This window comes from Anolis sagrei, chromosome 2, assembly GCF_037176765.1.
Source record: "Anolis sagrei isolate rAnoSag1 chromosome 2, rAnoSag1.mat, whole genome shotgun sequence".
NCBI classification, from domain to species: Eukaryota; Metazoa; Chordata; class Lepidosauria; order Squamata; family Dactyloidae; genus Anolis; species Anolis sagrei.
In genome coordinates this window covers 236,721,705-236,793,793 of record NC_090022.1, presented here as the reverse complement: position 1 = coordinate 236,793,793, position 72,089 = coordinate 236,721,705, and the positions used below count along the sequence as shown (strand labels likewise).

At 39.5% G+C, this 72,089-nt stretch overlaps 1 protein-coding gene and 1 pseudogene across 1 annotated transcript; one reads left to right on the top strand and one right to left on the bottom strand.

Annotated features, from left to right (window-relative positions):
- Positions 1-2,055: 2,055 nt before the first annotated feature.
- On the bottom strand, positions 2,056-2,186 carry LOC137096478 (U2 spliceosomal RNA; annotated as a pseudogene).
- A 12,710-nt stretch (positions 2,187-14,896) lies between these two features.
- Positions 14,897-55,905, top strand: SLC27A6 (solute carrier family 27 member 6). Its single transcript, XM_060762000.2, has 10 exons — positions 14,897-16,868; positions 22,562-22,768; positions 25,693-25,851; positions 28,165-28,289; positions 34,072-34,266; positions 41,539-41,629; positions 45,412-45,610; positions 48,064-48,161; positions 51,570-51,700; positions 53,702-55,905. Exons 1-10 carry the CDS (start codon positions 16,382-16,384, stop codon positions 53,876-53,878), a joined length of 1,869 nt encoding a protein of 622 aa, XP_060617983.2. The 5' UTR covers positions 14,897-16,381; the 3' UTR covers positions 53,879-55,905.
- The last annotated feature ends 16,184 nt before the right edge of the window (positions 55,906-72,089 follow it).

The window sequence follows — 72,089 nt, the reverse complement described above, 5'->3', positions numbered from 1 at the left end:
ATATGTTAATACAGTGAATTTGTTAATACAGTGAAGGAGGAGCAACATTATGAAACAGCATCATAGAAACAGAGAAATTGATCTCAGTGATTTTAGGAAATTTGACAAATCTATAAAGGCTGTGTTGTGATTTTTCTTTTACTCAGAGCTAGATATATTGTGAATCTTCTCTAAGCTGAAAAGCAAGAATGTGCTGACACAAAGGGGGCAGGGATTGTTCCTGACCATGAATGGCTCTGAAAATATGTCCTGTGATTACATTAGAAAAGTTTTGTATGTTTCCCAACCACCACACAGGGGCACTGTTTTAAAACTCTATTTTCACTTTCCAGTTTTTTAAAAAATGAAACCATTAAGGATACTTTCAGATAAGAGTTCAGTTAGGCAGAGTAAGGTTTCTCCGAGACTATCAGCTGACACCAGCTGTTTTGGGGTGCACCTACAGTATAGAATAAATGAAATCTGACATCACTTTAACTGCCATGGCTCAATGCTATGGAATATTGGGATTTGTAGTTTGGTGAGATGTAGCACTTTTGGCAGTGAGGTTTATATATCTGTGGAATGTCCAGGGTGGGAGAAAGAACTCTTGTCTGTTTGAGGCGATTGTGAATGTTGCAGTTGATCACCTTGATTAGCATTGAATAGCCTTGCAACTTCAAAGCTTGGCTGCTTCCTGCCTGGGGGGATCCTTTGTTGGGAGGTGATTTGCTGGCCCTATTTTTTCCCCCTAAATTAGGTGGCTGATAAGGGAGGCTTAGAAGAAAAGAAGGTTTTTGTAGGAAAAGACTTGTGGATTTGGGACAAATGTAAAAAAGATATATCAAGCAATAAACAGTTGCTCTGAGATTTCCTGTCCATTAATTTTTAGCTTATTTCTTCTTTGCTCAAACAACCATGTTGTACTGAGATCTGTTTGTTGACTCTTAGGGTTTACTAAGAAACAGAATACAACCCACAAGACCATTGCTGATCTAAGGGTTTTTGTGTAAGAAGAAAACCAAAGGAGAGAGAATGCAATTTAAAGGAGAGGCATAAGAAAAAGAAAGCATGCTGGCAGGCCCGTAGCCAGGATTTCGATTCGGGGGGGGGGGGGTGAGTCTGAGTGAAAGAGGGTCTACCCTAGCAAACCTTTTGTATCGTTACCTCAATACCGCCATGCATATGGGATATATTGAGTATAGTGATCAGATCATGATATGAACAAACATAGAAGTTTAAATAATACACAAGTAAGGCCTTTTCACAAACCAACATGAGAATTTCGGGGGGGGGGGGGCTGAAGCCCCTCAAGCTCCCCCCTGGCTACATGCCTGCATGCTGGATTTTGGCTTTGTGAGAATCCTAAGAATGCGGTCCATCTGTCAGATCATTTAAACTGTGTTTTCACACTCTCCTGCGAGGTTCTCTCTCTCTCTCTTGTACTGATTGCAGTAGCATATTTTGCAAGGAGGAAATATAAACATAAAACTTAAACAAAGGACCTGAAGGGGAGTTCTGCACATTCCAATGATGTGACATAACGTAGAAGTCTCTACTATTATTTATGTATTGTTATTTATTTATATTCCACTTTTCTCACATTATAGGACCCAAAACACTTTGCAGTTGACTAAAATAAATCAGTTTCAAAGTTAGAAAACAATGTAAAAGCAGTTACAAAAGCTATCATTTGAAGTTATCTAAATGCCCTGAAGGCACCAGATTCCAACTGATCTTAGAAACTACGCAGGACCAGGCCTGCTGAGTACTGCCCATCAGGGAATACCAGGTTCTGTGGAATAGTAGAATCAAAGAGTTGGAAGAGACCACAAAAACCACCCAGTCCAACATCCTGCCATGCAGGAAAATACAATGAAAGCACTCCCAACTGATAGCCATCTAGCCTCTGCTTAAAATCCTCCAAAGAAACCATCACACTCAGAGGCAGCAGATTCCAATTTTACCATCAGGAAATTCTTCCTAATGTTTAGGTAGAATATCCTTTCTTTCCATTGGAATCCACTCCTCTGTGCCCTTGGGCACATCGATACTGACCAGTTATCCAGAAGGGTGGGAGAATCAGCTCCATGGCAGCCAAGTAATGCCTTGAGCCATGTTAATAAAAGTTTCAGGTTGCTCTGCATTCTTCCTGGAGTAAGCAGTTGATACTACACTTGATCTTAGCCAAAAGGCCGAGAAGCAATTGGGACTGTTCTGAGACAGAACCTGTTAAGATCATCATCCTGTATTTCCTGGACTTATATGGCCTGCGGACACAGGATGGCATTTGTCATACCCCTCTTGTTCTTGTTATCATGGTAGCCAGTGGGCACAACATGGCTAATGCCAGCCACTTGTCATCGGGAGTGATGCTAGTCGGAGTGATGAGCCAATAAGAGAACAGTGGAGGGAAAAGAGGGGGCAATTCCTTCACCCACTTCCTCACTCCTGTGTCACTCTGGCACCCCAGTCAACATCACTCCAGGTGACAAGTGACCAATACTAGCCATGTTGTGCCCACTGGCTGCCAAGATAATAAGAACAGAATGGGCATGTAGGAGTGGCTATTCAGAACTGCCTCCTGCCTTTGTAGAGATTAGAAGACCACTAGTCAAAACCATCCCAGGGCCAATTTGACATTCGCCACTCCAGACTGAACCCAGGATAAAGATGCAGAATTGGCCCTAGTCTCTAGAGCAGTAGAAAACCGCCTCCTCAACATGACATCTTTTCAAATGTTTAGACATGGTTATCAAGTCACCTCTTAACCTTCTCACCTCCGGGCTAAACATACCCAGCTCTCTAAGACATTCCTTATGTGGCATAGTTTCTAGCCTTTTCCTTTTTCAGTCATACTTATCTGGACATGTTCCAGCTTGTCAATAACTTTCTGAATTGTGGTGCCCAGAAGTAAAACAGGATGGAATTGTACTATTACTTCCCTGAGTAAAGGAGTACAGAGTGGTACTATTACTTCCCACAATTTAAACTCATACTCTTATTGATGCAAGCTTGAATCATATTGGACTTTTTAGCTGCTGCATCAGTGTTGACTCATGTTCAGCTTGTGGTCTATTAGGACTCCTTGATCCCTTTCACTTATCCTGTTTTGAAGCCAGGTATCACCTCTTCTATATTTGAGCATTTCATTTTTTTCTTGTCTAAGTGTAACACCTTCCATTTCTCCCTCTTGAAATTCATTTTGTCAATTTTGGATTGATTATATTGTCTGTATACTTGATTGCATTGATTGTATACGTGCATTCAGTTGTAAAACATGCTGAGATTCAGTCTTGATTGAAAAGCAGCATATAAACATATATAAATATTTTAAATAATAAGGCTGAGAGACATGGAAGATCTATTTTTTTTAAAAAAAAACCCTTACACATATATTAATTTAAGTTCGGGACATATTGAAACATTTTGGATAAAGACGGAAAGCTGCTAAACCTAAAACAGATTTTGAAATGCAAAAGCCAGCTGTAAAAAGCACACAAGTATGCTTTCAAGTACTTTGAGTGAAGTGTGTATCCATTTATCAATGTCTTGGTTGCTACAGTCAGAACATTTCCCTTGAAAGTAACACATTTGGGGACTACTACCGGCAATAAATGATACTATAGCCCAGGATGTTTCAAAAAATATATAAATATGGGTATTATAGCAAACCCAAGTAAAATGATTTGGCAAGGACATTTCTTCAGAGAACAAGAATGTAGCTATTTATTCTTAATGAAATGCTGATTCCTCCATAAATGTATACAATCACTCCATTGTTTGTTATCGTCATGTTCCCTTGTGACAAAGTTAGAACTGGAAAACATCAGCAGATTAAATTGCCAACCCACTGCCATCAGAAAATTGCAAAAATTGTCCCAAGCAAATGCAGCCTATAAGGAAGAAGAGTAACACAGAAAAAAAGCATAAACTGCTGCCAAATGAACCACAGTAAGCAGCTGTTTTGTGAATCTGTCAGTTTTCAAGTGACAGAGAGGTGGGAAAGCAACTTGGCTTCTCCCAAATGAGTGCCTCCAGTCTATTAGAAGGCTTCACTTTTGATCTGGCGGAATCGCAGCTAAGCCTTCAAAGAACGGAGATCTGGCCTCTTACAGCCTGTGGTGGTGCAGCTAAGTCATTTTAAATCCTGGATGTAATGGTCTTACAGGAACCCCCTTGGCACAGACATGTGTATTACTTCTCCTTCCCTCATTCACGCCACCTACTACTATTTTAGAGTTTGCAAATGCTCTTGCATTCTTGATATATGATAGGTGAAAATCCTTATAACTGGGGGTGTGGGTGGAGACTCAGGGCACACCCAGTTCCATATTGAAAACTCATGAAAATATCACATAAGACTCAAAGCAGCACACTGCAGAAATTAAACTGCATTTGCTTCTGCTGCCCTGATGCGAAACACATTTTCTGAAGAATAAGCAACACTACTTTGTCATAGAAAGCAGAAACACATGTTAAAGTAAACACAATGAAAGGAATATATGCATCCATGTATAAGGTTATGGGTTTATGTCTCAGAATACTACATGAAGTGTGAAAAATAATATGCTAGAGTGAGTCCTTGGTATATCAAAAGGATTACTGAACATGAAAGGATGCCCCAATGGTGCAATGGATTAAACCCTTGTGCTGGCAGGACTGCTGACCGAAAGGTTGCAGTTCGAATTTGGGGAGCGGGGTGAGCCAGCTCCTGCTTCTCATGCAGAGACATGGGAAAAGCCTCGCACAAGATGGTAAACTATCTGGGCATCCCCTGGGCAAGGTCCTTGTAGACTGCCAATTCTCTCACACAGGAGGCGACTTGCAGTTTCTCAGGTCGCTCCTGACACACACAAAAACTGAGCATTCATTTACACCATATAATCAATGTAGGTTGACATCATTTTAACTACAATGGCTCAATGCTATGAAATCAGGAGAGTTGTCATTTTACAAAAGCTTTAGCCTTCTCTGCCAAAGAGTACTAATGCCTTGGTAAACTACAACTCTCATGATTCCCTAGCATTAGGCCATAACAGTTAGTGTTATCAAACTGCATTAATTCTATGCACTATGTCTCTTTCCTCCTGCAAATCTCTGTGTATGTCATTTTTGAGATTCATGCAAGCAAAGGCATAAAATGTTCCATGACTAGAATGGAGAGGGTTAAGTATAGTTAATGTGGTTAAATATAGTTAAATATGGTTAAGTATAGATGTTAATGACATTGTTGTCACTTTCTTGGCCTATAAATATTTAACAGCCAAAAAAGTAACAGCACATAACTAATTATACCAACGGCACATAAAACATGCAAATGGCTTCCTTTTGCAACTTCTTCTAACATTTCTAATCAGTTATATATTATTTCAAGGATGTAAAGAAGCATCAGCTACAAATAAAAGGTAATCCTTATTATTCATACTTCTTAAGTTCAAAGCACTGCAGCATGATTAGGTTCAAAGAACTGGAGCACAAGCACCCAACGTGTACATGGTTCTGAATATAGCAAACAAAATCTGCTTAATTATTTCTGAGTCCTGTTTCATCCGAAGCTTTAAACAATAAGAAGAGGATAAAAGAGGGTTTCCAGTTTGAGCTCTCTTGGTGCTCAGGAACTCACAGATAGTTCATATATATAGCTGGTAGATAATCCAAAGCAAACTAATCTTAAAATGCAAGATATTTGGAAGAACAATTTACTTAAATTATGAACAAAGATCTTTAAAATGTGGTCTGATGAAGATTTGCAACTTGCCAGGTTGGTGGTTAAGAAAGAATGTAATTATGAAAGGTAACAGTAAAGGTTTCCCCTTGACGTTAAGTCTAGTTGTGTCCGACTGTGAAGGGTGGTGCTCATCTCCATTTCTAAGCCGAAGAGCTGACGTTGTCCATAGATGCCTCCAAGGTCATGTGGCTGGCATGATCGCATAGAGCAGCATTACCTTCCTGCCGAAACAGTACCTATTGATCTACTCACATTTGCATGTTTTCGAACTGGTGTGGGCTGGTCCATGAGGTCATGAAAGTCAGAAGTGACTGAACAAATAAAATAACAAGAGGTTGGCCTAAGCCGAGGCTAACAGCAGGAGTTCACCCCTCTCCCCAGGTCAGCAAGTTCAGCAGCTCAGCAGTTTTACCCGCTGCACCACCAGTGACTCTGAATGTAATTATCTATATATATAAATTTGTTAGGGGCATCCAACGAGGAAACAAAACTCAAAAACCCCCCAACGAAACTGTACCAAAATTGCCATGCCCATAACACAACCCACAAGGTACAAACATATCTACTCAAAATGAAAAACAACACAACAACACACTCACAAAACGGCAAAACAACAAAACTCAAAAAAACCCAACGAAACTTAACCAAAATTGCCATGCCTATAACACAACCCACAAGGTACAAACATATCTACTCAAAATGAAAAACAACACAACAACACACTCACAAAACGGCAAAACAACAAAACTAAAAAAAACCAAAGAAACTTAACCAAAATTGCCATGCCCATAACACAACCCACAAGGTACAAACATATCTACTCAAAATGAAAAACAACATAACAACACACTCACAAAACGGCAAAACAACAAAACTCAAAAAACCCCAACGAAACTTAACCAAAATTGCCATGCCCATAACACAACCCACAAGGTACAAACATATCTACTCAAAATGAAAAACAACACAACAACACACTCACAAAACGGCAAAACAACAAAACTCAAAAAACCCCAATGAAACTTAACCAAAATTGCCATGCCCATAACACAACCCACAAGGTACAAACATATCTACTCAAAATGAAAAACAACACAACAACACACTCACAAAACGGCAAAACAACAAAACTCAAAAAACCCCAACGAAACTTAACCAAAATTGCCATGCCCATAACACAACCCACAAGGTACAAACATATCTACTCAAAATGAAAAACAACACAACAACACAAAACGGCAAAACAACAAAACTCAAAAAAACAACAAAACTCAAAAAAAACCAACGAAACTTAACCAAAATTGCCATGCCCATAACACAACCCACAAGGTACAAACATATCTACTCAAAATGAAAAACAACACAACAACACACTCACAAAACGGCAAATCAACAAAACTCACAAACCCCCCAACGAAACTTAACCAAAATTCCCATGCCCATAACACAACCCATAAGGTACAAACATATCTACTCAAAATGAAAAGCAACCCAACAACACACTCACAAAACGGCAAAACAACTGAGCATGCGCATTGGTGCCCAGCCGCAAGTTCCCTGGCGCGCGCACACAGTTCCCTCTGCGGAAGCCATGCCCACTCCAAGCCCCGCCGCGCCGCTTCCCGCACACACACCCCCCCGCCGCACGCACACACACAACCCCACGCTCCATCACTCCCCCGCCGCACACACACACGCAACCCCACGCTCCATCACTCCCCCACCGCCACACACACACGCGCAACCCCACTCCCCCCCGCTGCTGCACACACACACGCAACCCCACGCTCCATCACTCCCCCCGCTGCCGCACACACACACACAACCTCACGCTCCATCACTCGCCTGCCCCAATCTTACCTCCTTTTACTTCACGCCACCTCCAAACCCCACCGCACCCCTTCCCGCCCTGTCAAAATCCAGGAAAGACAGGAAGGAAGGAAAGAAGGAAGAAAGAGAAAGGGAGATAAAGAAAAAGGGGAAGGAAGGAAAGTTAGAGAAAGAAGGAAGAAGAAAAGGAAAGAAAAGGAAAGATGGAAGGAAAGAAAAGAGAGACAGCAGAAGAGAAAGAAAAAGGGGGAAGGAAGGAAAGAGGTAGAGAAGGAAGAAATGAGAGACAGAGGGAGGGAAAGAAAAAGGGGGAAGGAAGGAAGGAGAGAAGGAAAGAAAAAAGGGAATGAAAGAAGGAAAGAGGGAGTGAAGGAAGGGGGAAGATGTAGAGAAAGAGGGAGGGAAGGAAAGAAGGAAAGAGAGAAGGAAGAAAAGAGACCAGAAGAGAAAGAAAAAGGGGGAAGGAAGGAAGGAGAGAAGGAAAGAAAAAAGGGAATGAAGGAAGGAAAGAGGGAGTGAAGGAAGGGGGAAGATGTAGAGAAAGAGGGAGGGAAGGAAAGAAGGAAAGAGAGAAGGAAGGAAAGAGGCCAGAAGAGAAAGAAAAAGGGGGAAGGAAGGAGATAGAGAAGGAAGAGGAGAAGGAAAGATGGGAGGGAAGGAAGGAAGGAGGGAAAGAAGGAGAGAAAGAGGGAAGGTTGGTCACAGCAATGCGTGGCGGGTAAAGGTTGTTATTTCTATGATTATTATGATGCTATTGTTCCTCTGAGACCCTTTTAGGGGGAATGGGAGAGGTGTCAGGTCCCGGAGGCAATGCATTGCATTATTGTTATTGTTATGATGGTGGTGAAATAAAAGGAAATAAAAAGAGAAAGAAGGAAGCAAACAGGGAGGGAAGAAAGGCAAAGGAAGAAAGGGGGAGGGAATGAAGGAAAGAGAGAAGGATGAAACCAAGTAGTGAAAGAAGGAAAGAAAGAAAGAAAGAAAGAAAGAAAGAAAGAAAGAAAGAAAGAAAGAGGTAGAGAAGGAAGAAAGGAGAGAAAGGGGGAGGAAAAGGGGGAAGGAATAGGTAGGGACCTCTCTTTCATAATAGTCCAGATATCTACCTCAACTTTGATAAGTTTTACTATAGGCCACAGCAACGCGTGGCAGGGCACAGCTAGTCCTTTATATAAAGCAGGGTGGGTAATTGCAGAATGCATGTCAGCACTTCTGAAGGGAACAGACATTGCCAAAAATATATTATATTAAACAAACTTCACATGGCTAGAAATCGATTTTTTATGTTAAACAATTCAGGAGGCTCTGTAATTTTTTTCAGAGAGGAATGTTATAATTCACAATTTTTAAGGTGGACTAGGCAATCTGAAAGACTCAAAGACCACAAAATTATTTTGGAGCCATAATGTTGCCAGGACATAAAATTCCCTTTCTCTTCTGATATTTTAATGCATGACTAAGATATCTGAAATCAGAAAGTATAGGAGCTACATCTTTAAAAGCATGTATTGCAGTTCCATGCAGTCATGCTGGCCACATGACCTAGGAGATGTCCTAGGTACAGTAGGTACAGTCGTTATCTTCTTAAATTGTTGTTATTTCAGAAAAAAATACCTTTTGAACCAATTTTGAGCCATGCAGGAATAGTGGGAGGAGTAATTCCGAATTTAAACCACTTACCTATTGTTCGGAATTATTTTCGGATGTCTCCCACAGTTATTTTGATTTTTAGAACAATTAAGCAACTTTGGCAAAGTCTTGCGATTTCCATTCTTGAAGGCCACGTTTTTAAATGTCGCAGTTTCCCTTCCCTGTTAGTTTTAAAATCTCATGGTTTCCCTTCCCCAGCTGGCGGTGAACATGGCGCTGAAGAGAGATGAGGTGGGCGTGGCTAAGAACAGCTCTTCCTGAAGGCCACGCCCCCAGTGGCCTTCAGGAAGAGCTGTCACTTAGCCAAGCCTACCTCGTCCCTCTTCATCACCGCCAGGGAAGGGAAACTGCGGGATTTTAAAACTGCTTAAAAGGTCACTGGGGGCGTGGCCTTCAAGGAGAGATGTGCTTAGCCACGCCTACCTCATCCCTCTGCATGGCAGCTCACCACCAGGGAAAGGAAACCGTGAGATTTTAAAACTAACAGGGAAGGGAAATGGCGAGATTTTAAAACTGTTTGTTTAGGTTGACTTTGTCGAAGTTACTTAATGGTTCTGGAGGGAGGGAGGGGCACCTTCCATTAATGAAGCAAACGAAGCAATTCGGATTTCCTGCTATTTCCGATCTTTTTTTCAAGAAAATTTCAGAAATCATTTTAAAATCAAATCGCCAGCGCCTCCTATATACGAAATGAGTTTAGAACCATTTTTTTCTTGATCGACCAAGCCTAATATCTTCGGACAACACTGGCTCTTTGGCTTAGAAATGGAGATGAGCACCACACCCCAGAGTCGGACACGACTGGACTTAATGTCAGGGGACAACCTTTACCTTTACCTATTGCAGTTATAGAGACTGGAGATAGGGCAGTTTGTCCGTAGCGCTAATTATCACCAAAAGCTGACAAAGGCTAAAATATCCACACTGCAGAATTAACACAGTTTGTCATTAACTGCCATGTCTCAATTCTGTTGAATATGGAGATTTGTTGTTTTGTGAGATATTTACCCATCTTTTTCAGTGTTAGAGCCCCAACTACAAATCTCAGGATTCTGTATCCATATCATGGTATCATAATTCTGCGGCGTGAATAACATCTGTGTGATGCAGGCTCATGGAGGCTATTTTCTTTAGGATATATATCTCACTTTTCAATCAAATGTGTGTTTCAAAAGAGAGATTGGATGGCCACCTGTCAGGAGTGTTTTAATTGCATATTCTTACATACTAGAGAATTTGGACTGGATGGCTCTTGTCAGGCCCGTAGCAAGAATTTTGATTCGGGGTGTGTGTGTGTGTGAGGATCTACCCTAGCAAACCTTTTGTATCGTTATCCCAATACCCCCCATGCATATGGGATATATTGAGCATGGTGATCAGATCATGATATGAATAAACACTTAATATTTTAAAAAGTTTAAATAATGTACCAGTAAGGCTTTCTCGCGGACCACTCTGAGAATTTCGGGGGGGGGGGGGGCTGAAGCCCCTCAAGCCCCCCCTCCCCCCCGGCTACATGCCTGGCCCTTGTGGTCCCCTCCAACTCTTTGATTTAGTTAATGAGGGTTTGTCTTGTTTAAATTATTCTGTTTTTATATGGAATTATTTTAAATAATACAGCACACTGTTTTAACTGTGGGCCCTTCCACATAGCCCTATATCCCAGAATATCAGAGTAGAAAATCCCACATTATCTGAGTGTGGACTCAGATAACCCAATTCAAAGCAGATATTGTGGATTTTCTACCTTGATATTCTGGGATATAGGGCTGTGTGGAAGGGCCCTGAGAAATCAACAGAGATGGTGGAATATAAACTGACAGTGACAGGCTATAAATATATATACCCTGTGCATTGAGAAATGAGTCAGACAGCTGACTTATGGGGGAGTTCTGTAAATGTCTTGGATGTATTGTATGTAGCAATGAAATCTAAGGGAAAAGCAGGGAACTTTTAGGACATCAGTCAGTTTTTTTAATGCTGTACTTCAATTTATGCTGTGTGTGTATGAGGGTACAGAAATCACACTTCTAGCACATTTATTTTGAAGGAGACTTGACTGGTTAAACATTTTGCCCCTGAAATGCCTGAGTGTTCCGAGAATGCGAGCATGCACAATAATATGCATCTCATCAGAATGAAAAGTCAGCTCTTATAAAACGCTGTGGAACTGGTCCAACACTCAGTAGAATATCAGTCTGCCGATTAGATAAGTGAAGATATTATCTAATGCATGTAAGATGGTGTTATTATATAGACAAATAAAAAAGTACATGGTAAAGATAAAGGTTTTCCCTGACATTAAGTCTAGTAATGTCCAACTCCAGGAGTGATTTTCAACTCCATTTTTAAGCTGAAGCGCCAGTGTTGTCTGTAGACACCTCCAAGGTCATGTGGCCAGCATGGCGCACCATTACCTTCCTGCAGAAGTGGTACCTATTGATCTACTTACATTTGCATGTTTTCAAACTGCTAGGTTGGCAGAAGCTGGGGCTAACAGCAGGAGCTAACCCCGCTCCCCGGATTCGAACCTCCAACTGTTTGGTTAGCCAGTTCAGCAGTTTAACATGGTTGACCATGGTGAAAAACCCAATCTGCAGTGTGGGCAGGGAAGTTCTGCTTTTCATAAGTAAGAAGTCTGGTGTGAATCATCAGTTATCTCAGTTCCATTCCATTACACTGAGCATCTGACTTCTAACTCAATTAATTTCTCAAACCTATTTTTCATTTACTGCACGAAAAAAATCACAATAACCAACAAACTCTTTATTTACATTTAGTGAAATCTATAGGATACATGGGATAGGATATAGGATAAATGGGGCCATGATGGCATAGAAGGTTAAATTTCTGAGGTGTGGAATGTGGTGATGAAAGGTCGGCAGTTTGAATCGGCAGAGTGGGGTGAGATCCCATCGTTAGCCCCAGCTTCTGTCAACTTAACAGTTCAAAAACATGCAAATGTGAGTAGATCAATAGGTACCACTCTGGCAGGAAGGTAACAGTGCTTCATACAGTCATGCCAGCCACATGACCTTGGAGGAGTCTATGGACAATGTCAGCTCTTCCGCTTAGAAATGAATATGAGCATCACCCTCCAGAGTCGGACACGACTAGACTTAATGTCAAGGGGAAACCTTATAGGATACACAGAAAGTTTACACATGTTATGATACTTTTATAGTAAATACATAATATAGGTAATACATTACAACAAAGTAATCTCACTCATGGACAGTTCTGTTAAACGTAACATTTAAGTTTTTAAGAAAATATTCAAGGTCTTTGTGATGATTGTATTGATGCTACGGTATATATCTATATAATACCGTTCTTATTTTGCATTAAGGAATCTTCATTTGCAAACACATGAACAAGGGTGCAGCATAATGTATCCTAGAATGCATTAGAATGTCCAAGTGGAAGTCCAACTTAAATTATTCATATTTCAGCCGGCATGAAACCAATTTACCATTACTAAAGGGAAACGCAGTCCTCCTTCATTCCATTCTCAAAAGACTGGATGGAGACTCTATACTTAAATCCAACAACAGAAAGTGATACAGTTGTCCCTCCATACCCACAGGTTCCATATTCACAGATTTGACCAACTTTGACCAACTACAGCTCAATAATAATAGGAGCCCCTGGTGGCGCAATAGGTTAAACCCTTGTGTTGGCAGGACTGAAGACTAACAGGTCAGAGGTTCGAATCCGGGGGGAGCATGGATGAGCTCCCTCTGTCAGCTCCAGCTTCCCATGTGGGGACATGAGAGAAGCCTCCCACAAGGGATGGTAAAACATCAAATACATGCTGGGCAACGTCAGATGGCCAATTCTCAAGTTGTTCCTGACATAAGAAAAAAAGCTCAATAATAGTCAAACATTTCCAAAAAGCAAACTCTGATTTGCCATGTGCAAAGCCACGTGTGTGGGCATACCCTGCTGTTGCTTCCTACAATTTCACAGATCCTTGGGCTTTCTTTGGCAATCACAGAGAAAGCCCAAGGAATCACAGGGCCCTTTCACACAGCCCTATATCCCAGAATATCAAGGCAGAAAATCCCACAATATCTGCTTTGAGCTGTGTTATCTGAGGGTCCTTCCACACAGCCCTATATCCCAGAATATCAAGGCAGAAAATCCCATATTATCTGAGCATGGAATCAGATAACCCAGTTCAAAGCAGATATTGTGGAAATTTCTGTCTTGATATTCTGGGATATAGGGCTGTGTGGAAGGGCCCTGAGTCCACACTCAGATATTGTGGGATGTTCTGCCTTGCTATTCTATGCTATAGGGCTGTGTGAAAGGGCCCATAGAGTCAAAGGAGACCACGTGGTACAACCCCCTTTGGCTTTGCATTCAGTGGCCATCTCGGGCCCTTCCATACAGCCCTATATGCCAGAATATCAAGGCAGAAAATCCCACAATATCTGAATGTGGACTCAAATAACCCAGCTCAAAGCAGATATTGTGAGATTTTCTACCTTGATATTCTGGGATACAGGGCTGTGTGGTCACATGTCTCTTTTAAAAAATTTAAGCTGTTGAGAGGGGAAAGCAAAGGGCCTGAGGCTGTTAGGAATTATGAGAGTTGGAGTCTAAAACACTTGGAGGGCCGAAGTTTGCCCATGCTTGTGCTACACCATACAAGCTACGAGGGGTATTTTTAAAGTAAGGTCCGTTTTATTTCAAAAAAGTAAATTTATTTTCAGAAAGTACATACTTCACTCTATTTTTTGACATAGTTGCCAAGTTTGTTCAAACACTTATCATACCTCTGAACCAATTTTAAAATACCCTCTTCATAAAAACTTGCCACCTGCTCCGATAACCAAAGAAGGGCGACCGGAGCGGTCCTCATCATGGACGTTGTCACGGCCATCTTTGAATTGTCATACCCACTTACGCACTTTGCTTTCACTCATAACAGTATCACCGTACATTTCACAAATCTGTGGATGAATTTCTGCAGCAGGCAGGTTCCTTGCTGACAAAAACCGTATCACTGAGCGAACCTCACATGCGGAGGGTGAGTTGATAGTCTTAAACATTTTAAAGCACAGAACAGAACCATACAGGTTAGCTACAGGGCGGAAACAGAGCACAATTGTTCCTGAGGCATGCCGGTACACAACGCACACGCTTGTTGTGGTATGCGCGCGAACTACTAGTGTCTACAACAAAACGGACCTTATTTTAAAAATACCCCTTGTATTTATTTATTTATCTATCTATCATGTTAGGAGTGAACCAAAACAGTTGTATTGGATTAAAAACAAACAAACAAAACACAAAGTTTGCAGACTTGGTATTCTATTAATGTCCTTTGACCAGTAGCTGGCCACTTGGAGTGCCTCTGGTGTTGCTGCAAGAAGGTGTTGTGCATGTGGCAGGGCTCAGGTTGCATTGGAGTAGGTGGTCTGTGGTTTGCTCTTCTCCACACTCGCATTTTGTGGATTCCATGCATGCTTATGGTGACCCTCTGAATGAGGCCCCTCCAGTTGAGCGCCCTGTGTCTCAAGAGTGTTTGCCAAGGGACTGGGGAAAGGGCTTCTCCAACGGAAGGAACTGTTTCCTCCCCAATGTTCTTGGATGCCTTGAAATGTAGGGCGCTTGGCAGCGCTCAAGCGACGGAGAACAAAGAAGGCTCAGAGGCTCCTTCTGAGGGAGTGCCTTCACTGCTGCTGCTGCTGCTGCTGCCCTCAGTGCCTGGGGGCCAAGGCGGGCACTGGGAGGCACCCAGCGTTACCCAGCCACATTGGCCTCGCTGGTGCTCTCCTGCCTGCTTTTCTTCTTTCCCGAGGCGAGGGCGGGCCTTGGCGGCTTTCTCTCTCGTGTCCAACTCGGCCCAGCCCTGAGGGTTGAGCGCCCGGGGCGAAGGGAGGAGGAAGCCCAGCCCAGCCCGTCGCCTTATGCAAGCAAGGGCTGAAGCGGCGCAAGCCTCTCCTTCCAAGGCTGCTCTCCGGGCGAGCGGGTCGGGAGTTTGGGCAACTCAGGGGCTGCAGAGAGAGAGAGAGAGAGAAGCCAGCCGCCCGTTGGAAGGACCTCGCTCGGGGGAGAAAGAGAAGTCTCGCCTTCCTCCTTTCCCTGTTTCTTTCCTTTCGGAGGGCACGCCAAGAGCCGCCTCCTTCTCCTCACGCCCTCCTCTTGCTTTCTTTTCCTGGCTGGGCTTCGCAGCGGCTTTTCGACCTGTTGTTGCCTCCCTCACCTTCTGCCCTTTCCCCCCCGCTCCTTTCCCGCTTCTTCCAGACACACTAGACTCCCAGCTAACCGGAACTCTCAAGCAACCGACTCTTATTCTAGCATCTTCAGCTCCCAACACTGTTTTTATACTATAGCCTTACATTAAGAGGGTCGTAATTTGCTTCAATTGCTGTATTTCAATATTAATAACAAGTCAAAACAAGATAGGTTCTAAAGGTTTGTGCTTAAGTTGAATTTGTATGTAAGTCAGAGCAAGTACATTTTAAAGTGTAACTCCAGCCATTTATATAGATATATATAAGAGAGAGAGCGCGCACATGCATTGGGATCACATAGGAAAGGACTAACACCCCTGTGGTGTTTGTTTTGCGCTCTGTGCCTCTGTTCTGAAAATGTCCCCTCACTTTCCATCCCTGTCATAATTGGACTTTGAACGTTTTGGCTTGTTGTGGAAACAAGGACAAGAGATAAAGCTTCCGTTTTTCATTTTTTCGTATCAGGAGCAACTTGAGAAACTGCAAGTTGCTTCTGGTGTGAGAGAATTGGCTGTCTGCAAGGACATTGCCCATGAACTCTGGAATGTTTTGATGTTTTACCCTCTTTCTCTCATGTGTCTCATCTTCAGTTGAGAGGCCTTTTCCCCAGGATAATTCTTCCAGGCGTGAATTCCCCTTCCTTCTGTGAAGATTTCTCTCACTTCCTGTTGTCTCACTGTTCTTCATTATGAGTTAAGTTGTAACTCAGGTACTGCCTGCAGAAAGTTTCTGGTGTGGTATCGTGTGAGGTATAGTATTAGGCTAACTCTCAAACTACCTTTATCGGGGATCTATCAAGCCTCAGAGGTGCCGGTTCACTGAGAGTCTACTGTACTACTTGTACTGATTTCACTGTCTGTCCCTCTGTGGAGGCTGAGGCAGTTTGGGTGTTGTTTCTTAGGAAGAGAGCCACCAAAGGGACTGTTTCTGCCTCCCTAGCACCAGCCCAATGTCCCCCTTTTGGCCATGGGTGACAGGAGTGGCAACTGGGCTTGTGGCCCTGCACTTGCTCCAGAGGCTCTGTTTCCCTTATTTTTGGCTGGACCTGAAGTTCCTGCTGAAAGCCCTTCGGTATGGCTTGGCGGTGGAGGGCTGCAGGCTGAGCGGGAGGATTTGCACGGTGCTGGACAAGTTCGTGAGGATGGCAGAGAAGCAGCCCGACAAGCCCTTCTTGGTCTACGAAGGGAAGGTCCACACCTACAAGTCTGTCGACAAACAGAGTAACAGAGTGGCACAGCTTTTCCTCAAGGAAGGGGTCCTGAAACGTGGAGATACTGTGGCCCTGCTGATGAGTAATGAGCCGAATTTCATCCACGTGTGGTTTGGACTGGCCAAGCTGGGATGTGTGGTGGCCTTTGTCAATTTCAACATCCGCTCCAGATCCCTCCTCCATTGCATCAATAGCTGCGCACCGAAGATGGTGGTGGTGGGAGCAGGTAAAGTATAGACCTCGCTTGGATGGGTTTCCTTTCTGTGACATGACACCGAGGGCCCTTTCACACAGCTATGTAACCCAGAATATCAAGGCAGATAATCCACAATATTTGCTTTGAACTGGGTTATCTGAGTCCACACTATAATCCAGTTCAATTTGGATTTTATACAGCTGTATGGAAGGGGCCTGAGTGAGTGGACAAAGCAAAAGTGAGCTGTTATTGTTGTTGTATACATTCAAGGCATATCTGTCCTGTGTTGACTCTAATGAGACTCCATCACAGGGTTTTCTCTCCAACATTTTTTTTCATGTGGGGTTGGCCACTGCCTTTCTCTGAGGCTGAGAAAATGTGACTTGCCCAAAGTTACCCACTGCGTTCCCATAACTGAGCAAAGATCCGAACTCTGTTCTCTAGAGTCTTAGAGTGCATCTAAACTGTAATATGGGTGTAGCTTGACAGCACTAATTGCCATGGCTCGGTTCTATGGAATCCTGGGAGTTTTTGTTTGGTGAGGCAGCAGCATGCTTTGGCAGAGAAGGCTACAGATCTTGTAAAACTACAACTCTCACAATTCAATAGCATTCAGTCATGGCAATTAAAATGCTGTCAAACTGTAGTATTTGTATATTGTAGATGATTAATGATAATTATCTAAATTTCTTGTTTTAATTCAGTGTGTAATTACCGTATTGTTTGTTGTTTATATTTTTCCTTTCTGTTTTATACAGGCATTGAATGTTTGCCTTTATTATGTTGGAGTCCCCTTGGGGAGAAAGGGCAGGCTTGCAAATAAATTATTATTATTATTATTATTATTATTATTATTATTATTATTATTATTGATGCAACCTTAGTCCACTGATCAAACCACTACACTACACTGGAGGAACTGTTGGTTCTCCAGAATTTCTGGACCATCTTAGCATTGGACGTGCTGTCTGGGGCATGTGGAAGTTAAAGTTCAAAGCAATACAGAGTGTCATTCCTGGCATACAGTAAAAACAGCATTTCCAGATGTAGATGTTTTAGTTGATATTAACAAATAATTCTTTTGCAGTGAGAATGTTTTGTTAAATCGTTGAAGGTTACATGGTTGCAGTGATCATACTTTAAGTTAGAGATGGACAGACTCCAGAGGTGCAAGATGTATAGGGTGTAACCTAATAATAATTATGATAATAAGCTTGAGGCAGGTCACAACATCATCATAAAAACATTCAGTAAAATGCATATATTCAACTTCTTTCTATAGAATACACATATTAAAATACACGGAACAAAGATTCAAATACAGTAAACTCAAAAAGTGACTTTAAAATGCATAATAAAAAATTGAAATGAGCCTTATGCAGAAGAGTTATGCTTTTAGCAACCCTGACCCAGTATGATTTGAACTGCGGCTCATACCAACCCTAGCCAAAATGGGCAATGATTATGGGAGTTGTAGTTCCATATATCTACAAGGCAAATAAAAGTGATTAACTTATAGATGGAGACACTCTAATTGAAACAAATTAATAGTTTATTTTGGCCTGTTAAAAATCTATTTTTAAAAATCGATTTTTAACACACAATGACAGCATAAGACAATAAATATGCATCATGTGTGCTGAAACTTGTGTTTGACAAGTTAATGTGTAAAAGATGAAAGACTAGTTGTCCTTTGCCAACAAGTCAACTTTAACCCCATGGATGAGACACTTCCAGCAGTCCTTGTCATCGTCAGTCATCTGAGATCTTGCAAAAATCAAGGTAAACTTGCTGGATGTAGGTAATAAGAATATATAGGGAATCATTTAGTAGGGACTAAGCGTATATGATTCTATGTAGACTATGAAGAAAAGCCATTCATGTATCGGTTTTGTGTTGTTGAAGTCCCCCCGTTTCCAAACTGGATTTACAGTGCATGATGTAGCTATAGCATCTTCAGTAGCGAAACCATTCCTTAAGATTGTCACTTAGCTTGCACATGAAATGCCTCCAGAAAGTCTGAGCCACCTCCAGAGACAGTCTGTATCTCTGTCAATCAGTTCTAACTGTTGGGAAATTTCTCCTAATGGGTAGCTGAAACCTGCTTCTGTCCAATTTCTACATACTAGTCCTGCCTTCTAATCAGCAGATGGATAGTGAAATGCAAAGCATAATACAGATTAAAGCCTGATACATTTAGTTTCCTGCACATCATGTGTGCCACAACCCCCCATAACCTTTTAGGAAGGCTTCCTGACAAGTCTGCAAATTTTCAATACAATTGTTCCACTATATGCTAGTCCTTGCCTGTTGCAAAATTATCAGGTACGAAGGCATGTTCAAATGAATAGAAACTGTTTCTCAAACAATGTTTTCACTAATTCATGTAGCTATTTAAGAACTATTTTATCTTCATGCATAACATGTTTTCGTTACATAACTGACAAATATTTGTAATCTCATACTGCAAACACAACAATTAATAGGCAATTGCATACTGTAATTGTGGCTAATACCAGGCATTTTTATTTAGCACTCACAGGCCAGGTTCTGTAGGAGTTTAAGTATATTAAATTTCTGTTATCCTGATTATAATCTCTTAGGCTACTTCACAGAAGATTAATTTTCTGTATAGTAGTTAATTCCCTTTCAAATGCTGTTAATTTTATGCCAATTTCTGGGTATCATTTGTTGCCCATAGTGTTTTCCAGGTACACATTGTTGCAAGACATTTTAAAAAATGGATGGCGAATACCAGTTAGGTGCAGAAACAGCGAGTTATAGAGTTGTTTGGAAGTACATTCCACATGTGCAAAATAATTCTTAGGGTGCACCCACACTGTAGAATTAGAGTTGCTTGACACCACTTTAATTGCCTTGGCTCAATGCTATGGAATCATGGGAGTATCAGTTTTACAAGGTTCTTAGACTGTTGGTGCTTCAGTAAACTACGGATCCCATGATTCCATAGAATTGAGCCATGACAGTTGAAGTGGGGTCAAACTGCACGAATTTTGCACCACTTTGACCAGGGACCACTCTCCAATGTTAGTACCAAAAAGGTTATGAAACAGTTTTTGGTCAACTTAAGATTCAGTTTGGTTATTTGGGGTGCTGATTCAGAAAATTGCATTGGATAGACCACATCAGCTCTAGTTTCTTGTACAGAAGACATGCCATCCAGTATTTATCATCTGCTCACCCACAGAAAATCATATTTAATAATCTTGAGCTGATGTCGTAGGTAGTCATGGGTAGTCAGCCTCTGCTCTCCCGAATCCCTGTTGCCTCAGCACTATCAGAGGTTTTCTCGTTGCTGTATGACTTTGAGGCAACAGTGTAGTAATTCTGAGGCCGCAAACCATATTTTCGTTCTTGAGGACCACTGGTGGTTCATGGACCACAGATTGGGAACCACTGTTCTGAAACCAATATTAAACTAAAATGATATCTGAGGTACTACTTGAACCAGATATTCTTTTACTCTGTTTTAGTTAAGATTTCACTTTAAGAGCCTCTTCTTATAGCTGTACTTGCCTTCAACTTACCAGATGAACATGATTGTCCTCAATTAAAGACAAATGGAAGAAATTATTTTTACTGATGAAATTCTTATTGCAAAACTAGGACATGTTGAATGCTTTCTAATGTGTCTTGAAAACGGAGCAAAGTAAATAAAATGTGCTCTGAAACACAATTATAGTTAAACTATTTAGGAAGTGATGTCATGCTATAAAAAGTGATGACTGGCTTGAATTATTATCTGATGCTACTGTTAGGAAAATAGGAACTCCTATAAATATCTCATCATTTATGAATTAGCATTGTATTTATTATGAAACAATTCATTAGAGTCAATTGGGGATAATTGATCCTACCTTTTATGAAAAATAAAGCTGGTAGTGTTGTGATAGAGTCTGATGGCAGTGATCCTTTAATTGGCTGGCGTCTGACCTTGACAGGTTATGTATAGCTTTATTGCACTATAAAAATGACTGAATTCATTTATGCAGGGTATACAAGGTTAGGAATTTACAAAAATATACCCGTTTCATTGTGAAGTTAAATCATGCTGCCCCCACTCCTACCACATACATGAGACTGGAAGTATTTGCTTTTGTTTTTCAACTAATCACAGTTTCTGTTACATCCCATATTCGTGGCACTGTAATTAATTTAAAGTACAGTTAGTAAGTATCATATATATTCATGTATAAATCAACTTCATATATAAGTCTAGGGCAAGTTTTGGGTCCAGAATTATGGATTTTCATATGAACTGGGGATAACTTGGGGGTCATTCCATGGAGAGCAAAAAGTACCAGTGTCGACTAAGGAGAGCAACCATGCCTGGCCATTGCTGTCATTTCCCTATCCATGTATTAAAAAATATCAGAAGTGGTACCACGTCAAAGAGGGGTCAGTGCTTCTTTCAGTTTCTCCTGAGACAGACTCAACTCTTGCCTTTTGCCACTCTACTCAGGGAAGGAGATGGTTTCTTTTTTTGATAAGGGTTGAGGTACAGGACTCACTTTGACTCATAGATAACTCAATCCAGGGTTTTCTGGTGTTGATTTTTTCACTAACATTTCTAGACTTTCACCTTAGTATATAGGGTAATCTGATTCTATTTCTTACAATGAATGATCATCCCAGCTAATCAGAGTTGCTATCTGCCAGGTTTGGAAACAAAAAGGGGATTCTTGTTACAAAGCTATGTCTGGTGTTCTCATGCCCAGAAGAGTAGAGAAAGGAGTGTGGAATATGCCAACTTGAAGTTTACTGTGTCTAGTTTCCTTACTGCACTTTTAGGAATTGTGTAGCCTGTGACCTGGGGAGGGATATTGCTTTCATCCCAACTAAAGCAAATAATTGGGCCTTCAGGGAGCATAATTCTCCATGGAACACCTTGCACCTAAAATTAACTGCAAATAGCCATGTTTACAAACTGGAAGTGGCTTCTTGCTTTCTGAAAAATGGCTGTGTTCTAAGAGATTCAGGGGACTTTAAATTGGGGCAGATCCTGCCTCTGGACTATTTGGGGCTGCCCACCCTACCATGGTACTAAGAGCGCTTCCACACAGCCATATAACCCAGAATATCAAGGCAGAAAATCCCACAATATCTGTTTTGAAGTGGGTTGTTTGAGTCATCACTGCCATATATTCCAGTTTAAAGCAGATTAGGTGGGATTTTATTCAGCTTTGTGGAAGGGGCCTAAGATGTGGTTTAACGCTACAATGCAAATTGGGCCTTAACTCTTTCCTCTAGTCCAGACCAAGCTTTTCAGTTTTTCTTGTCATCTAAGGATGGAAGGAATTGTCTGACACATCTAATGAATCATGGGAAGGCGTCAACAACACAATCAAGAAATATAATCCTGGATAGAACCAGCTGAAACTGACTGAGGGCCCTTCCACACAGCCATATAACCCAGAATATCAAGGCAGAAAATCCCACAATATCTGCTTTATCTGAGTCCACACTGCCATATATTCCAGTTTGAAGCATATAATGTGGCATTTTATTCAGCTGTGTGGAAAGGGCCTTAGTGACCCCCCCTCGAGTCCTGTTGAACAAAGTAAAGGATCTGGTTTACTCTCTGCTCCCTACCAACATTGTCCTGGCATAGACAACCTTATAATATTGATATAATAATACCATAAATGTATCAGTTGAATCTGACATTGTGTATAATTTGTTGCCTTTATGTTATTTTGAAGATATGCTTGGGACCTTAGAGGAAATCCTTCCAAACCTCCAAGAGGATATTAGGATTTGGGTGATGACAAAAGATTCCAGTCTTCCACGTGTTGATACCATTTTAGACAAGCTGGAAGTTACCTCTGATAATCCTGTACCAGATAGCCTTCGTACTGCTAACAGCCTAAAGGATCCTAATCTCTACATTTTTACCTCAGGAACAACAGGTATGATATTCTGCAAAATCAAATTGATTTGAAACATGCAGAGTATTAAGCAGAAAGGGTAATATATTTCTGCTTTTCATAATATGTAGCATTAACATGTAGTACGCATTCAGAGAACTATCTGAAAAAATCTTGGGATTTCCTGCACACAGACAATTTATTTTGAAGGACAACTGTTTCATAACCTAGATAGCAGCAGATTCAAAAACATTAGCACTATGGGAAACTACTCATTTTACTTTGTAGTAGTTGTTTATTAATGCTAAAATTATAGACTATTTTCATGCAAACAAAAGACTATAATGGAAAAAAAGTTTTCATTTTTTCATTGTGGGTATATATTCTGCTCATGTAACATTCCCCAAGATTAGAACCAGGCTTCATAAGCTTTACAGTCTCCTTTCTTAACATGTTGTTATGCATCTGTTATCCAAGCTGACTTGGTTTACAGGTCATTGTAGAGATAGAAAATAGGATTAAGGTACTAATTAGTCTTTTAGTTTTGAAACAGATGGCTAGGTTTATTACCACTGGTACAGATGCTTAGAAGCTAGTCTTTGTTTTGAAACGCTTCTTATCAGAGGAAATGAAAAACCAGAACAATTTCAATAGGCAACTTTCATTATGCATTTCCCACTCAAATATCCATATGTGGCTCACTCAAAATGTTTTTTAAACTATAGTTTCATAGCATTTATATGTTGTTAGTTTTTAAATAATTTCCTATTAATGTAAGATTCACATTAATCTACTGGTAAAAAATGCAAATATAATTACAAATTGAGCTTACTGTTAAAAAAAATCCTCTGAAGTCATGAATACTTAAAATAATGGTTGTGAATACTTAAAATAATAAGGACCTCTTTGGTTTACAAACCCTCAAATAAAAATGAGGAAAAATCAAATGCTTGGGTAGCAAAACTCAGGGTAAAACACAGAAAATTAGTTTGTCTTCACTAGTTCTCTGTAGTGTCAAACAGAATATTTTTATTCCCCCCCCCCCCCCAAAAAAAAAGGCCTGGAAAAAACACATCCCAGACAATCTGCTACTTTTTGCTACTGATGTATTTTATTTTTGTCTCAGGTAATCTAATCTATTTGCACATTTCCTTTCTCAAAGAACCATGATGTAGGAAGATAGAAGTTACATGCGCTCTCTGACTATCAATAGACTGATTATATTTATTATTTATTTATTTGCAAGTGGGATTTGAGGATGAGAAAGTTATAAACAGCATTGTGCTAAAAAAAAAGATGTAATATATAAAACCCTATCTCTAACCTATCTTAATCTTTAGCCTATTCCCCTAATTATAACCCTCAACTGTGGTCAGAAAACACATTAGAATTTATTTAATGCATTTTTCACAATCCTGGCACATGAGGACTGTTTACCATCACTTGCATTATAGACTGATTAAAAGCAGAGACTGTTTGATGTTAAATAGATCAACGGTCTTCCCATCACTGGTGCATTTTTTGCCTCACTGTAGTTTTTGAATCCAGAACATGTTTTCCTAATAAATCTTTAAGATTGACTGCACAATTTCAGTTTTGATAGCTATTATTGTAACTAAGAAACAACTATTAAATTTTTACACTTAAACAACTGAATACTTACCTGGGAGTAAGCCCCAATAAATCAAGAGAATAGATTGTGATGTAAGTCGGTGGGATATAGTCATGCCTCAGGTTTTGTGGCTGGTATCCATATTCTATATACTGCAAACAAAATATTCTGAAAACTTGAATACATCTAAATCCTAGAACAACAGCAAGTTTTAAATGCATAAAAGTGCAATTATGATTGTGACTTAGGTTCAACAACTGGGGAATTACAGGATAGCTACTATTTTCTTCATTGAGCACTTAGAGCTATTATATCAGTCCAAATTGCACTTGAAGTTGCTGTAAACCACAGAAGAATTTTAAAAACCGTACATTTTCAATCAGTAAATTATCATATAGGGAAAAACCATCATGACCCAGTTTAAACGGCTCTGGGTCTTATCTGATGCATCCCAAGAGAACTTCTGGAGCTCTTGGCGCACCCACGCAACTGGCCAGAATGAAGACATATTGGGGCTGTTGTTGCTGCATCATCACCAGCAGGCAGCTCCCTCCCAGATCCTTATGATTTCATTGCATTTCTGGTCACAAGCTCAACACTATTAAAAATGAAGTATTGCCAGAAAGCCTCTTGGAAGGAGTTTCTTGTTGAAGGTGATGAAGCAGTTTGCCTATTGATGGTGTGGACCAGGCATCCTCAAACTGCTGTTTGGGCCTCAAACTCCCAGAAGCCCTAACGACCTTGTTCAATTGTCAGGCATTCTGGGAGTTGAAGGCCCAAACAGCTGGAGGGCTGCAGTTTTAGGATGCCTAGTGTGGACAGCTGATCAATCAGATCCAACTTGAACCAGCTCTCCACATTTTCAAAACTGCAGGATCGCTCTGGAGCTTAGCCATCATAGCTAAGAAGGAGGAAGGAGTGAGACAAGAGGAAGTGAGTAAAATTTACCTCTCAGAAAGGAAATGCACTCCTGAAAGAGATGCCATGTGGAAAAGGTGTCATCACTGAAGCTTTCTCACCAATCCTTGTTTCCACAACAAATCGATTTTTTTCAAAATCCAATTATCACAGGGACAGAAAGTGAGGGGAAATCTTCTGAACAGGGCACAGACAGCCAAACAAACACTGCAAGGATGTTAACCCTTCCCTGTGGCATTGAAAGCTTATATATATATAGAGAGAGAGGGAGGGAGGGAGGGAGGGAGGGAGCGCTGGAGTTACACTTAAAATGTACATGTTCCGACTTACAAACAAATTCAAATTAAGAAGAAACCTATAGAACCTATATTGTTCGTAACTTGTGGACTGCCTGTATACTTTCTTACTGACTTGATCTTTTTATCTTTTCTTTCAGGTTTACCAAAGGCTGCTGTTATCAGTCATTTGCAGACCCTTAAAGGAGCTGCTGGAATGTGGGCATTTGGTGTTACTCCTGATGATATCATATATATAACTCTTCCTCTTTATCACAGTGCAGCCTCTCTCCTTGGTATTGGTGGATGCATTAATCTGGGTAAGCCAGGCAATCTTTAATAACACTGAATTAGATTTTATATTGTGGAACTTCATTTTAAAAGTACAGAGCTTGGAAAGTTCCTATAGAAAGTAACTGATGTGTAATTTATTGAAGAAGTGTGTTATTGTTATGTATATAGTTAAACAGACCTGTTATAGCACTCATTCTCCTATTAATTTTCATTTCTTTGGCTGGGAGCCCATCTGCAAAAAAGGATGAAAATAGCCTAAATTGTGGTGGGAATGCCTTCAAAAATATCTCCAAAAAAGAAGAAAGCATAAAGAGTAAATTATAAGGGCAAATGGGAAGGTATAGCCAGTTGTCATGTTATTTTGCAAAAATATTACTGTGAAGTCCTTTGTTATTCTATAAAGTAATATTCCATAGATACTGTTTTCTCTTGCAATATAGTTTGCTTCTAGTCTTCATAGAGCAAGTGTAATAAGGGTGAAAAGTGATCCACTTAGAACTACTAAAAGGGAAAAAACAAACAAAAACAATTCTCATAGTACTGTATGATCCTGTAGGAAGGATGTCTTTACAAACAAAAGAAGATTAACCCTACAGGGATTAAACCCCACCTACATAGACAACTGTTACATTCTGCTGAGTGGAAGAGTAAGGTTTGCATGGCTTCAGCCTGGCTTTGTAGATGAAATCTGGCCATGCCAGAATAGGCCATGTTGCTTGAAGGAATATTTCACATTTAATAGTGTGGGTGGATGTGTGGTCAAGTTTTCATTTAAAGATGGGTGGCTTTGTGCAAAGTATATAGTTACAAACCACAGAGTGTCTTTATGATCATGGCAACTAGAATGGTGGCTGATCTGCTTTTTCGATACCTAGAGCATAGCAAGATCCATACTGTATCACACTAAAAATCTAAATTACACAGCATTCTATCCACATTATGGCCAATTACTTGATTCTGACCATTCTACTATGAATACAAAGGCACTCTAATATTTCTGTCCTTCAAAGTGGAGGTTATATATCACCATCATTATTAATGGTCATTGCTGACTATATCCTTGATGAAAATACAAATAATAATATGAATAAATATCAATACCTGGGATAGCCTAATTGTTAGTATATCCATCTTGACCCAGTTGGTGATGTTTGGTCCAGTTGTGGGCTACCAATGGTGTTTGTTTGTTTTGTTTTTTGTCATGTCAGGAGTGACTTGAGAAGCTGCAAGTCACTTCTGGTGTGAGAGAATTGGCCGTCTGCAAGGACGTTGCCCAGGGGACGCCCAGATGAATTGATGTTTTTATCATCCTTTTGGGAGGCTTCTCTCATGTCCCCGCATGAGGAGCTGGAGCTGATAGAGGGAGCTCATCCGCCTCTCCCCAGATTTGAATCTTCAGTCCTGCCGGCTCAGGGGTTTAACCCACTGCGCCACTGGGGGCTCCCTTACCAATGGTGTGGAAGCAACAGAGGGTTTTCTGACACTTGAAATGTATTATGTTATACACTTGTGTGGGCCAGACTCCTTGACAGAATGTACTCTTGTTCATAGAAGATTATGGCACAATTAAACTGGTAGACTTTAAGTCATGTACATCATTTTTAGCCAGATCCAGGTACAGTAGACATACACTTAAAATTATTGAGTCCAGCAATTTGATTTAACAGCTAGAATTAAGTAGGCATGTGTTCAGTTTATACTCCTGGTTGTTGTTGCTATGTGCCTTGAAGTCATTTTCAACCTATGTTGAAGCCAACATGCAGTGTTTTCTTGCAAGATTTGTTCAGAAGAGGTTTGCTTTCTCCTGAGGCCAAGAGAGTATGACTTGCCAAAGATCTCTCTGGCATTTTGGCCAAGTGGAGCCTGGGTTCCAGAGTCATAGTCCAATGCTTAAACCACTATGCCATGCTTGTTCTTACCTATGCTATATTCATTTCAGCAGTGTAATTTAGGAAAAAGAGGGTAGTAATTTTGTTGCTCCTGCTTTACACAAAAAGGAGTCAGCAATACCTGCTTATCTGCTTCATAGATCAGTGAATTCAGCTCTATTTTCTCTCTATCCCTGCTTCAATACATACGAGCATTCTTTTCTGTTTTTAATGCAATAAAGTAGTTTCCCTTCTGACAACAGTGTAGACACTGACATATGTTTAATACTGTCACTGAGACCAGCCTACGTGGCAAAAGCAGCATGACGGGAATTTATAGTACTAGATATAGAAATTTATCAGCTAACTCCAGATTTGTATACATTACTGATACCAGATGGAAATAGTATTTTCTGTTTGCTATAGTATTGAGGAATATAGTTCTGAAAATACTCTTTTTTTTTCTCGAAGGTGCAACATGTGTTTTAAGAAAGAAATTTTCTGCTAGTCAGTTCTGGAGTGACTGCAAAACATACAATGTTACAGTTATTCAGTATATTGGAGAACTATGTCGTTACCTTTGCAAACAGCCTGTGGTAAGTCCAGTCAAAATAACACCAGTGCTGACTTGCATTGTTTACTAAACTATGATTGCTACTAATTTCTGTAGTTTGATAAAACTATCTTTAATAATTAAAAAAGCAGTCCTATATGTTTTTGTTTTCCAGAGGAAAAAAGGGGTGGGGAGTCAGTCAGGTGCTGGGAAAAAGATTGTGTGACATTAGAGCAGAGGTGTCAACCTTGTGGCCCTCCAGGTGTTTCAGACTCCAACTCCCAAAAGCCCTAGCCAGATTGTACAATGACCAGGAATTCTGGGAGCTGAAGTCCAAAATATCTGGAGGGCTACAAGGTTAACTCCACTTCATTAGAGTATGCCAATCGAGATACTGCCACTTACTCTTCAAAAGCTTTTATTGTTGTATGCTTCCAAGAAAATTCCATCTTTTCCTGTAGTCAGTGGCACGGGAAAAGGGGGGTGCCACTTACCTATGTTGCTTTATAACTGCAGCAGCCACACACCTCCAGAGAGTTTATCGCCATTACTCAGCACCTTTGCCAAGGTCAGCAACTCACCCAAGGGACTTGGAGAGGAGAGGACTATTGTCTCTCCTTTCCCCCTCCCCTCACCATATTGTACAGGTCCCTTTACTGACCTTGCCAAAGGCATTGAGCAATGTCCAGGAGCTCTCTGGCGATTCATGGTCACTGCTGCGTTGACAAAAAAAGATCTGGGCAAGGTGACCATTTAGAGAGGTTGAACTTAGTTCAGCATCACCAGACAAGTCAGGATTAATCGAGGAAGTAAAAAAAATCAGACTACATAGCAGAACAATAGTATTGAAGCCCTAAAATGCCTAGTTTATTTGATTTTTGTTAGGATAGGAATACAATTATTGCCTCTTCATTACCTCTTAATTTGATATAATACCCTCAGGAAGTTGTGTTTTCAGGAACAACAATAATGATACATTGAGGGTCCAATATATCCTTGTAAATAGCCCTCCTTTTACACGAAGATCATGATTTCATACCATACAAACAGGCATTGGAGTCATGAAAATCTGTTTTAATTCCAAGATGTTATTTTCCACATATCTGAAAATACACAATTGAATATAGTGGGAGTTTAAAAATAATTCCTCACACATTTCAGTATTTTGTGATTATGTGATTCCATGCTAGTATTTTGAAAAAACAAAAAACAAAAACAGCACTCACATATAGGGATTACATATCTAGGAAGGTGCTGTTTTGCTCCTGCCTTGTTTATGTGGTTTCTCATAGACAGTCAATTGACTGATCTATGAACAGAAAGTTAAACTAAATATACCCTAAGTGTGATACAGAATGGTTCATCTTGCATTCTCATATTTTAGCAATTCTTGTATTGAGTTGGTGTGAGTTTTTTGGGCTGTATGGCCATGTTCCAGTAGCATTCTCTTCTGATGTTTCACCTGCATCTGTGGCTGGCATCTTCAGAGGTATGACCTCTGAAGTTGGCAGCCACAGGTGCAGGCAAAATGTCAGATGGGAATGTTACTGGATCATGGCCATATAGCCTGAAAAACTCACAGCAACTCAATACAAGAATTGCTAAAATATGAGAATGCAAGATGAACCATTCTGTATCACACTTAACAGAAAGTTAAACTAAATATACCCTAAGTGTGATACAGAATGGTTCATCTTGCATTCTCATATTTTAGCAATTCTTGTATTGAGTTGGTGTGAGTTTTTTGGGCTGTATGACCATGTTCCAGTAGCATTCTCTTCTGATGTTTCACCTGCATCTGTGGCTGGCATCTTCAGAGGTATGACCTCTGAAGTTGGCAGCCACAGGTGCAGGCAAAATGTCAGATGGGAATGTTACTGGATCATGGCCATACAGCCTGAAAAACTCACAGCAACCCAGTGATTCCAGCCATGAAAGGCTTTGATAACACAAATCTTATATTTTGGTAGTAGAAAACCCTGCCAACTTATTGGCTCCCAGTGTGTGTGGGAACCAATCCATTTATAATGTCTGGCATTACTAAATGTACCTAAATGTTCTAGAAATTCATCACTCTCATGATATTGCTGTCAATTAAGAATTATACTTCAGATAAATGGACACAAGTCCACAGAAACATGTGCCATAACAAACGGCCCTTATGATGCCACAAGACTCTTCCTTGTTAAATATTAACATAGTTACTCTTCTGATAGCCAGTTATTACGGCACATCCCCCCTCCCCAGCTCTATCAGCTGTCCGTCCATTCTGCCCATGCAAGATACATTCTGATGGTTTCTGGAAGAATGTGACACAATAAGGAAACACAGATCACGTTGTCTGACCAAGTCCTGGTTTAAAATAGCAGTGACACAATCACTCTTTCTTCTACGGAACAGCTTGAGCTAGCCACTCGCTGTTAAGGATGCTGCTTATTCTGCTCTGTCACTGATTCTGATACTAACTACAGCAAACTTCAAATTCTTCTTTTTTTGGTTTATAATGTTTTAGTTAGAACCTCTTCAGCAGTTAAAGTTGCTTGCAGAGTAAGCAGAGATACGTCCGAGGAAAGAGGAACAATAGAAGCAAACGGCCAAAGTTTCCAAAACAGTGCTGCACACTGCCAAAGGGAAATCAGCTTTAAAATGAAGCAGAATGGGAGTAAAATAATATGAAAAGAGAAAGTTAAAAAAAATGAAGATATAGCAGCTCTGTTAAACACCTCTTATCATTCCGGCACAATCTTGGAATCCTGCAGCAAATGTTAGATCTTTATAATATGTAAATATAAGGAAAACAATCTTACAATAACTTTATCTGTATGCTATCCTGGAATCTAATGATATGGGATGGTGAGACTTAAACATTTTAATAAAGAAATACTTTTCCTAAATTATAATGAGAGCTGTGTTAGGTCAGATCAAAAATGTATGTAGTCTAGCAATCTTTTCACACAGTGACCCTTTTTATATGTAAATCTTAACATTAATTCCCAGTATGGCCACTTGATCTTCTAAGCTACCGTAAGCATACTTATACCACACTATTCTTGAGTCATCATGTTATTTCCAAAAAGTAGTCTGATACCTTTGTGATATTTCCAAAAGATAGCCTTATGCCTACTGTTCTTCATTTGACAAATGATACCTGCTTTGCTTAATCCCCAAGCATTGATCCTTTGCTTTACTCCTTGCTTCTAAACACTTTCTGCCATGACACATGATTGAGAGCATCTCAAGATGACAAAAAGTATCTGGAAGTCCTGGATTTGGTTTTATAGGAAACAATTTTATTTTGGAGATTCACAGGTAAAAACTAATAATGTATGAAGCTGGATGTGACGAACTGTATGAATTTGATTACTCTGCCTGCGAAAAGCAGGATGCAGAGCGGTTCAGTTGGCATTTAATATAATGAATTAAAATTGTGCTTAATTTGGTCACTCTAGCTTTCTTAGAGAGCAGTTTTGATTTAAAAGTATATTATCCAAATTGTCGGAACGTTCCAGTAAAAAAAATGTTTTGCTTAATTCCTACTGTGTGTTTTCATAGTTCGGATTAAAGTAAATATACACCTCTGTCCACAAAATACAGTATTATTTGTTCCTGTGTTTATTCCAGTGTCTTTAACAGGAACATCACCAAATGTTGTATAAAAATATTTCTTTTCATAAATAAATTAAATACACACAAAAAAGCTGGATGTGACACATGGTTAGTTGGAGAAGGAAGGAGAAAGATAGAAGGAAAGAAGCCCAAGATATTTCAAGAAAGAGCTGAATGCAAAATAGAATCAAAATTAAAGAATTGGAAAGTCTCAGTACTTCCTGTGGCTTTTTACCCATCTGATGAAGGCATACCGAATTGGTTATGGTCAGTTTGCACCAGACCTGTAACATTAACTGCATATTGTTAACAGGCATGTAGCTGGGGGGGGGGGGGGCTTGAGCCCCCCACCCCCAAATTCTCATGGTGGTCCACGAGAAGGCCTTACTGGTATATTATTTAAACTGTTATGTTTATTCATATCATGATCTGATCACCATGCTCAATATATCCCATATGCATGGGGGTATTGGGGTAATGATACAAAATGTTTGCTAGGGTAGACCCTCTTTCACTCAGACTCACCCCCCTCCCCCAAATCAAACTCAACTCCCCCCCCGAAACAAAATCCTGGCTACGGGCCTGATTGTTAATTACTAGTAGACTGGAAACACTCCTTCAAAATCATTTAGATATTGGAGATATCTGCAAGAAACAAAGAATTCCTCATCTTCTGAGAATGAATAAATAGAATCAAAGTTTACCTATATATTAAATAGGCTCCCAACCAGTTTAATTTCTGAGGGTTTATAAATGAACCATTCAATTTGAAGTGGCTGTTTTGCTTTGCTCATTACTAAACAAAACCTGTAAGAAAAGTCTCTTTGTTTTTGCCTTTAGTCTGATGTTACCCAGATTTGCATTCGAATAATGGAAAACTCAGTGGCCTCAGTTAAGGACTAGTTGTATTCTTGCAGATGTGTTTGTTTAAATTTGCCAGTGATGAAGAATTGTTTTAAAAAGAAATGTTTAAATCTATTTTAACTGATCATCCAGAGGTGATTAAGCAACGAGAAAAATATATAATTTGAAATATGTAAACAAGAAAACAAGGGAAGCTCATTTGCAATCATTTTTAAAGTGGCCCAGATTCAGTTAGTTGTGTTTTGTACACATCTCAACTCAGAATGCTCAGTGGAGCATACTGATAACGAGCATTCATGTGCAGATTACAACCTAAGTCTTTCCAAATCTTCTTTGAATCTGTCTACTTATACTGTTTGAAAAGTGAAAATATTGTGATAGAAGTGTATTTGTCCTGTTGTAAATACAGATTGCTTTTGCCCTGCTTTCCTCTCTAATCAAAGTAGTTTTTCAGGTTTTTGAATAGTATAAATACAACAACCCTGTAAAATATATTTAATGAAGATGAAAGCTGAACTAGGATACCCAGCACTGGCTATGGTGTTTCACAGTGCTGCTCTTAGCAGAGTAAAAGCTATTACAGGGTTATATCAAATCAAAGAAGTAGATTTGTTCCTGGGCATGACTTCTTTAATGGATAATTTGGTATCGGAGGCAGAAACAACATGAAAAGAATAGGGATAGGTGTTTACACCACAAAAAGATGGGTAGCTCAAGATTTTTCAACAAACATATTTAAAACTAACAAATTATGTGTGTGAAGTGCAACAGCTAGAGCTGGCAATCATTGCACAAATAAATGGAAACATTTTTACAGGCCACTAGAATGCACCCAGGGATGATTTTTTTATTTCACCAACCTGTACCTTTCTTTGATTTCCATGCTTTTATCACGTGTTGGAGGGTAGCTGGAGAGGCAGGTTTAACTTTTCCACCTATTATTTTGCTGTTCATGCTCAGTAAGCAATTCTGGAGGCAGATACTGTTTACCTTGCTTATTGTAGATAGGCGCAAGGAGCATAGATAGGATCTGCCAATACAGAACCTGCTTCTTCCTAGCTCTGTTTTTATTTAATTGTTTACCACTGACAAGCTCCTGCAACCTGAACCCATAGTTATTTAACTTTAGACTGCCTTCATCATTTTCGTAATGACATGGCTACTTTAGAAAACGTCCAGCTATAGAGAAGACGAGGAAGAAAATGGGGGGCTAGTTGGGTGTAAAAACATTTGGTAAAAAGGAACTTCTTTGTCAGAGGCGTTGTTGATTGAGGTATGCTTGGATTAGGTTTCCATTATGCAAATTATTGAGTCCACTCTTGAAGTATCTTTTTATTTTCAAAAAAATCTTGCAGAAAGAAGGGGAGAGAAATCATAAAGTGCGCATAGCAGTTGGAAACGGAGTAAGAACAGATGTCTGGAAGGAATTTTTACACCGGTTTGGTAACATCAAGATGTGTGAATTTTATGGTGCAACTGAAGGAAATATTTGCTTCATGAATCACACGGGCAAAGTTGGATCTGTGGGCCGAACAAATTTCTTTTATAAGGTGACTATTTACATAAACATCATGTGTGGAAGAAATGTATGATTAACTTTTTATGTGCACTACTCTACAACCTGAACACTCTGGGTGATTCATAAATAAGGAAAAAAAACAGAGGCAAAGTACTTTATGTAAAATCTAAAACCAGTAGAAAAACCAAGATTGGTGGCAGCTGTGATTTACATTTTACATTTACATTTTCACATTTTGTTGTTACAGCCTGGAACTGAAAAAGGATTCAATTGACATAGTTACCACTTATGTATACAAACTATTATGAAGATGCAAAATGCTTTTACTATAGCATGAAAACTAAACAAATAACACTCTTGTTGGTTGCATAGTTACTTTACATCACCCTGAGTCAAGAACTGGTATAAGCAATTTGGCAACAACAATAGTTGTGAAACTTCTTCGCTAGTTCTCTCAGCATTGTGTACCTGGATGCTGCCATTTTTACCATTCTGCTAAGCAAAATTGTGCCAGCTCTGGTTGGATGCTGAACAATATCTTTTCATTGCCATAGATTCTCAATTGCACTTGGGTCAGGATTTTGACTGGGAATTGATGAGACATTTATGGTCATGTTTTAAAACAACCACTACTTCATTATTCCATTGGCTGTGTGCCTAGAGTCACTGCCCTTCTGGAAGGTAAACTTCCACTCCAGTCTGAGGTTCCTTGCATTGTGAACTCCTCTGTATTTGGCTCCATTCAGGTTGCCCTAAATGTCAGCCAATTTTCCAGGGTGCATCTACATAGTAGGATTAATGCAGTTCGACACCACTTTATCTACCATGGCTCAATGCTGTGAAATTCTGGAATTAGTAGTTTGGTAAGACACCACCATTTTTGGTAAAGAAGGTAAAGACTTCATAAAACTACACCCCAGTGATTCCATAGCCTTGAGCAGTTAAAGTGGTATCAAACTGAATTAATTCTACAATGTAGATGAAGGCTTATCTCTGCTGAGGAACAGTATCACTGCAAACTCATAGTGTCACCGCCATGCTTCACTGTGGGGAACGGCATGTTCAAGGTAATGAGTCTTTTGTTCTTTGTGCTACACATTGAGTTTTGCAATTCTTAGACCTGTTTGCAACTGTTTGCTTTGTTTCCCATTGGAAGTTTTTGGGAACTCCACAGTGACTTTGGACTTTATTCAAATCAGACTTTCATAAAATGCATCTTACAGAATGTGTGAGTGATGGTTGTCCCATGGACAGTTTCTCTCACATCAGGTATGGGTTTTTCCAACGTTTTAAGAATGACCAGTAGTCTCTTGGTTGCTACTCCAAATAATGCCTTCCTTTCCCACTCTTTGATTTTGGAGATGGTCTTCTCTAGGCAGAGCCACATTTGTGCCATGTTCTTTCCATTTTGCAATGGTGGGTTTAACCCACCCTTATTGATGTCTTTGCTCAGCTCTTATTTAGGCATTTCCTTAGTCTTAATGGTGTTATTTTAAATATGCTCTCCATTAAACCCAGGGCCTTTCAAACAGAAGTATATTTAATGTGAGATTATGTGACACTAGAACTGAATATAGTTGGAGCCCATTCAGTGACAGAGAGAGTAGGTTTTACCAGAGCTTATGTATATCATAACAAAGTGAAGAACACTTATGTGACCAGCAAGAGCCAATTTGTTTTCATTTACTTAATTGTTGTCTCACAGTAAAAAAAAAATATTTCATACATTCACAATATTGCACATCTTGTATACAACAAGTGGCGGCCAATGTCAATGAAATCAAATTGCATGTCGCAATAAAATATGGGAAAGTCAATGGGTGTGTGAGTGAATATTTCTGTGTGTTGATTTATGCAGTGTTTTTAACTATGAAGGTGACCTAAATATTTGCTTCCTTTCTGCCTCACTTGACCAACCGCAAGTCATATGCAATTTTTGTTTTTAGATCAAATGACATAACCTCATTTCATAACTTTGCTGTTCCCATAGAAAATTGAAACCTTGCTTGTGTGTGTGTGTGTGTTGACTTCTTGTACTTCATTGACCTTGTTGTCATTGAGCTATAGAAGGACGACTCCCTACAGCAGCATAGACACTATGAGCTGGGATACATACAGAAAAGTCTATAGAGAGATCCCTTTGTGTGGAAGCCAGAATACTGAATACAGTCAGTGCATTAGCTATTAGCCTAGCAACCCAGTAAACAAGCCTAATTGATGACAGCTCATTGTGAAACCCTTTCAATTGCAGCTTACACAACCAATTTGTTTTTATGTTTTAATGACTAAAAGGGTGATGTTGTGGTCTTATTCTACTGGCAGCTGGTATGTGAAGGCTGATGCTGATGTTATGTAGTCTAATTTTGTACACTCTCAACAGCAAGATAAAAAAATTGCAAAACAAGAAACTAATGTAGTAATAATACTAGTGGCTTTGACAGCAGTAGCAAACCCAACACCATTCATGAATTAGAATATTTGCATATGATGTCCCATGTTATGTGTGTACTGTGCCTTCAGGTCAGAGGTGGTTTTGCCAGTTCCTTTCTCTGAAATAAAGTGTACAGTATCTTAGCCATGCATGAAAAGCAATCAGTATGCATGTACTAATAACTAAAGAACTCAAATAATATCATGCAGTAAACATTAGCTAACCACTGTATCATAAAAAAATTCAGGCATGACAAGTATTATCTGTTCAAATGTTATTATTAGACAAGTATTATCTGTTCAAATATGTTATTATTTTTCTTTCTCAATAAAAAAATCAAAAATAATAAAAAATTCAGGCATGATGGAATGACTGATTCTTATGACAAGAGGTCATAGGGTTCACTGAGAGGAGTGCTATAGATCCGCTAGCAGTTCCGACAGAGAATTCCTATTGCAGGAGAGATTGACAGCAGCTGCTTGTAAATAGTCTAGCAGCTAGATAACAAATTCTAGGCTGAAATTGAGAAGGAAATAATGCCATTTTAGTCACAAGAACAGGTTAAATCCCATAGCCTCATGAACTCGAGACTTAAATAGAGATCAAATAAATAGTTTGATTTCTACTACACATGAAGTTTACACAGAGGCATATCTAATATACTTGCAATGGCTTTATGTGATGGGAGAAGATATTTTGTAAAGAAGACCTAGATTCCTATGGATACTTCTATCATAGTATTCTGAAAGGCACAGATACCCTGAGAGGCAAATCACAGCAACTTTATGTATGTGATTGAAATGTCACATCTGGACTTCAAGAAATCTTCTCATCACACATGGAGAGATGCCCCTAGGAGATCATTATGTTGAGTCTCAAATTAGCCCAAGTACACTTGGTTACTATTTTAAAAGGCAGTTATTTTTAAATGTTTTCAATTCTGTACACCCCATATCAATGTTTCCCCCTTGAGTCTGCTTTCAGCTGATGTACTTCTTTAGTTGGGATTCGTCCACTGGGTTAGACAGATTTTGATCGCTGCTTCCATGTAGTAATGCAGTTAGTTGTGAACAGTTTTCCCTAGTTCTGGTCAATGTTGACTTCTTCTTGATCAACAATACTATTATGTGAAGTGTTTAGTGCTTGCTAACAAAACTGTTATTGGAATTGCAATTCAAAATATCTAAATGGCATCAATTTTTTGATTGCTGAAAATTCAGCTAGGGAACATGATCAGACTCATCATAGTAAAGAATTGTTGGGTGACACTGTGCTGTTGCATGCTGGGCCTGAAATAATGTCTGTTTACAGGACGTGCCTTCTGTATTCCCAACAGGACGCCGGGGTGCCTCAGCTGAAGGGCCCCTTAGATTTCCCAACACAAAGTTCTATTGAGGCTCAAAATAAGTTCAACAAAGTTCTTTATTTGGGCTTAAATCTTCAAACAAATGAATTAAATGCTTTATAACCTTGAAAACGAGTAGCTTCCTCAATCTGCTATCAAGGGCAGGCAACTGGTGGTAAACTGTTCCTTTCTTCCTTAGGGAAATCTTCTGACCCCTCCCTGGGCAATCTTTCTTTACCTTGCTGGCGTGAGGCCCCTACTCACAGCTCCAAACTACTTTATGGATAGCCCGAGTGGTCCCTTACTGGACAAGATTTGTTGTAGATCTGCTGAGCCGAAAGGTGTCCTTTAGTTTTACTCCACGAAGGCTGTAGGAACTGTTCTGTTGCCCCAGCAAAGGCTGGCTGTATTCCCCCAGCAAAAGCTGTGGAACTATTCCTTTACTCCCCCAGCAGAGCTGTGAGTAGTGAAGCCTTTGTGCAGGTGGGATAGAGAAACCTATATGTCCTGCTGTTAGGCTTCAAACAGTGAGACTGAACAAAGATCCTCCTTTGCCTCCAAAACCCTGGGGAAAGGGGCGGGTCTAAATACTCTAACGATGATTGCCAAGTTGCTGGCCCTATGGCTGCAACCTGGGAAAGCCACCTGATTGCAAAATGCATGGCTTAAATAAATTCATACAAACTAGCAGTGCAAGAAAAAGAAATTCAAATCTCCTGGCACTACCATGCCAGCACACACATATTTGTAGGGAATGGAACACGGAATGGGAACATGATCAGACTCACCATAGTATAGCATTGTTGGGGTGACATGATTATTTGTAGGAAATGTGACACAGGAGCTTTGGACTTCCAACTCCCAAGTCCTAGACAGCATAGCAGGTGATAAGTGTTATCGGAGTTCCAAAAGACCTGGAGGGCCAGAGTTTGCCATCTGGATTGACTTGCTAGACCAGTAGGAAGTCTGCAGTAATATAAAAAAATGTTTTTTGACGTTTCATATAGTATGTAACCTGAAAGGTTTGTGATAGTGTTCTTTCCATGCTTTCATGCTTCAAAACTAAAAGCTGGTTTTAATTCTATGTTTGTTCTTGGTTCAGATTTAAGATATTTTAAATTTAGTTTAACTATTTAAAAGTGATATATTTTAAATGCCACAATATTTGACTTGCATTTACCAAGGAGAGAGCATGATTTTTCAGAGGGATGTTTTAGAAATTGGATGTTTTTGTGATACTTGAAAGACATTGAAAAGATGTTGGTCCAACAAAACGTTCTTTATTGTTTTGTGTGTCACAAGAGAACTGAAAAGGGGTTACTGATTGAATCTGAACATGCTTAACATTTGGCAACCTTGAGTTCTTGAAATCCTATACCTCTTTGGAGCATAATTGCTCTTCCAGCTTCCTTTTTGGCTCTCTTCCCAGTTAATGGGGGTTCTTTTATATAGTAATTGACAAGTTTTGGAAATCTAAATGACACAAGTAATTACAGAGGTTGAGAGTCATGTTCTGATAACATAACAAATATTGCTAAAAAAAATGAAATCTGAAAAAAAATGAAATCTGAAAAAGTCTGTATATTGTGGACAAACATTCCAACCAGTTCAATTCAGTACATTTGAATTTGTTGCCTTCTGGTCTTTTTTTTTTTAATGGAAATAGGTGTAATTATTAAACTGCATTTCAGCAGTGAAATTGATGCTTGGAAATCAAAGAATACAAAGATTAGAAAGCAAAAGATTTATATATCTTCTACTTTTTTGTAACTTTTGAAAATTAATAAATTATGATAGAATTACTATTGTGACTTTTTCTTAATTCCTCTTCCATTACCTTATTCATCAGCCCAGGCATCTGCCCAAAGAAGTGGGCAGCAATAAATCAAAATGATCAAGCCTGTAATCCTTCCTTAATAAGGATTGGCACTTTATTGTTCATACATTGCTACATATCATATGTGCTGATACTAGTTCTGTATCCCTTATCCAAATTTTCTGGGACCATTTTGGGATTTCAGATTTTTGAATACCTATATTTGCATATGTGTAAGTAGTGTTATATCTTGAAGATGGAACCCAAGACTAAACACAACATTAATTTATATTTCATTGAACCATCAAAATGTGTCACTACCTCAGCCACTTGTGGATGGTTTTGAGATTTTTTTGTATGTTGGGAATTCAGATAAAGAATGTTAAACATGTATGTTTATACTGTTAGTTTTGGTAAGTGATTCCTTTAAGTAAGAAGAGCAGTTTGAGATTTTGGGTGTGTGGGCAAACTGGATATTTGTCATTACTATACATTTCAAAGACAGTCACTGGCACATTTAGCATCTAATAACGTGTGTGTGTATATATATATATACTAGCTGTGCCCTGCCACGCGTTGCTGTGGCCTATAGTAAAACTTATCAAAGTTGAGGTAGATATCTGGACTGTTATGAAAGAGAGGTCCCTACCTATTCCTTCCCCCTTTTCCTCCCCCTTTCTCTCCTTTCTTCCTTCTCTACCTCTTTCTTTCTTTCCTTCTTTCACTACTTGGTTTCATCCTTCTCTCTTTCCTTCATTCCCTCCCCCTTTCTTCCTTTGCCTTTCTTCCCTCCCTGTTTGCTTCCTTCTTTCACTTTTTATTTCCTTTTATTTCGCCACCATCATAACAATAACAATTTTTTAAGTTTTGTTTTGCCGTTTTGTGAGTGTGTTGTTGTGTTGTTTTTCATTTTGAGTAGATATGTTTGTACCTTGTGGGTTGTGTTATGGGCATGGGAATTTTGGTTAAGTTTCGTTGGGGGATTTTTGAGTTTTGTTGTTTTGCCGTTTTGTGAGTGTGTTGTTGTGTTGTTTTTCATTTTGAGTAGATATGTTTGTACCTTGTGGGTTGTGTTATGGGCATGGGAATTTTGGTTAAGTTTCGTTGGGGGGGTTGAGTTTTGTTGTTTTGCCGTTTTGTGAGTGTGTTGTTGTGTTGTTTTTCATTTTGAGTAGATATGTTTGTACTTTGTGGGTTGTGTTATGGGCATGGGAATTTTGGTTAAGTTTCGTTGGGGGGTTTTTGAGTTTTGTTTCCTCATTGGATGCCCCTAACAAATTTATATATATATATATATATATATATATATATATATATATATAATGTATGAATCTAATTTCTTCTAATAAGCTTGGAGGTAATAAAATATGAACAATAGTCAGTTTCTTGATGTGAGTCATTTCTCCTATTCCTTTCATTTTTATATTACTTTAACGTTTAACAGTCTGATATTTAAGAAGATTTGGTCAGCAGCTCAATTTTGGTAAACATGCTCAAATTCTCAGCAGCTACTAATGTCCAAAGTTTTAATTATATTTTCTTTAGAAACAGTATTATTTAAAATAGATTTGATAAATCTGCTTCTGTAAAAGTTTACTTCTAAATGAGTATTCAATGAAAAGGTCATTTAATGTACATTACTTAGTATTTCCACCAGATGTCACTGTTATATTATACTGACTGGGGTTTGTTTTTTTCTCTGTCTTTTAAGCTCTTTTTCCCTTTTGATTTGATTAAGTATGATTTTCAAAAAGAGGAGCCAATCAGAAATAAAAATGGGTGGTGTGAAAGAGTTAAGAAAGGTAAGAACTCTATTAGAATTTGATCTTCATTTTGCTTGTAGTATGGAAGTATGTCAGATGCCTGATTGAAATGAAAACACGTGAAAATACATTAACAGCTCAGTTCGTTTTTGTTGTTTCATAAACACAAACTGAATAAATAAACAGAGCAAAAAAAGTAAATAATTTTAGTATATTGTAGAGTTGAAATGTGGAAATAAAGTGTTTATCCTGCTGTTGCAATGTAAACAAAAACTTAATCTTTCTAGGTGTTCCAAAGTAACTTATTTCAGAGCAAATAAACTTTCTGGATGTTAGTTTTAATTGTGAAATCATTCCCCTGATTGTGTCTACCATCAGGGAAAGAGAACTTGTGGATATGGAAAGCCAACTATGTCATTTTGTAGTTTCTCAGATTTTTGTACAAGTCTTAACCCTATTCTGAAAGACTGAAATCCTCCTCCTAAGGATTACTTACTGTCAGTGAACGTTACCATAAAATATGCTCATATTTTATTCCCAAAGTTTGGGCTCAGTAACATCAGTGGAAGGTGTGCTTTAGGAACTCCACTGAAATCGACCAGTACTTCTCAGGCTTTCTATTATGGGGGACCACAACAATACATTTCCCCGATGTCCCAGAGACTCGTACTATATTGGTGCCCATTGGCTGCAACTGATGATTACTTTTCTGGAAATCAGCTGGAATAGGCAGGCTATAGCTCGTGGGTCAGCACCACTTAGAGCATCTCAGATACATTTTGAGTATTTGAATATCTAGCTAAAACAGTGGTTCTCAACCTAGGGTCCCCAGATGGTTTTGGCCTACAAATCCCAGAAATCGCAGCCAGTTTACCAGCTGTTAGGATTTCTGGGAGTTGAAGACCAAAAACATCTGGGGACCCCAGGTTGAGAACCACTGATCTAAAAGATAAGGAATTTTCCATAGTTCACTTTGTTGGTGGTGGGATTTTGATGATGAGGTCGGGGAAAATCTAAATCTAGCAATTACCCACAGTAACATATTATCAACACTGGGGCCATTCACTAAAATCCTGATGAAAACAAAAACACCTCAGCAAATGGTAAAATTCTGCTATCACAAGTAGTGTGATAAACATTTGTTATTTGATATAGGTTTCTACTCAGCAGTTTCCCATTCTCACTATAAGGTTTCATGACACTGAAAAGCTTTAAAGAGTATTATTTCTAAACAGATAACTGTGTTAAACTGTTACAGACAAAAATACAGAGTCTTAAATTACTTGCTTAACACTGGCTGTATACAAAACCTCAAACAGTCTGGCAGTAGATAAGCCAATTAAAACCTGCAATGTGCTAAGAAACAGTCGTTCCTATTCAAATATTTGGTGACAGGCTGAGATTTCCCATGGAAATGCAACTTGTAGCCCTTTTCTCTAATCTCTCTTTGAAGCTTCTCTGCACTTTCAAATAAATGAAAGATTCTCCTGGGAAATCGAGTCTTCTGCTACTGGGTTCCTTGTTATTTGTTCTCTGCTTATTTTGCATATTACTTTTTAAATATAGATTTGCCTGTTTTTCTATGTAAATGCAGAAAGAGGCAGCATAAAATGCAGATATGTATGCCATCGCGCCTAGGGGCTATAACTCTTAGTGAAAGAGACATAGATGTGACATCCTTCCCCCAGGGGATTGCTTCTTGCCTTCCTTTAGAGAACTGGAACTCCCAAGGACCAAAACACTGTAGATAACTCAAAATAGGTTTTATTGTTCACAAAGAGTTATCCCTTTAAGGCAATAAGCTGGAAGTTTCAAAGGGAGTAAAGGAAATATACATTACAGTCTCTGGTTGTCTTGGGTCCAAGGAGATTTTGGAGCTGAGAAGCTTTTCCTGTTCCCTCTTTTCTCAATGGCATGAAGGTTGGAACAAACACAACCCCCAGTCCAATGGCCTATGTTGAAGGCACAGAGTCTTCCTTTTGATGCCAAAGGACTGGTTTGAAGGCGCATGGGTCTCCTCAACATTGTCCAGGGCGATCTGGACATGAAATATGAGTCCCAAGGGTAAAAACCTTAGAATTGGTGATGAGAGGTAACTTATTTTTATTTATTTATTTATTTCTGGTACTTTTACCCCGCCCTTCTCAACCCGCGGAGGGGGACTCAGGGCGGCTTACAAAAAAAGGCAGAATTCGATGCCTATACAAAATTACACATAATATACAAAAATATACAAAAGAACAATTATACAAAAATGTAATTAAAACGATTATCACAATTAAAACATCAACAACCGGTACATAAGACATTATATAAAACATCATATAAAAACATCATATAAAAGTCATTCTTATAATCAGCGTTTCGTTTCCAGAGTTCCACATGTCCAATCCGTTAGTCATTTCCTAGCCATCAATGAAGTTCTTTCTTTATTTGCCCACTTGTCCAAATGCCTGGTCCCAGATCCATGTTTTTAGTTTTTTCCTGAAAGAAAGGAGCGAAGTTGCAGATCTGATTTCCCCGGGGAGTGAATTCCACAGGCGGGGGGCCACCACCGAGAAGGCCCTGCTCCTCGTCCCCGCCAATCTCACCTGTGATAGAGGCGGGGTCGAGAGCAGGACCTCCCCAGAAGATCTTAGGCTCCGGGGTGGGATGTAGAGGGAGATCCGTTCGGACAGATACACTGGGCCAGAACCGTATAGGGTTTTATAGGTCAAAACCAGCACCTTGAATTGTGCTCGGAACTGGATCAGCAGCCAGTGGAGCTGACACAACAGGGGGGTTGTATGCTCCCTATATGACGCCCCGGTGAGCAATCTGGCTGCCTCTCACTGGACTAGTTGGAGTTTCCGAGCAGTCTTCAAAGGCAACCCCACGTAGAGTGCGTTGCAGTAATCTAATCGGGATGTAACAAGAGCGTGGACCACCGTGGCCAAATCCGACTTCCCAAGGTACGGGCACAGCTGGCGCACAAGTTTTAATTGTGCAAAAGCTCTCCTGGCCACCGCTGAGACCTGGGCTTCCAGGCTCAGCGATGAGTCCAGGATCACTCCCAAGCTGCGAACCTGCGTCTTCAGGGGGAGTGTAACCTCGTCTAACTTAATTAAGGGCTTTAGAGCCAAGTCTCTTTCTCATGTCTATCTGATACAAAGTTTGATGGTAGAATGGAAAAGGAAAAGCTCTGCTCTCCTCCAGGAAGAGGTAGAGTCAAGCATTGAGCTGAGGAAGCAATATAACTGGTGCAAACAACATTGATTGACAGCTATAAATAACCAATCAAACCAACTATAGATTTACAAAGTAAGCAAGTATGGGCAAGTTATACAGTTTAAACCTTTGGTCTTTAAAGTTCTACACACAGGTGCCACCACTTGCGCCGTCATATATGGAATTAATCTGCAATTTGATAGGGTTGTTGTAGGTTTTTCGGGTTATATGGCCATGTTCTAGAAGCATTCTCTCCTGACGTTTCACCTGCATCTGTGGCAAGCATCCTCTGAGGGTGATAATTGCATCATAGCCACAACAAAGTGGCTCAGAAAAGAGAAGTATGTATATTGTAACTCTTGAGGTTGGGAGACGTACTAAATGTATTTAAAAGAGAAAATCTAAATAGGAGAGAAAGAAAAAAAGTCAAAAGGTAGGTCAATAAAGTTACAGACTATAGAAAGACTTACTGTACAGAACAAAAACGGAACTGGATGAATGTGGAATGGGATATCCTGTGTGAATTATGTTATACACGAAACCTTGAACAAGAGCACTTGATAAAGCCATGTAGGTTATACCGAGCTAACTCACATCTTAAATTTTTCACACAGGTGAGCCTGGGCTTTTACTATCCAAAGTGAATTCAAAGAATCCTTTCTTTGGATATGCTGGCAATAAACAAGACACAGAGAAGAAGTTACTCTGTGGTGTCTTTAAGAAGGAGGATTTTTACTTCAATACTGGAGATTTGCTTGTTCAAGATGAAGCTGACTTTCTTTACTTTTGGGACAGAATAGGAGATACATTCAGGTACACTAAATTCTGGCATTCGTTTTTAGTATTAGTGTTTATACATGGCATATCTTCATTCCAGTAAAGCTTTTGACAAGAGCTCCCATAATATTCTTGTAAACAAGGAAGTAAAATGTGGACTAGACAGTGCTGCGGTTAGGTGAATTTATAAGTGGTTGATTGAACAAACCAAAAGGATGTTCACCTTCCTTTTCATCCTGAAGACAAGTGACAAGTGGGTTGCCACAGGGGGCTGTTCTGGGCTCAGTGCTATTCAACATCTTTATCAATGATTTGGACAACAGAATAGAAGGCACAGTTACCAAATCTCAGATGACAGCAAATTGGAATGGATAGCTAATACCCCGCAGGACAGAATCAGAATCTAAAACAACCTGGATACTGTAGAGAGTTGGACCAAAACTAACAAAATGAATTTCAACAGCGCTGATACCTGGCTTGACATCATTATACACCAAAGAGGTCTTAGTAAACCATTAGCTGAATGTGAGTCAGTGGTGCAGCAGCTAATTCTAGACTGTATACATGGGATAAAGGGAAGTAATATTACTGCTCTATTCTGCTGGAATATTGTGTCCAATTCAGGGCACTACGATTCAAGAAGGATATTGGCAAGCTGAAATTTATTCAGAGGAGAGAAACCAGAATGGAAAGGTCTGATTTCCATGCCCTGTGAAGACTCTAGATCTATATTATTATTATTATTATTATTATTATTATTATTATTATTATTATTATTTCGGTTACTTCTACCCCGCCCTTCTCACCCCAGAGGGGGACTCAGGGTGGCTTACAAAGGCACAATTCGATGCCGGCATCAACATAACAGTAGAATAAAAACAATATAGCAGCAATTAAACAATTAACAATCAGTTTCTGTACTGCAACAATAAAACCAATAAAACCGATTTCACCTAATTAACGCTCAGCGTTCACCATCTCATAGTCCAAATTCCAATTCCACTTTGTCAGTCCTGTCAGTCCTAGTCATCCAATTGTCTTTCTCTAGTTGTCAGATTGCCCGAAGGCCTGGTCCCACAACCACATTTTTAATTTCCTCCTGAAGGAGAGGAGGGATGTTGATGACCTAATTTCCCTTGGGAGTGAGTTCCATAGGTGAGGGGCCACCACTGAGAAGGCCCTGCTCATCGTCCCCACCAACCTCACTTGTGATAGCAGTGGGGTCGAGAGCAGGGCCTCCCCAGATAATCTCAAACTCCGAGGTGGGACATAGAGGGAGATGCGTTCGGACAGATACGCTGGACCGGAACCGTATAGGGTTTTGTAGGTCAAAACCAGCACCTTGAATTGTGCTCGGAACTGAATAGATCTAGATAAGGAGAAGAGAAGGTTATGTTTTAATATTTGAAAGGATGTCATATTGAAAATGGAGCAAGCTTGTTTTCTGCTGCTCCTGATGCTGGGGCACAACTATTGTAGATTCCACTTAAACATTTGGAATAATTGAGAACTGTTTGACAATAGAATACGTTGCCATGGAGTATGATGGTTCTCCTTTACTGGAGGTTTTTAAACAGAAGCTGGATGGCTATCTGTTGGTAGTTCTTTAATTGTGTTTCCCTGCATAGTCTCTTCCAACTCAATGATTCTATTTAAACACCCAGAAGATTTTTAATGCTTCTTTTTAAAAACTAACCACACCAAAGTTCACACTATAGGTGACCTTAACTATTCTTTTTAGCCATAATGCACATGGAATGATTTCATGATTTAATGCAGAATCCACACAGACACTAGAGTTAAAATGTGGATCCTCTATGAGATTGTCACTTCCTCATAGATTTCAGCTATTTCCCATGCAGACATCTTGGTTTATCATTTCATTTCATTTTAAATAGCAAGGACAAAAACAGTGCCCAAACAGTACCCTGCCAAATATGTTGCTTTTTGCCATAGAGAACTGACTGTGACTAACTTACCTTATATTTTTGGTGGTCCTAGATTGTATAATGGAGTGAGACAAACATGTCCCTAGCTATTTTATTTTTATATTTGGTGAACTAAGACACAGCAAGTGGAACTAATTTGATCCCATTCTATAAATCCTTATCCTAAACCTGATCCTAAGTGCAGTGGAATTGCACCAGAGAATACTCCTCAACTCACTCACAGTAAATGGTTTCTTTGGCTTTGTTATTTGAAAATCTGGATTAATGAAACCAAGCAAAGATACAATTTAGCATGCTAAACTGCTGTCAGTGGAAAATGAAAGCAAATGCTTACTTCTTCTACCCAAGACAGGAGAGAAGCAATTAGTATATGGGTCAAAGGCCCATTCATGGCTCGTAAACAATTATTTATTATAGCTATAAGCATATTGAAGCAATATATCACTTTTTGGAGAGCATTCTTCAAAATATTTATTTACAAATTAAACTAAACTCAGTTTTTCAAAGGTGCTACACATATCTGCACATATTTAATTTTAGATGGAAAGGGGAGAATGTTGCAACTACTGAAGTTTCAGATGTCATTGGTATGTTGGATTTCATACAAGAAGCCAATGTTTATGGAGTTGCTGTGCAAGGTAAGAATTCTTATATGTACATCTTTTTCAATGACTTAACTGGGTCTTACTCCCATCTAGGTATATATAGAATTGCAATTTTAAGGTATCTAGAGCACTGGTGTAGAGTAATGGTGACAATGTATCCATTACAATGAAAAAAGAACCAGTCACACATGCAATGTTTTTTTTTTCTTGCATAAAAAAGCAAATGGGTCACAGTTGCTCTTTAAAACTAAAAAAAAGTGTCTCACGCAGTAGTTTCATTCAGAATAATTAACAGCTGGTTCTAATCACCAGCTCTCTCCTGCACCTTCAGTACTTCCTCTGATCCTCTCCCTCTCTGCTCCAATTTCTTTCCATTCAACCTGTCTAACCTCTGCTTCGGGGGGGCTGAGTTTCGGGGGGGCTGAGTCAGAGTGAAAGAGGGTCTAGCCTAGCAAACCTTTTGTATCATTACCCCAATACCCCCATGCATATGGGATATATTGAGCATGGTGATCAGATCATGATAGGAATAAACATAACAGTTTAAATAATGCACCAGTAAGGCCTTTTCGCGAACCACCATGAAAATTTCGGGGGGGGGGGGGCTGAAGCCCCCCGAGCCCCCCCCCCCCTGGCTACATGCCTGGCCATAAGTTATTTTTCTTGGGGTTCAAATACTTGCCTGCCTTTAGTCTTTGTGTTTTGAAACTTATACCGCTCTTGCTCTATAATATAGCCCATAAGTCCTGAACTTCAACAGCCTGGAGTCTTCCCTACATCTGGGGAAAGGACCTAAGTTATTTTTTCTTGGAGTTCATCTGCCTGATTGCCTTTTGTCTTTGTGTTTTGAACATTATACCACTCTTGCTGTATAATGATCCCATATTACCTTATGTAATTCCCTAGAAAATTCAAGGGATAGCTTTTATTTTTAAAAAATTCTTTCTGAAATTCTTTTAAAAATATCCTTAAGATTTGTGGATCATCTGAAAATCTTGAAATTTGGTAAACTAACTGTGGAGATTGTCCTCTACCAGTGTAGTAAGTTTTATCAGGATAGCTCAAAAACTGAGGGAGAGAGTAGCCCCAGAAGTTTCCCCACTTTTCCTGTTTTCCCCCCTGTTGCGCAATCACATCCGCCATTAGTGAATTACTTTCCAAGATTTGGAAGTTTCAGAAAGTTTTGAATTTTTTTTTTTGAAAAATTCAGAAGTGATTTTAGACTCAAAATATCAGGACCCCCTACTTTTGAACCTTTAGTTGTTGTTGTTTTTTTTCTTTTGGGGGGGGGGGTGGCACATTCCTTGTCCAGTTTCCTAATTGGAAAACCTATGCTGATTTTATGTGCAGGGTTTTGTTTTATTTATTTTTTTTGGTGTGCCTTAAAAAGAATTGGGTCTCTTTTTAGATGATGGTTCTGCATTAAAGTTAACCAGTTCCCCATTGAGGTTGTAATCAACCATAATGAGCACCACAGGATGATACAGCAAAAGCACAGATATCGGAGAAGTACAGTAGCTAAGATGTTACCCTCAGCCGAGGTCTTCATATGGCTCTAAACTGTATTTAGGAAGATTAACATTTTGTGCCACTTCCACTCCGTTCATCACTCATGCTCCCTTATCAGTATCTTCCTATAATACTATGGAGAAATCCAAATTCTTCACTGTGAACAACTGTGCCAAATCATCTCCTGGTGGATATACATTGTTAGCATGGTAAAGTCCATTCTGAAGGCCAAATCCTTACATAAGACCCATTTTGTTGTTCCACTTGCTACCCTTCCCAATTAATTTGCTAGTCCGTTCTTGTAAATAACTGAGTCTTCTGACTGAGTCTCCAGTGGTGCGGTGATTTAAACTGCTGATCTAAAAATCAGCGGTTTGAATCCGGGGAGTGGGATGAGCTCCCGTCTTCCAGCTTCTCATGAGAGGGGACATGAGAGCAGCCTCCCATAGGATGGTAAACACCCGGGTATCCCCTGGGCAACATCCTTGCAGACAGCCAATTCTCTCACACCAGTTTCTCAAGTTGCTCCTGACATCAAAAACAAAAACCAACCCAATCTACATGAGAGTATTCAAATTGGGTTTTTTTCTCCCTGGAAGATCACTCACACTGACTTTTGCTTTTGTGTTCACTTTTGGTTTCTATTACTTTTTGCCTTGTTAAATACTTTTCTCTGTGGTTGTGCATTATTCGTCATGTTTTTCAGGCATGCATTTAATGTTACTGCATTCTTTAGCTCTGTTTAAGAAATCAGGAATGTCTAGACAGACATCTAGAATTACTTTGAGGCAAATGGGAGAGAAAACTATGTACAGTCAACTTGATATTTTACTGGGATTCTGGTTTTAAAGTTGACACAGGTATGTGTAATTGTGGTAGAATTGGACCTAAATAGAACTCACCAATTCTTTGAAATACAAGATCATGGCATACAAGGATGTGGAAAGTGTGGTCCTCAAAGCAATTTTTGTTTATTCCTAGAGATCCCATGCTTCCGAAAATCTGGAAACTTGACATGACCAACATATTGTGGAAGGGCACTGTTACTATTTGCCTTCATTTTGAGGCATGAGAGATGTCATCTCTTTTAGGATAATCCAGCTTTTTTTCTTTTCCTTTCTTCTGCCAAACAGGAAGTGCTATCCTGTCTCTTCTTGAAAAAAAGTACAACAGGGCTTGAAACAGGTGAAGGCATACTAAAATGCCCACAAGTTCAGCAAAATAACCAATAATTAGCCCTGTGGCTTAATAGATGTTATTGACTGTTTTGAAAAGGAACTGGATTTCGGATTTTGGGAAGCAGGGGTGAAATGTTGAGATGTGATCATCTGGAGCAGTGCTTCTCAACCTTGGGTCCCTAGATGTTTTTGGCCTACAACTCCTAGAAATCCCAGCCAGTTTACCAGCTGTTATGATTTCTGGGAATTGTAGGCCAAAAACATCTGGGGACCCCAGGTTGAGAACCACTGCTCTAGAGCAGTGGTTCTCAACCTGTGGGTTCCCAGGTGTTTTGGCCTACAACTCCCAGAAATCCCAACCAGTTTGCCAGCTGTTAGGATTTCTGGGAACTGAAGGCCAACACATCTGGGGACCAACAGGTTGAGAACCACTGCTCTAGAGCAGTGGTTCCCACCCTTTGGTCCTCCAGTTGTTTTGTACTTCATCCCCCAGAAATCTCAGCCATCTTACCCACTGTTAGGATTTGTGGGAGATGAAGTTCAAAACACCTGTAGGACTAAAGGTTGGGAACCACTGCTCTAAAGTTTTGAGGGAACAATGTGCCCTGCATCTTACCCATCACTATTAAGTGTTGGAGCTAAAGAGAAAACAGTGTGGTGGTGACTAGTCATTGTGTCATTATTTAAAATAATTAAAACATTGAGTGCATTGCTTTAATGGATACATCATTAATCCTCAAACACTTTCCCACAGGTTATGAAGGTAAAGCAGGCATGGCCTCCATCATCTTAAAACCCAATAAGTCCTTAGATGTAGAACAACTTTATGAACATGTGGTGACATATCTGCCCAGTTATGCTCGTCCACTATTTCTAAGAATCCAGGTAATGTATGCTATGCTTTGTGGGCATGTCTTCAAGGATCTTCATTGCTAATGGAAAAACAGCTCAGTGATCTGCTAAGCCACATACACTGAAAATTAAGTGATGACTTCAAAGGGATCTAGCTAATGGGCATTTCAGAGATCAGTCCTGCTTACTATCTCCATTAATGAGCTGGAATGATATGGTACACTAATGAAAACTACAGATTATAGTAAATTGTAAGGGTTGTGTACCTTGGGGAAGATAATATAAAAGGATTAGTAAGATTAGGAACATGGACTGGGAGTGACATGAAATCCAATGTAGTAAATAAATAATGTAATATAGGGATGCTACATCTAGAGTGAACAATACATGAGAAATTACATCCAAGTATCCCCTTGCTTTGAAAAGCAAGTGAATTATACTATTATGTTTGTAGTAGTGGATTATATATTTGCTACTTTGCTTTTTAAATGATCTTCAGAATGATGATCAGGTTTGTTTGGAAAGCTTTTGGTTGGATTCCTGGGAAGAGTAATTTTGGTCTTAAACATTCTCCATTTTTAAAGGTAATCTGATCATGGACTGATAGGGCCCAATACTAAGAATTTTTTAAAACTCTTTCTAAACTGATTAGCAGCAATAACTACTTTTCTTAGGTCTTCATACTTTTTAAATTGTGGCATGACATGTTCCCATATAAACATATGATGAAGATCAAGGGCACAAACCTTTGACCTTTTTATGGTAAAAGACAGTGTTTCTCAACCTGCGGGTCTCCAGACGTTTTGGCCTTCAACTTTCAGAAATCCTAACAGCTGGTAAACTGGTTGGGATATCTGGGAGTTGTAGGCCAAAACACTTGGGGACAAACAGGTTGAGAACCACGGGTATAAGACAATCATATTCACCCCTGCCTACCTTCCTAATGATTTAAACGCTTGATCCTACTTATACCATTTCACTGAGGTGATAGAACTAGGACTCTCTTAGGTTTAGATCTAACGTAACTTAGGTACTCATTATTTCCATAATTTCTATATCATTTTATTTCACAAGACATGGAATAAACCCTGTTGGTTGTGTACAAAGGGACTAGTTTTTATTCTAAAACGATATATTCTAAAACTATGGCTTTTCAAATACAGTAGAGTCTTGCTTATCCAACCTTCACTCATCCAACATTCAGTATTATCCAAATCAGTCTGCCTCCCGCCCGGATCCATTGCTGTTTCAATGCATTGTGATGTTTTGGTGCTAAATTCGTAAATATAATAATTAGTACATAACATTACTGAGTATTGAAATGTTTTTTCTGCCGATTTGTTTAAAACATGATGTTTTGGTGCCTAATTTGTAAAATCATAACACAGTTTGGTGATTAATAGGCTTTTCCTTAATATCTCCTTATTATCCAACATTTTTGCATATCCAACTTTTTGCCAGTCCATTTATATTGGATAAGTGAGACTCTACTGAACATAGATTCCTCAATATTCAAATAGGATTAAGAGTGAAAAATTTGTAAGAGCTAAGAAAACATGATATGACTACAAGATACTAGAATGCATCCCTTGTTGTCCCTGCTAGCATCTGTTAATTATCTATAAGCTGAACAAAGCAACAAAAGATACTGGTAAATTATATCTCAGTAGATTTCAGTAACAGCTGCATGAGTCACAGGGAACGTGTTCAGCATACTAAAATTACACCTTTCTGCATTACTGATATTCATTCTGTATTTCTGAAAAATGTTCTTTGTTTTCTACTGTTTCCAAACTCAGTTTTGGTGACCCTATACATTTCATAAGATATTCTTGGGCAAACTCAAAAGTGGGTTTCCATTATCTTCCTCTGAAATACAGCCTACAGCAGCTATCATTTATAAATACAGGCTCAAAGATCTCACATGAAAATGTCTGATAATTCCTTGCTTTGCACTGCTCTCTTTTACATTCCACATGCTTTTCTTTTATAACCACAAACTATTTTTAAAATGCTTTTTTATCTTATCTGTAGGAAATAATGGATGTTACAGGAACTTTCAAGCAACAAAAATTTCAGTTGGTGGGTGAAGGATTTAATCCATCTTCCACGAGTGACCCACTTTATTTTTTGGACAGTTCTAAAAAGTCTTACATAACATTAACTGAAGAACTCCATGAAAATATTGTATCTGGCCAGGTGAAACTTTAATGTTTATTTATTGGCAAGAATTAATGCAATCTACTGCACAAGATATAACTTTAAATGAGCTTTGTTAATTCAATGAATGGGATTTCCAGGGTTAAACTTCTACACTGCAGAAATTGTAGAGTTAATTTGGTATATGCGGGTAGAGGATTTATTTTTATTACAGGTTGAGCATCCCTTATCTGGAATCCTGAAATTCAAAATCAATCATTGTCCACATGGGTGGCTGATATAGTGACATCTTTGCTTTCTGAGGATTCAGTGTACACAGAACTTAATAAGTTTTTAACTTATAGTGTATTAACATGCAAACCTTCCATACACAAAATTATGAAAGAATAAAATTGCCTTCTTGCTATGTGTATAAAATTTATATGAAACATAAATGAATTTTGTGTTTAGTCTTGGGTTTCATCTCCAAGATTTTTCATTATGTATGTATATACAAATACAGGTATTCTAGAAATTTAAAAAATCCCAAATCCTTCTGGTTCCTAAGCATTTTGGATAGAATATACTTAATCTGTATCTTTCTCTGTTTTGACCATCAGTCAATACTTGCTGCCCCATGCAATCTTATGCCTGTTGCTTAAAATAAGTATGTGATATTATACAGTTTGGACCCAAAGTAGCAAAGCCTTTTTGCTTATACTAATCCCCGTACTAAATTTTGGGTGATCATCTCTTCTTGCTGTAGCCCTTTCTTTGCTATATGTTAGTGCATAAATAATGGGTCCTCTACATGTCGTTGGAAGGTAGCCCCATAATTTCTTATCATGAACTATGCTGGTTAGGTTAGTGGGAATTAGAGTCAAGCAACTTCTGGAGGGTCACAGGATTCCCATTCCTACCATATGCCATTCTGCACTGGAATATCCCCAACACCAGATGTTCAGGTGCTACAGAATGAAAAGAGGGCCCTGAAATCACAGTTCCAAGAATAGAATGCCTATAAACAAAGACATTAATTATATGAAATGAGGGCACTTGCCCCCAGCAAGTAAGATTTCTGCTTCCCCAATGAATTTCTTTCAGTCCCCAAACTTCTAGCATTTCAGAGTGAGCTACCAAATATTATTCACACCTAGATCTCTTACATTTGTTGGGTTCACATCCCCTTGAAACTTTCATTTCTTGCCTCTTTTTTGGGTTTCTAAACTCTATTTCTAAATACCCAACTGGAATTTTAAGATACTGCAATGAAATTTGGGAAGGACAATTTCATGGGGACGCAGAATTCTTATCAGGAAGACAATGCCCTCACAAGCATGATATTTGGTATTCTTTTAAACCAAGGAGGGAAATGTGCCTGAAACAGCATCAACCCTAAGGGGAACCTGTGCTGTTCTTCTGTGCCTTCAAATCCCTTTCCAGTTAAATCCTTTATTTAGTCTGACCCTGCCATGGATTGTCTTGCCAATATTTGTTCAGAAGGGGTTAGTCATTGTGGCTGAGCAAGTGTGACTTGCCCAAGGTCATGCCGTGGGTTTCATTGGTTCACTAGAGGTCAAAAATTGGCTTATACTAGACCTTATTTGCTCTCCAAGGAGAACCTAAATAGCTCATTTGATTTTAGGGTGCGTTCATTAATTTCAATCTGGCACTACCTAGAAGAATCCTCCACCTTGTGTGACTGTGGAGCAGGGCAAACAACTCAGCATCTGTATGCTTACACACAATGCCCTGGCTCATGCACAGAGGATGAATTGGTTAAAGCTACAGACAGTCGCTGCTGCCCCTTTTTTATTTAGCCGCTTGTGCTTCCTTTATTTTATCAGTTTTATACTTATTTATGCAATGCTTTTGACACAAAATAAAATTGATTTAAATATGGGATGTCAGGTATATTTCTCTGCCCGTTATGCTCGCAGACAAAAAACACTCTTATTTTACAGTTAATTGATTGTGAATAGTCATTTTTTAAATTAATATCTTGTCATAATTAGATTTTTATCTTGAATCTCATTTTGGAATAAAGTTGTGATATAAATAATAAACTATAATAATAAACTGTTTTTGTAGTTTTAAAAGTGAGTTTGACTTTTACTTTTGAAATGTTGTAACTGTTACTATATTTATTATGCTTTTGTCTTGTTCAATTTATTTATGCTTTTTCTGAAATACTTTAAATTGTATACATTGTTTGCCACCCTGGGATCATGTGATTTTTTTTTTCCATATCAGGAATGACTTGAGAAACTGCAAGTCGCTTCTGGTGTGAGAGAATTGGCCATGTGCAAGGACGTTGCTCAGGGGATGCCTGGATGTTTGACCATCCTATGGGAAGCTTCTCTTATGTCCCCACATGAGAAGCTGGAGCTGACAGACAAGAGCTCATCCCACTCCCCAAATTTGAATGCCGACCTTTTGGTCAGCAGTCCTTCCGGCACAAGGGTTTAACCCCATTGTGTCACCAGGATCATGTAATAAAATACGGGGCAGAAAGGTTTTAATAAATAAAGCCACCATCAGCCACTAGGTGGCAGGTTTCCCTCACCATCTCATAGCTATTATTCAGAACAAAGGTACCTATTACAGTAAAGCATTCTGTTCTGGAAGAGGTCTGATTAGCAAACAGTAAAGCTATAGTAAGAGCAACGAAGGAGCTGATCCCAGACTATCTGTGTATCCCTGATTATATGGCAGTGGAGAGTTATATAATCCAATTCAAAGCAGATAATCTGAGATCAGATCCTGGGATATAGGGCAGTGTAGATCCCGCCTTAGAACACAAAACTGCAAGTTACAAGATGAGCAATAGGAAGTGTTTAAAAGGTTGTATTTAGAACAGTTAGAAAAGATGCTTTGTCAGCATCTTTGCCAGGTAAAAAAGAAACAGAACAGGCATGATTACACCATAGCAGCTTATTCTCAAAAGCAGATATTTATGAGACAGAAAGCACAGTTGCAAACAGTAGAGCCAATAACCCTCAGAGGAAAAAAGAAATCTGCATTCTCCTGCAATTTAACTTTGTATCATTGTAGTCCAATCGTTATAAACAACAGGTGGGTTGTCGTGCTGGCAAATTTCAGTTAACCCCCAGTAATTACCTTTGACCTCATTATATACTGTTACACTTGGTAACAGTATATAATAAAAAGGAGATAAAGAGGAAACAGAACACTTCACTCTATGTACTGGAGTACATGGATGGATAAATGGAAGCTGCAACTACCTGGACATATAAGTGAGAAGAGAAAGAGAATAGGTAAGTAGGTGAAAACAAAAAGGCACTGTCGGAGAAGGTAATGGCTTTTTAATCTTGACAAAGTGGGGTAATAGTTGATAGTTATTTGATAAAGATTGGATATTTCCTAACTAAAAAAACCTTAAAAATAACAATCAATTTGAAGTATTTTGGCTACTGTTGGATTATTACTCCTAGCATCCTTCATCTGTTGTATAAGATTAATGGCAGTTGCAACCCAGTATCTGGAGTTATCTACCCCAATGTATACAATAGCTGTTCATTTCTCCATACTCTGTATTGTTTCTTTTATCCCAAATGTTGGCCGCATGCAAAAGATGGAAATAAAGGGGGGGGGGGGGGTTCCTGCACTTTAAAGAGTTTTAGAGAAGGGGAAATTTCCTAAAAATCTGAAAATGTGATGGATAAAGAGTTGAAAAAGAAGAAATTAGATAAAATTGGAAGTTGGATGGAACAAATAAAGGAGAAGAGCAGCATTAAGGAAATTCTAGACGAATTAAACATATCATGGCTCCATTGGGGGCAACTGGACCAGAGATTCAAAAATTGGGGGGAAAAAGAGCTCGGGGGGAAAGAACCAACAAAATTTTAAAATATAATATTAAAAGAACAGGCTAAAGAAGAAAATGAGCATCAAAAAGGGATAACAAGTATGATATACAAAATGCTAATGGAGATTAAAGTGGGGAGAATGGGGAAACAAATAAGGGAACTATATAAAAATAGGAGAAAGGAATTGGGAAAAATTATGGAGAGCAAGACACCTCAAGAATTTATCATGGTACCTGACCCCGACAAAAGTTACACAATATGGATAAGGGTTGTTCAGAAAAATGTTGGAGGGGTTGCCAAGAAAGTGGTACATATATCCACATGTGGTGGCCATGCAAATACATACAGAGGTTCTGGGGGAAAGTTATAGTAGAAATAGAAAGTATTATGAAGAAAAAAATTAATATAAATTTGGCGACTTTATTTATTTATTTACTTTACTTTACTTCTATACCGCTATTCTCAGCCCGGAGGCAACTCACAGCGGTTCACAACACACAGGAAACAGCAAAGTTCAATACACCAATATAAAAACAGTTATCAACCTAATCAATACACAGTTAGTACACAAATTACTATAATAACTAATCACTAGCATCTCATCACTAAAAACACGATCCAGATTTGTCATCCATTGTTCCATTCCTATGTCATTACCAGTCATTACAGATGAAAGGAAGGAAAATGAAAAGAATTTGATAACAATGTTGTTAACAGCTTCAAGGCTACTAATAACAAAATATTGGAAAGAGAGGTGGAAATTAAGATAGAAGAATGGTATAAGGAAATTTGGAAATTAGCAATAAATGATAAACTAACATGTAATCTAAAGGTTAAAAAAGGCCTAAGGAAGGATAATGATTTTGAAGGTATATGGAAAATATTTATTGAAGAAGCATTAAGGAAAGAAGATGGAAACCAACCCCCACCAGAAAAAATGAGGTTCTGGTGGGAGCATAAAGAAAAGAAGAACTCCGGAGATGGGGAGTAGAATGGGGGAAAGGAGAAGAAGTAATTATATGAATTGTAAATATTGTTTTGTAATGAAATGAATATAAATGCAATAAAATATTTTTTTAAAGAGTTTCAGAGAAATAGTATGGTATTGTGATTTGAGTGTTGGGCTAGGATTCTGAGAAACCAGATTTCACATCCCTGCTTAGCCACAGAAATCAACCAGGTGACCTTGAGCATATCCTTCTCAGCCCTAGAGAAAGACAGTAGCATCTCTGCTCTATATAAGTGCTGCCAAGAAAACCCTAGGATTAGGCTTTCATAATTGGAGTTGGTTTGAAGGCACATACTAGTAACAACAGGAAAGAGGGTTTTTGTCAGAGTATGCAAGCTAGGATCCCCTCTTCAACCCAAGTATTCAGAGGTACAAGACCCTTATCTTCTTTTGCATGTGATGACCTGTAAAAGGGAGAGTGGGAGGGTCCCACCCAGGCTTGGAAGGAGCAAACTCATTTAAAACAGGAAAGAACCAAAGAAGATGACCTTAAAGCTTGTGCCGAAACAGCCAAGGATTAATTGGAAAGAGGGAGGATGGGAGACAAAAGGGAGAAATGCTGGGGAAAAACTCCTTAGGATTTGTCTTATCGACATGTCTCAATAAAAAAGCTGTTTTGAGTACTTCAAAAGGCCTGTCTGTGAGAATTGTTTTCTGCAGTTTATATTAAACAACAAGCCGAATGGATGGATGGCCAGGCTTATGTTGTCTCTCAAACTACTCTATTTAAGATATACTGGAAACACCAGTGGTACCATTTAATTGATATTTTAGGAGATAATTTAGGAAAGAGAGAGAAATGGGAGAGAAATGCCTAGGCTTATAACACTCGTTGAAATAATTGATATTTAAAAGTGCTTAGATTTGACTTGATCATACCTAGATGATTTAGTCAAACAATTACAATCCTAATATTTATATCCAAGATGTGCAGTAATCTATATTAAATGTATTTTTGCCTGGTTGCTCCACTATGACTATAAATAGAAACTGAGAGACAATCTGGTTGATTTACATCTACTACATGGAAAAAAATGTAGAGATACATCTGTGCCGTAGCGCCTGGGGCTATAGAGAAAGAGGCATGGACGTGACACCTTTCCCCAGGGGATTGCTTCTTGCCCTCCTTTAGGGAAACTGGAACTCCCAAGGACCAGAACACAACAGGTAACTCGAAATGGTGTTTATTGTTGACAATGAGTTCACTTTCTTAGGCACAAACTTGATGTTTAAACAGGGAAAATTACTTTATAAACTCTAAAAGTCCAGGGTCCTAGGAGTTGTAAACTGAGAAGCTTTTCCTGTTCCCTCTCTCTCTATGGTTGTGAATGCCGGATCAAACCACAACCCCAGTTCAGTGGCCTAAGTTGAAGGACAAGACCTTCCTATGGTACCAAAGAACCGGAATGAAGGCGCCTGAGATCTTCACAATGTCGTTCAGGAGGTTTGAACATAAAGTATAAGACTCAGGGGTAAAAAAACTAAGAATTGGTAGTAAAAAATGCCTTGACCAGGGGCTTTGGGCCAAGCTTTGCACACGTCCATCCAATGAGTCTTTTTGTGAGGTAAAAAAGGTGAGAGAGATACCTTTCCTTTCTCCCTTGGAAGGGGCGGAGCCTAAACAAATGAACTGGGGAAACAAGCCAATTGGTGCACAACAACAATAAATTGACAGCTGTAATAACCAATGAAATTTAACTATACATATACAAGGTAGACAGAAATAAAATGGCAATTTAAATCCTGCAACTAACAGTTCTAAATATGTGTGGCGCCACACACGCCGTCACAACATCATTCCCAGGTATAAATCACATTTGCTGCAGTCTCTTCAGTTAATGTTTCATTTTCATGTTTAATGTGTTAAAAATAAATTCAGGGGGTGACCATGCTCCAAGAAAACAGCAATAAGTTTGAATTTTGCTGGGTTCTCAGTTTTAAACTACAGTCAAACTTCCACATTTATTGGGGTTAGGAGCACAGATCCCCAGAAAAGTAAATAAACTCTGGATTTTTTTTAAAAATGGCAGTTTCTGCTTGAGATAACATGTTTCTAATATCTCTGTTCTCTAGCACAGCTCTATGGTCAAATATTGCCAGAGGTTGACCATAGAATCGCACTGGAAGACATAGAGATTCCAAGGGAGATGTTCTCTTTAGGAATCTCTAGGTCCTTCTGCATAACTCTTATGATCAACCTGACCATAGAAATTGAACATAGAGTTGAACTGGAGCACTCAGAGATTTCTAGAGAGAAAATTTTAATCATAATATAATTACTTTATTGTTATTGTACAACAAAATTAAATATTTTCCCCAGCACACATCACAAAAATAACACACCCATCCCTCCATACTCCAACCACCACCGCACTGCCCCCAATCCCACTTCAGTGCTAAGCCATGTTTAATATAGTTACAGCTCAAAGATAATTAGTCTCCCAGTCTGTTTGTCCTTGTCCTTGTCACCCTGTACCATCTGCCAGATGGCAATAATAATATTAATTTTAATAATAATAATATTCTGGATGAGATGGATCCTGAAGAATGCTCTGAACTTTCTTAAGGCTGAGGGACATATAAAGTTCTTCCAAAGAGGGGAGAGGGCAACCAATGATTTTGTGTGCAGAAGTGGTGACTCTTTGGAGCACTTTTCTATCTGCCGCTATTGCCAAACCATGTGCAAATGTAGTGGGTTAGGACACTATAGCACAGTGGTAGAAAGTCACCAACAGTTTTTCATTCAGTTGTTGGTTCCTTAGAAGTCTCAAATAGTACAATCAGATCCACAAATAAACAAATCCTCAAACGTAGAGGCCAACTGTAGATGTATAGCAATGCAAGAAGAAAGAAGTAGAAGCTTAACCATTACATTCCAACTTTCCCTTTTACCATTGTTATACAATACAAATGATGAAATATCTGCAGCTAAACACTAACGATAAGAAAGGGAACCCGAACGATTGGATGGATTGAAACTCAAGGTATCACCAGCTGGTAAGTATGCAGTCAACAGACACATTTGGAAAGATGCCAAACACATACGAGACTTAACATTTTCTGGTAATTTAACAGACAAGCAGAAATATGTACTAAAAAGCCATTCAAGTTCAGGAGTTGATATGAGTCAGCAATTCTGCTTTCTACACAGAAGCAATTACCCTACTGCTCACAATTATAATATATGCCCAGAGGCAAGAAGTCTGCTGTCAAATTTAGAATTGTTCTTCCTTTTTCAGTTCCCATATTTCAGCATAATGCATTTGGCTTTCATCCTTAAAATGCTGCACAGAATTGAGTGATAACGACACATCATTTCAGAAACAATTCTGATTTCTGAATTGGTTCCGTGCAATTAGACTGACAAAGAGATGTGTGTGGTGTGTGTGTGTGTGTGTGTGTGTGTTTTATACCCAAGAGGACTAGAACCAAAAACAGGGGAGGCTTTGACACATTTAAAGTGTACAGAAGATGTTTTAGCCCTTGTAGTTTGACACACAAATTGTACCTGCTGAAATTCCATTTTCCATAGAATTAAAGGTGTGCGTTAGCACCATCTCAGTTTCTCTGCTGTGATCCTTCAGATGTCTTTGGATGGCAAATCTCATAATTTTTCACCATTGCCTATGCTGGCTAGCGTTGAGGGGGGATGTAGGTCATAATATTTGGATAGTCACAGTTGCACAATTTCCTTTACTTCCATGGAATTTCAATTCCACTATTTTCTTTATAGAACTGGGAATTGTGATGTAATTGACAATTCACAGAGTTCTCCTAACACATAAAAGCAGATAATAAACCCTCCATTAGTCTGAAATATCAGGATTTAAAGGGATCTATCACACCTTAGAGACCAGTAAGTCTTTAAGGTGTTTACAAGATCCATTTACATGCCTCCATATATTGTTATTTTGTGAAATATATTTAGAAATGGTCTCTGGGTTGTGCTATTGCACAGATACGATTTCACATGGTTTTAAACACCTTATGAATATTAAGGTCCGGACTTTTAACTGATGTTTTGAATTTTGAGTCACTTTGTATAGCCAATCTATGAGGGTTATCCGGAAGGTAAGGTTAGAAGATTTTTTTAAAATACAAAAAATGAATATATATTAATAAAACTTACAGGGATTGTAGCATAGGTATTACATTATTTTTCCACATAATCACCATTTAGTTCAATACATTTTTTTTCATCTGTGGGACAAGTTTTTGATACCTGTGTCACAGAAGTTTCCCTCCATCCTTTTCAGCCAGTTCATCACTTCGATTTTCACCTCGTCATCAGAAACGTGTTTTCCACCCACGTGTTCCTTCAATTTAGTGAACAGATGATAGTCACTGGGTGCGAGATCGGGGCTGTGAGAGGGGCTACTTAAACATCCCAACTAAATGAAGTCAGCAACTCTTGTGTTGCGTGAGCAGTGTATGGACACACATTGTTATGAAGGAGACAGACTCCTGCTGTCAGCATCCCACATGTTTTAGACGGCTCTGCGAAGTTTCTTCATGGTCTCACAATATATTCAATACCCATTTTGTCACATGCTGTCTTGACATTATGTCCTCTTCATAAACTGAAATGATTTTGTGATGAATTGCAGCTATGTTCATGCTGTTAGCATTTAGGTAGCGTATTACAGCATGAACGCACTTGGAGGGAAACGGAATGAGGATGCTCATCTCTAACTTTCACCACAATGCCAGTGGATGAGCTACTGGCGACTGGCACTGCTCATTCACTTCCACTGGCTTCCACTGGCAGTGATACCAACTTCCCCCATGCCACGAAAATGCCCTGTGAGAGCGATGTGCCTTGTAACCTTGCTTTCCAGATAACCCTCGTAGCATATGATTTGAAATAATAAAATCAAATATAACAATACCAAGGCTTTAAAAATCCCAGCCATGGAGATGAGCTGTCTGTAATGTGCCTCGTAGCAGGAAGTTTGCTATTTTAAAAATTAGAAACATCCCTATCAATACTTACAAGGGTTTTCAACTGTACAGAAACTAAGACTTTTCTAGCTGTGGCCTCAAAACAAAGACCAGTAAAAATATTGAGAGAGAAAATAACAAGCACATAGAAATAACATTCCTTAGGGAAAAATGTAGACTCGAAGTTCCAACAGCTTTAGGACAGAGCTAGTAGGGCAGATGTTAGATAACTTGTCGGGTTGCCATAGGCATTTGAGAGACTGTATAGGATTTGAGAAAATAAACCCAATAGCAAAGCTTTATATAACTTGCTTTGTATCATTTAAAATTCAGGACACTGCAGAAAGTGCCTGGAAGAAAATCCTGTTTAGCAGAGCTAGGCTGGCTGAGGGAAATCTGACAGGTCACTAGAGAATGCAAACAAAATAAAGAGTTCAATTCAGACCTCAACTGACAATGAATGATGATATAAGGAATAGGAGGTTAAAGTGGTTCAGCTGTAGATAAGTATAGAATAGGAACGACCTAAATCTTGAAATCACTGTGTGGAAGAAAGAGAAAGGAGAGCCAAGCTGTCACTATAAAGAATGATTGTCTCTCAACAAAACTGTACAGCTTCTGCTAGTTCTTAGAAATCAGATTTGCCAGTCAGAGATATTTCTCATAGCATAGCTTTGTTTCATGAATATTTCTTTCATGTGGAAAAGACCTGTGGCTTGTGTGTACATGAAATGACATTTCTGCTTTGACGTGATAGGAAAACACATGTTTCTTATGAAATAGGCAAATGACAAGAATAACACAAAGGATTATGCTTTTATATTACGGTATACATGTATTTTCCTATAGTTAAGTGAGTTCTGTGAGACAAGAGTGGGCATTATTCAGCCCTTCATGTGTTGTTAGACCATAATTTCCAGGACTTCTAGCCAGCATAGTTAAAGGTGTGGGGGGCTGAGAAATGCAGCCCAACAACCCTGGGAGACAGGCATGTAGCCGGGCTTCAGCCCCCCCTCCCCCCTGCGAGGGTGGTCCATGAGAAGGCCTTACTGGTACATTATTTAAGCTGTTAGGTTTATTCATAACATGATCTGATCACTATGCTCAATATATCCCATATGCATGGGGCTATTGGGATAACGATATAAAAGGTTTGCTAGGGTAGATGCTCAGCCCCCCCCCCCACCCTTTGAATCATACTCAGCACCCCACCCCCCACCCCCTGAATCAAACTCAGTACCCCCCCCCCCCCAAACAAAATCCTGGCTACGGGACTGCTGGGAGGAGTGCCTTATTTCCATCTCTACTAGAGATTTTTGTGGGTAAAGCAGCCCTCATTTAGGCATGCACAATGGATGATACCCACCTCGTTCTATCCCATTTATAAGTCCGACAAATAATAACAGAACTACACTAGTTCTTTAGCTGCTACAGTTACATCCTATGGGATCCTGAACATTACAGCTGGGAGCACTAGTATGATTAAGTTTGAAAATTCTGGACACTCTACCCGATACCGTAAATTCTAAGATTCCTTAGGATGCTGCCATAGCAGTTAAGGAGGAATCATTGTGCTACAAGTGCATAGCATAAATGAGCCTTGGAGTTGTGAACCTGGAAACCTGGATTCAGTAATACCGTGGATAAGGATCTATAAATTGAAACTAGATACATACAAGATAGACTTTTGTTATTCATTGAAAACTGGCATGTTTACTGAGTGCTGTTCAACCAGCTTTGGAGGGGGTTGCACTCTCTAAAAACCAGGTTTGCCATTTAAGAGTACTTTTAGACCTAACATTAGGACTGTTTTAACATTATTTCCCTGGTTTGAATCAAGGTATAAATGGGGTGTGCCTAGATACTCCATTACTAGTTTTCTCACATAGACAGTGACAATTCTGTTCACATGGAAAGTTCTCTCGAAAGCCAGAAACCCTTATATTCTCCCATCCCCACCCGATGAATTTCCTCACTCTTGATGTGAGGAAAGGGTTATCAAGGGTGTGTGGGCTCGGTTATTGCCTCTTCACATATTTATTCAAACCTTGTAAGTACCACCTGAACAGGGCTCTTGTGCTGAGAGTAACAGGTAGCCTAGATAACTTTTGCCAAATCAACCAACAACAATCAGGATAGAAATAGTCATTGTACAGTTATCCAGACTTCATAATATCTTAAATTGAATGCATTCTGGTTAGGAATGACCTTACAAGACTCCTTCCAGAATCACTGTATCTTTTCTTTTTTTATAGTTTAATAAAATTAACTGGTCCCAAACAGAGCAGCAGACGTTCTGCCCTGTATGGACATTATGTTTATGTTCTGCTGCTCTCACTTTGCCTGTGTTGTTCTTTTTGTACAGATCTGTTGGCAGCTGATAAAGCCTGATTCTTTATGCCATTGGCTGTCCCGAGCAGATCTCTCACTGGCCTAGTTTTCCAGTTATTTTATTGCAGCCTGGAGTGTCTCGTCTTTTCATCCCCTTTTTATCATTCTGACCTCAACACATGTTGCCTTAGATATGTTTAACTTTATCTGGATAGCTAAACTCTTCTCCTATCATTCCTTCATCCCAGTTTCTATCCAACCTGCATTCCTCTTGATTTCAAGTGGTTAGTTGCCATTCTTTAAATGTAAAATAAAGTCAATTTTTTATTTAACTTAAAATGGTTGGTTGTGGATTTAGATACCAAGCTAGATACATAGAACGTAATGGATGTTAGTTTTTTTAAAAGTTCTGGACCATATTCTGCCACTGGTCAACAGTGCTGACCCCCATTGCATTTCTGGTTGACTGGAACTGCTAGTTTTAAAATCTAAGTCCCAAATACTGTGGGGACAGTTTATCTGATAGATTGAGTATTCCCATAGATACCTCCCCAGCTGATATGAGTGTTGTTAGAAGTCCTTTTTTAGGCTTGTTTAACAAAATGATGTGAAACGGGCAGCTGCCAAACCTTTCTAGTGCTGTTGCAATGTCCTCCCCAGAGTACCTGATCTGATCAATGGTAATGGTGCAATAGGTACCGCTTCGGCGGGAAGGTAACGGCACTCTATGCAGTCATGCCGGCCACATGACCTTGGAGGTGTCTAAGGACAATATATATTGCTCTAAATTTGTACTGCAATTTTATTTATTTATTTATTATTATTTATTACTTTACTTGTATACCGCAGTTTCTCAGCCTGGCCGGCGACTCAACGCGGTTTACAGCAAGAATAAAATCAACAACAATATACAATTTAAGATCACAAAAGCATAATACACAATATTAGCACAACAATAGTTAACCCGATACAACTCATAACTAAAATCATGATCCAATTCGTCGTCCGATTTTCCAATTCCTGTAATCATTCACATTGATTGCACTGTTCAACCGAATGCCCGTTCGAACATCCAAGTTTTTAGTCTTCTTCGAAACACCATCAGCGAGGGGGCTGATCTTACTTCCATTTTGCAATCCTATTCTTGCCACATCAGTCTCTCCTAATTTGGAGAGATCCTTTTGGTGTCCTTTCCCAATTTGCTTGGATTTTTCCATCCAAAAAATTTGCTCATCTCTCACTCTGGAGTCCCCTGTGGCGCAGTGGATTAAACCGCTGAGCTGGTGAACTTGTTGACTTGAAAGGTTACATGTTCAAATCTGGGGAGTGGTGTGAGCTCCCACTGTTAGCCCCAGCTTCTGCCAACCTAGCAGCTTCAAAACATGCAAATGTGAGCAGATTAATAGGTACCGCTCCAGTGGGAAGGTAACGGTGCTCCATGCAGTCATGCTGGCCACATGACCTTGGAGGTGTCTAAGGACAATGCAGTCATGCTGGCTTAGAAATAGAGATGAGCACCAACCCCCAGAGTCGGACATGACAGGACTTAATGTCAGGGGAAACCTTTACCTTTACCTACCTCTCTCTAGATCACTTACATATAGATTAAATGGTTTGATCTCTAACACCCCTATCCTTGAGATATACAACTGTCCCACTATCCAAATCAAACATTGCCCATATTGTCTTCCTTTCTTCTTCCTATTCCTAAATTAATTACAGACCCACAGCAAGATAGCTAAATATATGCTGTTGAATTTAATGAAGGGACATAACCAATCTCTTGGAAATCCAAGCATATTCACATATATTGCAGCCTCCTTGGCTTTGGAATGAGAGAAGAGGCAGAATAGCCGTATCATTCCTAGGTTCAGAAACAAATGATAGGCCCTTCTTTCATCCCAACTGCCAGTGCCCCGACCTCGGAGATGGTGGAGAGAAGAGGCAGGCATAGAATCATCATGCCTAAGTCCTGAATCAGATAAAAGGCCTTCCGTGCATCCCTACTGGCACTACTAAGGTCTTTAGTGGAGAGTACAAGAAGATCCAGCTCCATCATGCCTAGGCTCAGTAGCAGATGAAAGATCACCATCTTCATCACAACTGCTACTATCCTGGTATCAAAGGGAGAGAAAAGGTGTCTGATGGATTTAATCCCTTCCCACACTGCAATCTGTTTTTTCCTTTTGTGCCATGTCTTAATTAGATTGTAAGCTAAAGGAAAGGGAACTGTTTTGTTGTTCTTTTACTTGTAAAGCACCATGTATAGTGATTTGTTGTTGTTCATTCATTCAGTCGTCTCCGACTTTTCGTGACCTCATGGACCAGTCCACGCCAGAGCTCTCTGTCGGCCGTCACCACCCCCAGCTCCTTCAAGGTCAGTCCACTCACTTCAAGGATGCCATCCATCCATCTTGCCCTTGGTCGGCCCCTCTTCCTTTTGCCTTCCACTTTCCCCAGCATAATTGTCTTCTCTAGGCTTTGCTGTCTCCTCATGATCTGGCCAAAGTACTTCAACTTTGTCTCTAGTATCCTTCCCTCCAGTGAGCAGCCGGGCTTTATTTCCTGGAGGATGGACTGGTTGGATCTTCTCGCAGTCCAAGGCACTTTCATAACTTTCTTCCAACACCACAGCTCAAAAGCATCGATTTTCCTTCGCTCAGCCTTCCCTAAGGTTCAGCTCTCACATCCGTAGGATACTACAGGGAATACCATGGCTTTGACTAGACGGATCTTTGTTGCCAGTCTGATGTCTCTACTCTTTACTATTTTATCGAGACTGGACATTGCTCTCCTCCCAAGAAGTAAGCGTCTTCTGATTTCCTGGCCACAGTCTGCATCTGCATATAGTGATAGTGCTATGTAAATAGATGATGATTGGTTTACCGCTATATACTTGCATAACCATACTGTGCTGTCTCAAAGATCTGTGACCGTGACAAAGCTTTACAGAGCTGATGGGGATTTTTTTCTGAAAAAGCTACACCTATATGCTCCTGCCTACTTAAATATCATTAAATGCTCATAGATGAGCTGAATGGCATGCTTTCTTCCCACATCACTTTAGTAGGATGCATTAATATCTCATGAAACATCAGAGAGAGAGAAATTGTATCAGCTCAGCTTTTATAACTGCTTCCTGCAGTTTCAGACTTCATTTATGTATTCCAAGAGGTACATGACAAACAACCACACAATTTAGGTAACATACAAATCAGTCCTCCACGATGAGCCCAAACAGCTCTTGCGGGTGTGTGCCTTCAAGTCTTTCCTGTCTTCTGGAAACTCTAAATTCAATGTATCATTGGCAAGAATTGTTAGAAGAGGTTTGCCACTTCTTCCATGATGGAAAGAATGTGACATCCACATTGTCGCCTGTGAGTTTCTATGGCCACATACCACATGAAGAGAGCTCATGGACTGGTTAGTGTCAGGACTCGGTTTCCTGGCCTTGGATGTTGGCGCAAAAAACCGGATTCCTAACATGGAGGAATGATAAGGATTTGCAGCTGGTGGCCTTGAGAGGGGCAGTTGGTGGTTTGGCGGGAATCATTGAGCGGGATCCTTGGTCGGCGGGAAGAGGGGATTCGAATGTGGGGGAGGGTATATAAGGGTTGTATTGCGTCTGTATGCCAATCCTGGCTTTCATTGTGTATATGCATCCAGTAGTAAAAGTTTCCTGATTGATTACGGATTGGCGTCCTGTGTCCTTTCTGGGAGCGGCTGCTGTGAGCTTACAGGTTAGCATAGTTTAGACTGCATGTTATTGTCACCTCCCTATTCTGCCTTGACTGTATGTCCCTTCTCCTCATGTTTATTTCTGCCACAAATGGCCAAATGTATATGTCACTCTTGATTTATGATTATTATGGGGTTTTTTTGGTGTGTGTGTGTCAGGAGTGACTTGAGAAATCACAAGTCACTTCTGGTGTGAGAGAATTGGCAGTCTGCAAGGATGTTGCTCAGGTGACACCCGGATGTTTTACCATCCTGTGAGAGGCTTCTTCCATGACCCCACATGAGAAGCTGGAGCTGTCAGACAGGAGCTCATCCCGCTCCTCAGATGGGAGTTCACCTTGCTCCTTTCTGTCAGCAGTTCTGCCTGCACAAGAGTTTTAACCCATTGCGCCACCAGGAGCTCCATTATTCTGGTGAATACACTTAATCCTATATCTTTCTCTCTCTCTCTCTCTCTCTCTCTCTCTCTCTTTTTGACACAGTGAGTTTAAAATGTAATTGGTTTGGGAATAAAAGAGTGGCTTGGCTTACTATTCAATTTTACTGGAAATTTCAAACCTAATATGAATTTGTAATAAAATTGTTAAACATTATTGAATGGATGCTAAAGTTCCATTTTGATTTTGCAGTAACACATGGCAAATTAAGACTGATTAAATCAAATCAACTAAATAGGATTGGGCACCATCACTTTTCATTTAAGAAACTGGAATCAATTCAAGTTGGTTAATGACTCACACATACAACTGACCATTTTGGGAGCTTCTGCTGTTTACAGCATTATATGACCAGATAAATTCATGAATGCAATCAGCTTTACGATAAGCCTGGATGAGTAATTAAAGTTGTAGATAATTGGCCACTCAAAGCTGAATTTATTTGAAATAATAGGGCACTAGTGTGTCTTTTTGATGCGACACACATTTTCCCACTCGGATCTTTTTAGTAGATAATACTGTGAATGGTTCTTCCCAGATAAGGCCTGTTATCTAGAAATGATGAGTTGAGTAGCCAAGTGCAGATTCAGTATGTGCATTATAAAAAAGAGGCTGTGGTAGGTTAAGAAAAAGCGATTGTTTAGCAATGCCTTTAGAAGTTTGTTTTTTGGAGCTGCAGTGGCACAACGGGTTAAATCCTTATGCTGGCTGAACTGCTGACCTGAAGGTTGGCAGCTCAAATCCATGAGACGGGATAAGCTGCCATCTATCAGCTCCAGCTTTCCATGCAGGGACATGAGAGAAGCCTCTCACAGGATGATAAAACATCCAGGCATACCCTGGGCAACGGCCTTGTAGACAGCCAATTCTCTCATGCCAGAAGCGACTTGTATTGCAACAGCAGTATATGATATTGAATTAATATGGACATAATGTAAATCAATTTGGAAATAATCAGTACGGAGGGGGTACATGGCCCTATCTTCTTTCTTTCACAGAACTCTGAACATTTATTGCATTTTGAAATGAGTATTTTCCCACACAACAACATTGGGAAGCAGTGGCTGCATTCATAGAATTCTGCTTTGCATGAACAGCATGGCAACAGCACATCTGGCACAAAAGAATGATGTAAAAAGAAAAGCCGCAAGGAAGAGCTGATGTTTTGTGAGACTAACTCATGTGCAACTGCTGAAAGAAGGAAGTGTAGCTCATATAAAATTGTAGAGACATAAAACACAGCTCAGTATAGCTCCTGCCAAGCTTACATATATATCTCTGTATTTAAAACTGTGCATTTGTAACAGGGAATTGTACTTCTGTATCACTTGAGGGCCTATAATCCTGTTTATATTGATCTTACAATTACTGGCATCCCATGCTTCCTTTGAGAAGTTCAAAAACATATTGTAGCTCTATAAATTAGATTAGGCTGAAAAATCCATCTGCTTCACTTCCAGGTCATGTTTAGATGAGTTGGGGTCAACAGAAGTGGTGATGATGTAGTGGCTGAGTAGGGTGTTTTGCTATCTCACTTCTCACTTAATAGTGACCCTGTGCCTTTCTGAAACCACAGCAATATACTTTTGACAAGAGCTATGGTATAGTGGAAGCAACTGCAATTTAGGAAACACTGTATGAACACCAAGCACAAAGTAGCTGCACGCAATAACATCTTGCAGAAGCTTATTGGCAGCGCATAGGATGCAGACCCCACCCACATTAATAAGAACATCAGCCCTGGCCTTGCCTTACTCAACTGCTGAGTATGCCTGCCTTGTTCAGCACAAGTTTGTCCATGTGAAGCAGGTGAATATAGCATTGAACGAAACATGCGGAATAATCACAGGATGTCTTAAACCTACATGTGTTGATAGACTCTATAAGCTAGCTGGCATTGCCCCCCCCCCCCCATGTGCGCCAGAAAGTTGCTGCTGTGACAGAAATAAGGTTGAACAGAGTGAAAGCCACCACTACATGGCTATCAGCCTCTTCCC

Bases quoted from the DNA above. Each gene is read 5' to 3' on its own strand.
- SLC27A6 (XM_060762000.2), top strand. From the start codon at position 16,382: ATGTCCCCCTTTTGGCCATGGGTGACAGGAGTGGCAACTGGGCTTGTG. The intron at 25,852-28,164 runs GTAAGCCAGGCA...TTTTTCTCGAAG, and splicing joins TGGTGGATGCATTAATCTGG to GTGCAACATGTGTTTTAAGA. The intron at 34,267-41,538 runs GTGACTATTTAC...CTGTCTTTTAAG, and splicing joins GAACAAATTTCTTTTATAAG to CTCTTTTTCCCTTTTGATTT.